The 72,089-nt window shown below is 42.2% G+C and overlaps 1 long non-coding RNA gene across 1 annotated transcript; it reads right to left on the reverse strand.

Annotated features, from left to right (window-relative positions):
* Nucleotides 1-13,956: 13,956 nt before the first annotated feature.
* On the reverse strand, nucleotides 13,957-40,200 carry LOC139556194 (uncharacterized). The gene is made up of 2 exons (XR_011671080.1): nucleotides 39,979-40,200; nucleotides 13,957-15,581 (listed from the first exon to the last, which is right to left on the reverse strand). It is a non-coding gene; the product is annotated as an uncharacterized lncRNA (long non-coding RNA).
* Nucleotides 40,201-72,089: the final 31,889 nt, after the last annotated feature.

Raw genomic sequence — 72,089 nt, forward strand, 5'->3', positions numbered from 1 at the left:
AACAATACCAGTGAATTTTCAACACTTGAGATTTCCTATGGGAATGCCAATCCATATTAGTGAACTATAAAAATAACTTAAAGGCAGTAAATGTGTTTAGGGTTAGCAATATAGATCATGTGTTTTGAGCAGGGGTTAAAACCAAAATGATTTTCCAATCGTTTTGTTCAGAACAGAACCATTCTTTTTTTCATTCCGTTCCACTGTTCCAACCAGCAAAATAAAGTTCTGAACCAATTCAAACTGGTTCCTTTCTGTTCCTTTTGAAATCACTGAAATATTTATTTATTTTTACAGTTAGCTCGACATTAAAATACTCCACCGATCATGCATTGCAGATAGAGCAGCTTGCTATGGAGCAGGCAAGCTATAGCTCAGTGAGTTGTTAAGTTGCATTGGACAGACAAGTGTAGGGCGCGAGATGTAACTAAAATTTTTCAGGTGGGGAGAGAGCGAGAGAGGATGGAGGAGGAGTCTTGGCTTGAAGCGCTGGGCATCTTGTGATGACATGCATTATCTGAATTAGGCCCATAGAATTATACCTACGGAGTAGCGGCTTCTATGGAGGAACTTTGAATGTCTTTGAACTTCAGAGTTGGCTTAACGTTGGACCAGAGCTAGCTAGCGAACACACTTGTGTGTGTAGAGCGGCACCAGAATTAAAAAACCTCCTACCTTTTTGTAGTTAATAAATCCAAAGTGAAATGTGATAACTATGGTATCCCTAACTAGCCTTGAAAAAGTTAATACATTCTTCGCTAATTAAAAATCTCTCCCCCCATCTTCTGAATCACGCTTGTAACATCAGTAGGCTACAGCTATGCTTCGGAGGGGGAGGGACAAGTAACCTACACGCACACATACTGGCAAAGATTTTCAGCTGGCAGGCAGACACTGGAAGAAGTTTCTGATTGACGGCTTTGCATGGGTGCTTTGTTGTGTTTTTATCATTTTTTCATTTTTATTTTATTTATTCTTTGCTCCCTGAACCGGTTCCAACCCCTAGTTTTGAGTTCCCACTTCCTCAGGTGAATTATGTAGCTAATAGCTAAGGCCAATATGCATCTCTAAAGAGTCAAAAAGGAAGCTGATCATTCTGGATCCTATTTTGACATGTTGCACATTAAAATATCCATGATGCATTCCCTGAACATGTTTGATGAAATATCTAACGGATTTCATGTCTTACTTAGCACTGGAAAAGACAGACTAGCTCCCAGCCACTAATAGAAAGTAACTGCGCATATATATACAGTGGGGAGAACAAGTATTTGATACACTGCCGATTTTGCAGGTTTTCTTACTTACAAAGCATGTAGAAGTCTGTAATTTTTTATCATAGGTACACTTCAACTGTGAGAGACGGAATCTAAAACAAAAATCCAGAAAATCACATTGTATGATTTGTAAGTAATTAATTTGCATTTTATTGCATGACATAAGTATTTGATACATCAGAAAAGCAGAACTTAATATTTGGTACAGAAACCTTTGTTTGCAATTACAGAGATCATATGTTTCCTGTAGTTCTTGACCAGGTTTGCACACACTGCAGCAGGGATTTTGGCCCACTCCTCCATACAGACCTTCTCCAGATCCTTCAGGTTTCGGGGCTGTCGCTGGGCAATACGAACTTTCAGCTCCCTCCAAAGATTTTCTATTGGGTTCAGGTCTGGAGACTGGCTAGGCCACTCCAGGACCTTGAGATGCTTCTTACGGAGCCACTCCTTAGTTGCCCTGGCTGTGTGTTTCGGGTCGTTGTCATGCTGGAAGACCCAGCCACGACCCATCTTCAATGCTCTTACTGAGGGAAGGAGGTTGTTGGCCAAGATCTCGCGATACATGGCCCCATCCATCCTCCCCTCAATACGGTGGAGTCTTCCTGTCCCCTTTGCAGAAAAGCATCCCCAAAGAATTATGTTTCCACCTCCATGCTTCACGGTTGGGATGGTGTTCTTGGGGTTGTACTCATCCTTCGCCGTGTACTCAACACGGCGAGTGGAGTTTAGACCAAAAGGTCTATTAATGTCTCATCAGACCACATGACCTTCTCCCATTCCTCCTCTGGATCATCCAGATGGTCATTGGCAATCTTCAGACGGGCCTGGACATGCGCTGGCTTGAGCAGGGGGACCTTGAGTGCACTGCAGGATTTTACTCCATGACGGCGTAGTGTGTTACTAATGGTTTTCTTTGAGACTGTGGTCCCAGCTCTCTTCAGGTCATTGACCAGGTCCTGCCATGTAGTTCTGGGCTGATCCCTCACCTTCCTCATGAACATTGATGCCCCACGAGGTGAGATCTTGCATGGAGCCCCAGACCGAGGGTGATTGACCGTCATCTTGAACTTCTTCCATTTTCTAATAATTGCGCCAACAGTTGTTGCCTTCTCACCAAGCTGCTTGCCTATTGTCCTGTAGCCCATCCCAGCCTTGTGCAGGTCTACAATTCTATCCCTGATGTCCTTACACAGCTCTCTGGTCTTGGCCATTGTGGAGAGGTTGGAGTCTGTTTGATTGAGTGTGTGGACAGGTGTCTTTTATACAGGTAACGAGTTCAAACAGGTGCAGTTAATACAGGTAATGAGTGGAGAACAGGAGGGCTTCTTAAAGAAAAACGAACAGGTCTGTGAGAGCCGGAATTCTTACTGGTTGGTAGGTGATCAAATACTTATGTCATGCAATAAAATGCAAATTAATTACTTAAAAATCATACAATGTGATTTTCTGGATTTTTGTTTTAGATTCCGTCTCTCACAGTTGAAGTGTACCTATGATAAAAAAAATTACAGACCTCTACATGCTTTGTAAGTAGGAAAACCTGCAAAATCGGCAGTGTATCAAATACTTGTTCTCCCCACTGTATATATATATATATATGGTATATATACATATATGTCACACCCTGACCTTAGTTATCTATGTTTTCTTTATTATTTTGGTTAGGTCAGGGTGTGACGAGGGTGGGTATGCTTGTTGTGTATTGTCTAGGGTTTTTGTATGTCTAGTGGTGTTTGTAAGTCTAGGCATATGTAGGTCTATGGTGGCCTGAATTGGTTCCCAATCAGAGGCAGCTGTTTATCGTTGTCTCTGATTGGGGATCATATTTAGGTTGCCATTTTCCCTTTTGGTTTTGTGGGTTCTTGTCTATGTGTAGTTGCCTGTTCAGCACGCTTTGTATAGCTTCACGGTTCGTTTAGTTGTTTTGCTAGTTTTGTTCAGTGTTCATTCTTATAATAAAGAGAATGTACGCATACCATGCTGCGCCTTGGTCTCCTCCCTACGACGGCCGTGACAATATACAATGGGTTAATTTATTGTGGTATGACTTTTTGTCCATATCGCCCAGCAATTTGCTTCTGGTGAACAAAAACGGTCCCCAAAAAATCAATGCGGCCTGCTCAACCTGCCAAGCGATGTCACTCTACAGTACATGTAATGGAAAAAGAAAGGAGTGAAACCTACCCCTACATAATACGTCACCCTATATTTGTTGATGATGCCACACTAAATTAACATTCTGAAGTAATCTACATAGCCTTTATTGTAGTTGAGCAGAAATAGGAAGGAGAAATAGAGACCCTTTTAAAAGACAATATTATTTTTGTACAAGAATTCTGCCTGAAAAATCTAATAGAAGTTGACCAAGTTTAAAACATGGGCTATGAGTAAAAGGAATGTCAGTGGTGGAACTTTTATCAATTTTATACGGTCATTATAGGAGGTGATCTTAATACTGTAACACAAGCTAACAACCGGGAGGCAAGTTCCAACGGAACTAAAAGGGAGAAGAACTATTGAAATGAAACGAGGAAGGAACAATGGGAGATTCTTGTTTTTTGATTTCTTTAAAATCAATTCTCAACCCTTTTTGTATTATGAAATGTAAATGTAATGTTAAGAATTTTATTACTGCTAATCATCGATTTTAATAACAAAAACTAGCAAAACTAATTCTATTGAATTTGAAATAAAGACGTTTTAACACACAAGAAAGCAACACAACAAGAGTTGATGCTAAACAACGGTCTGCATCTCATCAAAGAGAACATAATCAGAGAGCTATGGTTTAAAGCTGATCTTGTTAAAGAAGAAAACAATTATGGGCCTGTTTTCTCCGACACACATTTGACCTCTGTCTCAGATTACAAACACGTTGATACTAAACACATAACAAATTATTGTTTAAATAAGATACATATAGAAAGACATAATACAACACTTTCAATACAACACTTTCAATGTGTTGCCAGAGGTTGACATACAGCCAAAACAGACATTATCATATGTGACCAAGATGAGAAAAAAAACAGACATGATCATTTGTGACCAAAAGGAAAAAAACAGATATTATCATATGTGACCAAAATGGGGGGGGGGAGACATTATCATAAGTGACCAAAATGGGGGCGGAAAAGGCATTCTCATATGTGACCAAAAGGGAAAAACAGACATTATCATATGTGACCAAATGTGAAAAAACAGACATTATCATATGTGACCAAAATGAGAGAAAAAACAGACATGATCATTTGTGACCAAAAGGAAAAAAACAGACATTATCATATGTGACCAAAAGGGAAGAAAACAGAGAAAGCATCAAATGATAAACAAAAGACAGCTTAACTTTATGACCCTGAGGACTGTTGGGAAAAGGGGGAGATAGTAGTCGGGCTCTGGTCAGGATTGACAAGACAGATCCAGATACATGGATATAACTGGAAAAGCATAGCTAATACAATGTTATCAGATAATTAAATCACGCGACGATTGTGTTTCACATCTTCTTAAATGTTTGATTCAACATGTGAAATCTAAACTGGCACTCTAAGACACAAAGCACAAAAAGAAACAGACACACTTTTAATTCCCAGAGATAGCTCAACATTACTGGATTAGAAAACTCAACGTTATGAAGAACCAGAGTACCAATTATTCCCTGTTCTGAGCATTTCACTTAATAATAGCCACTGTATAACAAAGGGAGCTCTAAAGTGCACTTTATGGGTATAAATGGATGTAAAGTTATATTTGCGGTTAAATTGAAATTCCTAGTAATAGATGTGGCATGGGGATTTGCCCCACCAGCTTGGGCTCTGCTCAATAGACATTTATGTCTCCCTGGCTTGGGGGGATAACGTACTTACTGTCAAGTTGGTGACACTTGAGTGACATTCTAAGACAGTTATTAGACCTCATTCCCTCCTAATCATCACTTACAGTATATAAATGTCCTCATGTAGAGTATGAAGATACAGGGGAAAACAGACATTGTTTAGTGAAATGTTCCTTGTCCCATGCTGCTTTTGCAAAATAATTGTTTTCTACTCCCCTGGGCAAGTTGTAAGTGTCTGCGCCATATCACCACATGAAACTCATATAATCCCACTCAGCTACATAGTGGTGCAATTCTAGACTTTATACACTGAAAAACATGTAAAGTGTTGGTCCCATGTTTCATGAGCTGAAATAAAAGATCCCAGAAATATTCCATACTCAAAAAAATATTATTTCTCTCAAATTGTGTGCACAGATGTATTTACATCCCTGTTAGTGATCATATCTCCTTTGCCAAGATAATCCATCCACCTGACAGGTGTGGCATATCAAGAAGCTGATTAAACAGCATGCTCATTTCAAAGGTGCACCTTGTACTGGGGACAGTAAAAGGCCACTCTAAAATGTGCAGTTTTGTCACACAAAACAATGCCACAGATGTCTCAAGTTTCGAGTGAGTGTGCATTTGGCATGCTGACTGCAGGAATGTCCACCATTGCTGTTGCCAGAGAATTGAATGTTAATTTCTCTAATTTGGCAGTATGTCCAACCGGCCTCACATCCACAGACCTCGTGTAACCGAACAGGCCCAGGACCTCCACATCCGCCATATTCACCTGCGGGATCATCTGCCTGTAATATTGCAGATTTTAAATGTAGATTACTTTTTTACATGACAGTACATGTTTTCTGTAAACTGAGGACTATTTCTTAATGTAATAAAGCCCACTCTGAATGGCTTTGCCTGGCTCACCAGAGGGTGGGCCTAAGCCCTCCCAGGCCCACCCATGGCTGCGCCCCTGCCCAGTCATGTGAAATCCATAGATTATGGCCTAATGAATTGATTTCAATTTACTGATTTCCCTATATGAACTGTAGCTCAATAAACCATTGAAATTGTTGCATATTGTGTTTATATTTTTGTTCAGTGTAAGATTGTATAAACATTTCGCTATAGGCCCATGCATGTGCAGAATGTGATGTAAAGCTATCTATGGCTTATATTCAAATACTTTGATTGCCTTTCATCATAGAGTACATGCTAGGGCATGAGGATCATCATAAATGTAGTGTTATTATCTCCGTTATTTGATGACTCTAGGCAAGTCTGTGCAGTTGAACATGCAGAAGTTCTGTCCTGCACAGGCATGCTGTGGATTATAGTGTATTGCTTTTCCTTAATGCCTCTGTTTTGAGAACATCTTTCTGAAATATGTATATGCAGGTCACATCTATTCACACCTCCCTCACTGGTCAGACAGAGCTGACTGTTGCGGCTCACTACACACATAATGAGGCTAACCCTCTGGCCTTCACAAACATAGTCATTAGCTGGTAATTGCTTAATGGTGCCAGGGTGCCAGGTCAATATGAATGTGTTGCTGTTATTAGCTGAACTTCATACTGTCTGTATGCACCAATGTAATCTACATGACTACATTGCCTCTGCATTCATAGGTCTCAATAATGCCGGACTGGAAGCTCTAGTTTTATGAGTTTATTGATTGAAAAGAAAGAAAGAGCATGAGCGGGACATTCTGGTCTTACCTTTTATTTTTATTATTCTGGTCTTATCTTTTATCTTTATTATTCTGGTCTTATCTTTATCTATATTATTCTGGTCTTATCTTTTATCTTTATTATTCTGGTCTCATCTTTTATCTTTATTATTCTGGGCTTATCTTTATCTTTATTATTCTGGTCTTATATTTATCTGTATTATTCTGGTCTTATCTTGTATCTTTATTGTTCTGGTCTTATCTTTTATCTTTATTATTCTGGTCTTATCTTTATCTATATTATTCTGGTCTTATCTTTTATTGTTATTATTCTGATCTTATCTTTTATCTTTATTATTTTGGTCTTATCTTTATCTTTATTATTCTGGTCTTATCTTTTATCTTTATTATTCTGGTCTTATCTTTTATCTTTATTATTCTGGTCTTATCTTTATCTTTATTATTCTGGTCTTATCTTTATCTTTATTATTCTGGTCTTATCTTTTATCTTTATTATTCTGGTCTTATCTTTTATCTTTATTATTCTGGTCTTATCTTTATCTTTATTATTCTGGTCTTATCTTTATCTATATTATTCTGGTCTTATCTTTATCTTTATTATTCTGGTCTTATCTTTATCTTTATTATTCTGGTCTTATCTTTTATCTTTATTATTCTGGTCTTATCTTTTATCTTTATTATTCTGGTCTTATCTTTTATCTTTATTATTCTGGTCTTATCTTTAACTTTATTATTCTGGTCTTATCTTTATCTTTATTATTCTGGTCTTATCTTTTATCTTTATAATTTTTTTCTCTGCTTTTGATTTGTTATATCTCCTCATCTTTCAGATCCTCCTGATATCTCTCTCTTTCCACATAATTCCCTTTCTTTGCCTGTCAGATATAGAAGTGCAAGCTGTCAAAGGGGTCCAGTTGTTGTCTTTCTTACCCAGGACGCACTGCAATCACACACTCAGATAGTTTTTCCATTCTCTGTTTTTCTTTCACTTCTTCTGGCAATAGCAACTGTAGACTTCAGGTCAGGATACCGCATATCCCATTTCGACAACAGACACGCACAATCATTTATCTTCTTAAGGTCTGGGAAAATGAAACAATTTAGACATTCCATTAGAACCCTGCCCATATCATCTCAACTGTAGTTTTTCTTAGTTAAAACCAGAAAATCATAGTGTGGTCTTTTTGATTCCCTCTCCTTACATTTAATTGGTGGGATTGTTTTCTTAACAAATACCAAACAGGATATGCTCAGAGCCATGCATTTAGAGAGTTGGGCCGAAGCGGTTTCTACATTATGATGCATTTACATGACACTTCAACATTCTATGGCAGCCATCTTAGCTCCCCATTAACATTACATGGGGAATAGTTAAACAATGCTATGTACCTGAAAGTCCAGAATTAGAACAATATTATACATTCTTAAAGTTGGCCTAACTCTCTAAATATATGGCTCTTGGTACGTAAGGAATCATTTGCTAATATAACGTTAGAAAGCTGTAATGGAATATTAAAACGTGTTAGGAAGACTTACAAGCTAAGCAGCACAGCCTACTTCAGACAGAGGGTACTGCTACACAATTCTGTAGTCAAAAAGTTGTGCAACTCTCTGTGTGTACTGTCTGTGCAGACTCACTGTGACCCTGTACGTTGGTAGCATGAAGCTAGGAAAAGTGTAGAGGGTAGGTTATTTGACACTGACGACAGCCTAGATGGCTAGTTCTCCGGTGGGAATGCTACAGTATGTGGAGGTGGTAGACCTTCTAACAAGCTTTTTGCAACTCAGCAACATTTTTGGGCAGGGTAGTATAAAACACAGATACAATATCCAGCCAGTAACATATTTCCGTCTTGCTTAATGAAGTGCTTTTTAAGCACATTTACAAACACGTCTACCTTGTTAAAAAAGATATACCTTATAACCACCAGCAATAACAAATATCTACATACTGTACATAACCATAGTTTCAGTGTAACCTAAATATCAAATGTTCATGTTCATGTCACATTCATTTCTGGATATTTAGAGGGCATTCAACAGGATCAAACTTACATGATCACTATCTGTTGCAAAGCGATATCATTATGAAATGTGCTAAATGGTTTTGAAGATGTAATGTACAGTACCAGTCAAAAGTTTAGACACACCTACTCATTCAAGGGTTTTTCTTTATTTTTACTATTTTCTACATTGTAGAATAATAGTGAAGACATCAAAGCTATGAAATAACACATATGGAATCATGGTGTAACCAAAAAAGTGTTAATCAAATCAAAATATATTTTATATTTGAGATTCTTCAAAGTAGCCACCCTTTGCCTTGATGAAAGCTTTGCACACTATTGGCATTCGCTCAACCAGCTTCATGAGGTAGTCACCTGGAATGCATTTAATTTAACAGGTGTGCCTTGTTAAAAGTTAATCTGTGGAATTTCTTTCCTTCTTAATGTGTTTGAGCCAATCAGTTGTGTTGTGACAAGGTAGGGGTGGTATACAGAAGTTAGCCCTATTTGGTAAAATACCAAGTCCATATTATGGCAAGAACAGCTCAAATAAGTCAAGAGAAACGACAATCCATCATTACTTTAAGACATGAAGGTCCGTCAATCCGGATTATTTCAAGAACTTTGAAAGTTTCTTCAAGTGCTGTTGCAAAAACCATCAAGCGCTATGATGAAACTGGCAATCATGAGGACCGCCACAGGAAAGGAAGACCCAGAGTAACCTCTGCTGCAGAGGACAAGTTCATTAGAGTTACCAGCCTCAGATTGCAGCCCAAATAAATGCTTCACAGAGTTTAAGTAACAGACACATCTCAACATCAACTGTTCAGAAGAGACTGCGTGAATCAGGCCTCCGTGGTCGAATTGCTGCAAAGAAACCATTACTAAAGGACACCAATAAGAAGACGAGACTTGCTTGGGCCAAGAAACACAAGCAATGAACATTAGACTGGTGGAAATTGTCCTTTGGTCTGATGAGTCCAAATTTGAGATATTTGGTTCAAACCGTCATGTCTTTGTGAGATGCAGAGTAGGTGAACGGATGATCTCTGCATGTGTGGTTTGCACTGTGAAGCATGGAGGAGGAGGTGTAATGGTGTGGGAGTGCTTTGCTGGTGACACTGTCTGTGATTTATTTAGAATTCAAGGCACACTTAACCAGCATGGCTACCACAGCATTCGGCAGTGATATGCCATCCCATCTGGTTTGCGCTTAGTGGGACTGTCATTTGTTTTTAACAGGACAATGACCCAAAACACACCTACCCCTCCAGGCTGTGTAAGGGCTATTTAACCAAGAATGAGAGTGATGGTGCTGCATCAGATGACCTGGCCTTCAAAATTACCCGACCTCAACCCAATTTAAATGGTTTGGGATGAGTTGGACTGCAGAGTGAAGGAATAGCAACCAACAAGTGCTCAGCATATGTGGGAACTCCTTGAAGACTGTTGGAAAAGCATTCCTCATGAAACTGGTTGAGAGAATGCCAAGAGTGTGTAAAGCTGTCATCAAGGCAAAGGGTGGCTATGTTGAAGATTTGTTTAACACTGTTTTGGTTATTACATGGTTCAATATGTGTTAATTCATAGTTTTGATATCTTCAATATTGTTCTACAATGTTGAAAATAGTAAAAATAAAGAAGAACCCTTGAATGAGTAAGTGTGTTCAAACTTTTGACTGGTACTGTGTATGGTTAGCACACCTGGGAATATGGTGCTAAACCACTGAGATGTTAATGAAATATCGGTGGCTTCAAACCTAATTGAATGACCGTCATAATCAAGAAATGTTTCTATCTCCAACAGAATACTTAGAGTAGATTGCTGTAGGCTACAAAATGGCAAAAAATGTATCATTTTATTGGAGGCATCTGGCACAAATCATATTTTTACTCACATTCAGATGATTCCACAGACGTGTCCCAAATTAATACAGAGAGTTTTTGGGGGAATTCGAACAATTTATTTCAGATTTCCTCTATTCACTCATGAAAACGCTACTCATTGTCTATCCCCTTTTAGACTGAAATAACAAGAGCCTAATGTGCTAATATGACAGTAATACAGTAATACACCCTGAGCAATGATGGGGCAATGATAGGTTGTCCTCGAAGAAGCCCCTCTATCTTTGGAGTGTTGCCACTGACTTGGAATACGGTGGTCGACCCAATTCTGCTGGGAGGCTTTTAGGAAGTCATACAGTAAACAAAGCCTTGTGTCTCTGTGTGTAACGACCCCAGAACTTCCCCTTTTTGTTTGGGCACAACAAACCCACCAATGAAAGCTTGTAGCCTGAAGGGCAAGGGGCTACAATAGGCTGTCTGTTTAGCACAGGTCTGCAAAGCCTGCTGCTTCTATCAGAGGAGGTTGGAGGGAGGTATGTGGGTGGGAGGTGCAGGCAAAACAGAGTAGACTTACAGGATCACTTCCCTCACCAGTTCTCCCAGCAGGTATAAATGGACAGACTATGGACAGACTAACAGGCCCAGTTTTCTTTTCTCCCCATCCAGAGATTCTTCTCTTGCCATCCCCCTCTGCATTCCCAGTGGCTCCTGAGCCATGACGCAGTGTGGACGTTTTGTTCCTGTTCTTGGGTTTGTGTGTTGTTTCAATGTACATGCTACCAGTGCTTTATAGTATACAACCTGTCATTGACACTGGCCTACCAGACTATTAACATCCTGCATTTGGAGAAAAGCATGAAAGACATGATTGATCTTATTCTTTTCTCAGGGCTTGAGTTTCACATCAGAATAATGTGGGTTTACTTATTCCCCATAGTGAACCAGCATTCCAGGTCTGTTTCTCATGCCATGGATAACATTGCTGTGTTGTATTGTGTGCTGGACGGTGTTCATACAGTACAAGTCATTTCTCATTTATCTTCTCTAATTCAGATCCATCTGTTGGTGGCAAGTGGTGAGGGGTCTCAGAGCGCTCCCGGGGATTATTTCAGACATAGACCTGGCTTTGACTCACATCTGTCACTTGTATTTTCAGAGCTCCTTCACAGACTATTACCAATTACCATAACAGTACATGCAAGATGAGAAATAAAATGGTAACAGTTTATTTTTAATGTATTTTATGCAACCACACAATATTTGTCCTACTTTTACGGTGCCTGTTCTCATTGAGTCAGTGTTGTGTTCTCACTCTACACCATGATCATAGAGGGAACCATCACAGCAGAGCACATGTCCGGTGATGGTGAATTCCAACACGTACAGCATGGATCAGTAACATTTACCTTACATTTTAGTCATTTAGCAGAGACTCTTATCCAGAACGACTTACAATTAGTGCATTCATCTTAAGATACCTACTTGAGACAACAACACATCACAATCATATCAAGTACATTTACCCTCAAAAAAGTATTTATCAGCAAAGCCAGCGCTAGTTGGAATCGGTAGGGGGGTGTCTGATGTACCATGAGAGTTATTTAAGATACTCTTAACATAGTAATTACATTTTCAGGTTGCATTATTCAAAAATATCGTTAGTTATGAGGTCCAAATAAGTGTGACTGAATAAAGTGTGGAAGTACTACAGTAGTCTGGATCTGGCATTCTATTGGCTCTGTCTGGACCCTTGCATTTTCAGTAACTCAATGAAGCAACTATTGGCCTGTGCAGCAGTGCTAATAGATCCACAGCTAGAGCTGGGAGACCAGAGCACGACAACGCCAATGTCTGTGGGTCTAGGATCAGACGTTACACTGAAGTCTTAACTGGTCACATGGCACTTATCTCAAAGAGGCTTATCATTAACCTTTGCATACTGGACAAATTCCCTGCCCACTTCTCTCATTGTCTCTGCCTAATTATCCCCAAGTTTAATTGGCTAAATAAATCACAGCCAGGCCTTAACAACTTCTGTGTCGGGGACAAGTCTGGAACTCAATGGGCAGTGTGAATCAAATCACCCAGGTAATTAAAACGTAATGGTGAAACATAGCTAGGTCACTTCACCACAATTGTCTTAGTTTATCATGGAGTTGCTAGTGGCAGTAGAATGCTAACTCGCGCATATATTGTTTACATGTTTTGTATAGAGAACCGGCATTTATATTCTTATAACATAGTTGTAATGGAGTATCAAGTATGGTTCCCAAAAGGGTGCCATGTACACCCTTTGTATTGTCCATGCAAACTCAAAAGGTTACAGGCAAGCAGTTTGATTACACCATGGGTTGGTTCACAACAAGGTACAAAAGGTTTTCGAATTGCAGGTGTAATGGTAGTCAAGTCTGCCGTTGAAGTCCCCCTATTGGGTGGTAAAAATGTTGTCAGGCAGAACCTAACATATCTGTGGTGGATTGGAAGCATGGCACCCATCCCATTTCATGGTGCTATGGTGTAAAACGTTCTAAGCGGCCAATTCACGAGGATTCGCGGCTCAGGTTAGACACAATCTAGGTGCACCTCTGAAATAAATGGTGAGATCGGTCACAGATGAAAACCATGTTTAATAAAGGCACTGTGTTGTCAGCTCATAACCAGAGAGTGTTTTCTTTTTCACACCATGCCGCTTGATCATGGGGATTTCTGTGCTCTTTGCTTAAGATTTTCTATGAAATAGGATTTTCTCTCTCTTTGTGAGGTAGGAAGTCCAATGCAGTGGGTCTCAGCATGGGTCTCTCCTTCTGTGGGGAAGGTATGTCCTACTAGAGAGTTTCTGACACATTCTTTACCAACTATCTCTTGCTGATAGAAACCAATGAATAGAAAATCAGAAGCTATTTGTTGTCCAGCAGAGAACAGTGAGGGACGGAGGAGGCTATTTTAATTCATGTAATACGTTATTGACTTTGACCCCTTGGGAGCACCGTTTGAGGACACTGGTGATCCCTTTTGACTTACATTTCAGTTCTGCCATGAGACAATCAGAATACGCCTATCTACTTTCATTCTTTCACCTTCCTTTTCATCTGTTTAAGAATTTGAAATCAATTTGAAACATTTCTCGTTTAAGGGTGAAACAAATTGCTTTCAGAGCCCATATAGGCGTATCTACTGCTTTGGCTTTGATTTATGCTCTAGTTTTCTGTGCATCTCAGACAGATCAGGAAATAAAACGCAAATACACATACTTCTACAATTATTGTTCAAACACAAATACCATTTAAATGTGTCATGACAGCTTTGTAGTTTTCTCAAATGCATCCTTTAATTTGTGTACCAAAGTAATTACTGATTCCAATCCATTTTTTAAATGACAGTGAAATCCAACCTCGAGAGATCTCTAATGTATCCACCTAAACTTTACATTTTCTAAAACAACATTTACAGTAGCCTACATTTTCTTTGAAAAACTGCCATGTTAACTAGTATAAGCATTTTGTCTGGATAAGCTACAACTCAAGGCAACATGATGCTAGGTTTGTTATAAATATATTTTTCAAAACAAGGGGGTATAGTAGATCTGTATTATATCTGAGCTATTATTGAAGAATGCACATATGGAATATCACCAGTGGACAGCTATTACCCTGCCAATACCCAGTGCAGAATGACATTTGTGATTATGTAGATTGCTACTGTCAAAAGCCCATGTCAAAGTTTGTTTAAATTATACTAAATAGGTGTTGCTAAGCAAAAGACAGAGAAAGGAATCATGAACCACATTTGCAAAACAATGAACATAATGCAACAGATTTGGCTGTCATTTAAAAGGCTTTGCATAATTACGCTCCCATTGAATAATTCTCCATAATTGCACATGCACTAATGCTCACCAAGAACAGCACACTATTCACTAAACCAGAATTGTGTTTGTCTTTAATTGCTGTCCGTTCTTTTTAAACCCATCTTCAAAGGTCAAGTTTATTTAAATATATTATATTTTCATATATTTTGCATGTGACGTTGTATAATAAAATGTTTGAAATAATATAAAATTAAGCTAATAGTAAAGAAGGAGTTCAAGGTGGAGAAAGGTGCCAATTCAGCTATTCTCCCATAAGCAGTGTTCATTATTATTTTCAATGGTGATTCATGTGTCCTTTCTCCCCATCCCATCCAGGTAACACTGAATGTGTGTGTGCTCATTTGGCCTGAAGAATATGTTTAGTTAAATAAAGGTTAAATAAAATAAATCTCCAGTCAGAGTCTGGGAGCCCCACTGGGCCCACAGGGTCAGATGAGGTGTTTTCTAACCCATTGTTGTCAATTTCACATTTCTGTCTTGAAAACGTAAAAGAAAGCAGACGTGAGTGTTTTTTTAAATCCCATTTCTTCTTGGAAGTGTGGCCACCTGAAGGTAAACAGTGGACAGGAGGGCATGGGGTCAGCTGTGTGTCTGGACCGAGCCTCTCCCCATAAACTGAGGATGTCAGAGGCCTGGCTCGGCCCTGTCTGGAGCTCTGAGAGGGGCTGAGCCACTGTGGCACCTGGGCTGACTGTCTGACACCCCGTCAAGCTCCGGGGCAGGGATTGTCATGGAGTAGAGCTGCCTCCTGAGTCCCCATCCCCGTTTAGCATGCAGGGTTGGTACAGAAGGGCTCATGTTCTCGAGGCACCTCCAGTCCGAGGACGGGGCGGCTTTGGAGAGCTAAATGTCTGGCCAAATGAACCCATAATCCCTTGCAACCGTTCAAAATGTATGGGCAGAGAGAGGACAGGGGTCTGCCGGTGGTTCAAGGGGGGTGCCTGGGCCTTCTGGAACAGCATATCAGCAACCTCATCTGTTGCCCTGCAGGTAGCCTCCCACCCAGCCTCAGCACTGGAGACACGCAGAGCTGAAATAGCATAGAATATGTCCCCTCAGCGTGCCCCTGAGGAAACAAAGCACAATGTCAACAAGTTAGTTTCAGGATCAGAGTTATGAAGATCAGTACAAAGAGTGAACTGCGGGAACTAGGTGTGGGGGTTGTTACAAAGTCATATCAACAATATCAAGGTTCACATACGGAGATGTTGAATTAATAGAAAGGATTGTATAACCTCTCTTTTGTTACTCACAATAAACTACTTGAATTGAGATTTTTCAAACAACCTCCACAGTCTTTTATTTCTTGCAGTCTTTTACATACAGTACAATGCCAAGCTCACACTATCTGACCTGATTGAGCTGGAGGTTGTTAAGTATTGGCAGATTCTAAACAGACTGCCTTTTCAAGGTCACAGTGAATCATAAACAGTTTGAGTATCTTTCACTTTATGCGTATGTATTGGATTCAATGACTTCTACCAGAGCATTCTCAACTACTATGTTGACGGAGGCATTGAATTTGTCCTTGAGACGTACAGAGGCTATTGAATCTCTTTTTTTTTAATCCAGTTCAGATATTTTAAGAAAAATGATCATTTTGATGCTGCATTTTCAGATGTCTTTTATCCCTTTGTGAACAAAGAGTCTTACAACGTTTATGTAACTCACTTTGATGGCAACGTATGATCACATTGGGACCATGATACACCGCAGGCCATTTTGAAGTTCACATCTATATCTACTGATTTAAACCCCAGACCCTTTAGCTTGTATAAATATCTGTGTTCGGAGAAAATGACCCAGCTGATTGGGAGCTCCCGTTTGAGGGAGATTAAGGTTGCTTGTGTATCAGCTTAAAACAGGGGACAAGACAAGCACCCAAACATGACCTTTTCACATCCCTAGTGGGCCTGATTGTCCTGCAAATCACCAACATGGGCAAGAGCATGTCCTGCCAGGAGCTTAGAGGCTCAGTAAGACCTGCATGACCAAGACACTTGATGACTTATTAAAAGCAGAACAAGGCGTAGAAGAGAGAGAATGTCTGGCTCATCACCCCCTCAATAAGGCACCAGATGTCTCCCAGGCCAGCACTGTTCCCATGGCATTTGATTAAACCATCATGTTACAAGGATGACTTTCGGTGAGAATATTGTAAATTCAATGGTTTCTGATATATCTGATATATAACCATCCCTGTCACTGTAAGATTTAGTGCATGATATTATGCATAAAAACTTTACGGTTTCATTTCGATGATATAAGATGATTACCAGTTAATAATAGCAATAAGGCACCTCAGCGTTTGTGGTATATGGCATACAATTGAAGTCAGAAGTTTACATACACCTTAGACAAATACATTTAAACTCAGTTTTTCACAATTCCTGACATTAAATCCAAGTAAAAATTCCCTGTCTTAGGTCAGTTAGGATCACCACTCTATTTTAAGAATGTGAAATGTCAGGATAATAGTAGAGAGAATGATCTCTTTCAGCTTTTGTTTCTTTCATCACATTCCCAGTGGGTCAGAAGTTTACATACCAAATACTAATTGAATGTAGCATTGCCTTTAAATTGCTTAACTAGGGTCAAACGTTTTGGGCAGCCTTCCACAAGCTTCTCACAATAAGTTGGGTGAATTTTGGCCTATTCCTCCTGACAGAGCTGGTGTAACTGTTGTTTGTAGGCCTCCCTGCTTGCACACACTTTTTCAGTTCTGCCCACACATTTTCTATAGGATTGAGGTCAGGGCTTTGTGATGGCCACTCCAATACCTTGGCTTTGTTGTCCTTAAGCCATTTTGCCACAACTTTGGAAGTATGCTTGGGGTCATTGTCCATTTGGAAGACCCATTTGCGACCAAGCTTTAACTTCCTGACTGATGTCTTGAGATGTTGCTTCAATATATCAACATACTTTTCCTTCCTCATGATGCCTTCTATTTTGTGACGTGCACCAGTCCCTCCTGCAGCAAAGCACCCCCACAGCAGGATGCTGCCCCCCCCCCGTGCTTCACAGTTGGGATGGTGTCCTTCGGCTTGCAAGCATCACCCTTTTTCCTCCAAACATAACGAGGGTCATTATGGCCAAACAGTTCTATTTTTGTTTCATCAGACCAGAGGACATATCTCCAAAAAGTACAATCTTTGTCCCCATGTGCAGTTGCAAACCATAGTCTGGCTTTTTATGGCGGTTTTGGAGCAGTGGCTTCTTCCTTGCTGAGCGGCCTTTCAGGTTATGTCGATACGGGACTCGTTTTACTGTGGATATAGATACTTTGTACCTGTTCCACCGGCATCTTCACAAGGTCCTTTGCTGTTGTTCTGGGATTGATTTGCACTTTTCGCATCAAAGTACATTAATCTCTAGGAGACAGAACGCGTCTCCTTCCTGAGTGGTATGACGGCTGCGTGGACCCATGGTGTTTATACTTACATACTATTGTTTGTACAGATGAACGTGGTACCTTCAGGCGTTTGGAAATTGCTCCCAAGGATGAACCAGACTTGTGGAGGTCTACATTTTTTTCTGAGGTCTTGGCTGATTTCTTTTGATTTTCCCATGATGTCAAGCAAAGAGGCACTGAGTTTGAATTTAGGCCTTGAAATACATCCACAGGTACACCTCCAATTGACTCAAATTATGTAAATTTGCCTATCAGAAGCTTCTAATGCCATGACATAATTTTCTGGAATTTTTCAAGCACAGTCAACTTAGTGTATGTAAACTTCTAACCCACTGGAATTGTGATACAGTGAATTTTAAGTGAAATAATCTGTCTGTAAACAATTGATGGAAAAATGATCTGTGTCATGCACAAAGTAGATGTCCTAACCGACTTGCCAAAACTATAGTTTGTTAACAAGAAATTTGTGGAGTGGTTGAAAAACAAGTTTTAATGACTACAACCTAAGTGTATGTAAACTTCCGACTTCAAGCTAAGGGCTGTGTCCAGGCACTCCACGATGCGTCCTGCCTAAAACAGCCCTGCCTTATTGCTATTATAAACTGGTTACCAATGTAATTAGAGCAGTAAAAATAAATGTTTTGTCATACCTGCCGTATACGGTCTGATATACCTCGACTGTCAAAATCAGCCTTCAGGGCTCAAACCACCCAGTTTACAATGATGCTTATATCATGCTCATACACAGGAAGACATATGCCAGGAAGACAAAAAGCTTAACACATATTTAATGCACCAACTTGCCCACAGCACACATCTAACAAGCACCGGCAAGCACTCAGCCTCTGCACTGGTATCAGATCAAAGCATGGGATACTCTTCAGGCCAGCCGTCATGTTTTTTCCTGTATACATTATCTAATGAGAGAGGCCAAAACACACAATTACAAGTCAGCCTACCTACCACTGCTTTATAGAGCTAAACTGCCGTGCTGCATGCCACATTTCAAGTACCAATGTGGAATGGCACGTTAGCCAGCAGAGCTCCACTCATCAGTGAGGAGAGGAAGAAGCTCCACTACTGGAGGTGGTAGACCACTTGGCAGTGGATGATTAGTCATTTTTATATCCCCTGCTGTCGGGGAGTAATTCAAATGCTTGCAAGCTGCACCCGTTTCTATTAGTAATTTATCCATAAACTCCAATAATAATCCTGTTTTAAAGGGATGTGACTTTAAAATATTCATGGTAGATTAATGAAATGCCTGTTTGTGTCTAATTTAAAGCCCATGACACTTATGCACTTTGGCTGAACCCAAAGATACTCAATAAGTCGTTTTACTGTGGGTCTGTATCAGGGAGATCAGTTTGTGTGTTTATGTGTGGGGTGTGTTTGTGTGTTGTGCTTGTTTGAACTAAAGTTCAACCCCACAATTATAGTAACAAACAACCTCAGCATAGTGGGGGTGATGTTGATGAAATTAGATCTACTATTGAAGTCAGGGTCTTTAGCTCTTTGGTGACTAACATCATTGCTTGTTATTTCAACTTAGTTAAAAGTTAAAAGTGCACCACAAAAATGGTGAGAGTAGAAAAAATATCAAAAGAACAACAAAAAGCTTGTATTTTCCTTTGGTAGGTTATAGTAGGTTATACACCTCACAGTGCATACTACATCAAAAGCTCATCTTCAAAGTCGGAATATGTTGAATATGCTTGCAACAAAAGCCTGTTGGTTGAAAGAACTACATGCTACATGCAATGTCTCCTTTCCTTTCTGTATGTCAACATAAAAAGTCACATGAAGCACATACCAAACGATCAAACCTGTAAAAGAAGAAACAATGTAAGTGACACACACACACATGTGCGTGCACGTACGTAGGCACACACATCAACATCTGAAGTGATTTACAAATCACCTTTGCAGATTAGTGAGGGGATTGAGTCTTCCCTTCACCAGCTGCAGGTCTGGGGGCTTCCTGTTCTTGTTGCTGTAGCAGTACAGGCTCGGTGCGCTGCAGGAGGCTGTAGCCACACTGTGCTGTTTGTTAGTGTACGGCATCTGTTCTGTGTGTCACAGGCCCCTTCCCCACAGCCACAACGCAACACAGCTACACAATATATACAAAAGTATGTGGACACCCCTTCAAATGAGTGGATTCGGCAATTTAACCCACACCCGTTGCTGACCAGAGTATAAAATTGAGCACACAGCCATGCAATCTCCATAGACACATTTGCAGTAGAATGGCCCGTACTGAAGAGCTCAGTGACTTTCAAAGTGGCACTGTCAAAGGATGCCACCTTTCCATCAAGTCAGTTTGTCCTGCTTGAGCTGCACAGGTCAACTGTAAGTGCTGTTATTCTGAAGTGGAAACGTCAAGGAGCAACAACAGCTCAACCGCGAAGTGATAGGCCACACAAGCTCACAGAACGGGACAACCAAGTGCTGAAGCACATACCGCGTAAAAATCGTCTGTCCTCGGTTGCAACACTCACTAGCGAGTTGCAAACTGCCTCTGGAAGCAAAGTCAGCACAAGAACGGTTCGTCGGGAGATTCATGAAATGGGTTTCCATGGCCGAGCAGCCGAACACAAGCCTAAGATCACCATGAGCAATACCAAGCGTTGGCTGGAGTGGTGTAAAGCTCGCCGCCATTAGACTGGAGCAGTGGAAACGCTTTTTCTGGAGTGATGAATCACCATCTGGCAGTCCGACAGACGCTATGACCCAATGCATAGTGCCAACTGTAAAGTTTAGCGAAGGAGGAATAATGGTCTGGGTCTGTTTTTCATGGTTCGGGCTAGGCCCCTTAGCTCCAGTGAAGGGAAATCTAAACGCTACAGTACAATGACATTGTAGACAATTCTGTGCTTCCAACTTTGTGGCAACAGTTTGGGGCAGGCCCTTTCCTGTTTCAGCATGAGAATTCCCCCGTGCACAAAGCGAGGTCCATACAGAAATGGTTTGTCGAGATCGGTGTGGAAAAACTTGACTGTCTTGCACAGAGCCCTGATCTCAACCTCATCGAACACCTTTGGGATTAATTGGAACACCGACTGCGGCGAGCCAGGCCTGATCGCCCAACATCAATGCCCGACCGTACTAATGTTCTTGTGGCTGAATGGAAGCAAGTCCCCGCAGCAATGTTCCAACATCTAGTGGAAAGCCTTCCCAGTTCAGTGGAGGCTGTTATAGCAGCAAAGGGGGGGACCAACTCCATATTAATTCACATGATTTTGGAATGACATGTTTGACAGGCAGCTGTCCACATACTTTTCATGTAGTGTATGTGCCATTGCAGCAAGTCACCTCTCCAGGCCGTCCACCAGACAACAATAGAGAGAAGGGGGGAAAAGAGGAAGGAGAGAGAGAGTGGGAGAAGGAGAGAGAGAAAGCGAGAGAGAGAGCAAGAGAGGTAGGAAAGGAGAGTGAGAATGAGAATGCGCTAGAGAGTTCTATTGATCAGGTTCTACTGAGCTATTGATCACTGGAACTAAGCTCTTTTGTGCCCATTCGTACTTTTAAAAACAAACAGTCTGTTGTTTTAATTGATAACTGCATGTGACTCTTAAATCTTAAATGCTGCCTATTATTGAACGTCTTACTGACTGTTTTACCGACTGTGCATTTTTGACTGTTGTTTGTATCATATTGTTTAACCTATTTGTGTGTTATACGTGCTGCGCCCTCTCCCTGACAGGTCGTCATTGTAAATAAGAATTTAGTCTTAATTGACTTACCTGTATAAATAGAAAAAGGTGCTGATTAAGTTAGATATTTGCAAATCTGATTTATTGACTGTGCACATCATCAGGGTTGATGCTAATGGGATGTGCTATATTATGGGCGGAAAACACTGGTATAGACTTCACCGTGAAATGCTTGCTTAAGAGCCCTTCCTAACGATGCAGAGTTTAAACATGATAATACAAATGTAATTAAAATAGTAACACAAAAGGAATAAAATGTATGCACAGGAATGGAGCTTTAGACGGGGCGTACCAGTACCACATCAATGTGCAGAGGTACTAGGTATTTGAGGTAGATTCAATGCATTCGGAAAGTATTCAGACACTTTGACTGTTTCCACATTTTGTTACCTTAGACTTTTTCAAAAAAACTTTTTTAAATTTTTTATTCTCCCTCATCAATCGAAACACAATACCCCATATTGACAAAGCAAAAACAGGTTTTTAGAAATGTGTGCAAATTTATAAAAAACAACAACTGAAATATCACACACATACATATTCAGACCCTCATCTTATCTATGAACATAGACAGGGCTCTAACTCCTCTAGCGCCACAATGAGATAGGGTATAGGCCAGGCAGCAGGCTGCTAGCCAGCCTGCCAGCTTAGTGGAGTCTGCCACTAGCACAGTCAGTGTAGTCAGCTCAGCTATTCCCATCTAGGGTGGGCAAAACTAAATATAGCGGTGTTCACCTTAGCAAGCTCACTGGAATAAAGACCTCCTCCATTCCTGTCATTATTGAAAGAGATTGTGATATCTAATTTCTCAAAATAGGGCTACTTAATGTTAGATCCCTCACTTCCAATGCAGTTATAGTCAATGAACTAATCACTGATCATAATCTTGATGTGATTGGCCTGACTGAAACATGGCTTAAGCCAGATGAATTTACTGTGTTAAATGATGCCTCTCCTCCTGGTTACACTAGTGACCATATCCCCCGCACATTCTGCAAAGGCGGATGTGTTGCTAACATTTACGATAGCAAATTTCAATTTACAAAAAAAAAAAAAAACTCAGTTTTTGCCTTTTGAGCTTCTAGTCATGAAATCTATGACCTACTCAATCACTTTTTATAGCTACTGTTTACAGGCATCCTGTTCCTCACTGAGTTCTCTGAATTCCTATCGGACCTTGTAGTCATGGCAGATAATATTCACATTTTTTGTGACTTTAATATTCACATGGAAAAGTCCACAGGCCCACTCCAAAAGGCTTTCGGAGCCATCATCGACTCAGTGGGTTTTGTCCAACATGTCTCCGGACCTACTCACTGCCACAGTCATACTCCTGACCTAGTTTTGTCCCGTGGAATAAATGTTGTGGATCTTAATGTTTTTCCTCTTAATCCTGGACTATCGGACCACCATTTTATTATGTTTGCAATCGCAACAAATAATCTGCTCAGACCCCAACCAAGGATCATCAAAAGCCGTGCTATAAATTCTCGGACAACCCAAAGATTCCTAGATGCCCTTCCAGACTCCCTCCACCTACCCAAGGACGTCAGAGTACAACAATTGGTTAACCACCTAAATGAGGAACTTAATTTAACCTTGAATAATACTCTAGATACAGTCACACCCCAAAAAAACAAAAAACATTTGTCATAAGAAACGAGCTCCCTGGTATACAGAAAATACCCGAGCCCTGAAGCAAGCTTCCAGAAAATTGGAACAGAAATGGCACTACACCAAACTGGAAGTCTTCCGACTAGCTTGGAAAGACAGTATCGTGCAGTATCGAAGAGCCCTCACTGCTGCTCGATCATCCTATTTTTCCAACTTAATTGAGGAAAATAAGAACAACCCAAAATACTGTCGCAAAGCTAACTAAATAGCAGCATTCCCCAAGAGAGGATGGCTTTCACTTCAGCAGTGATAAATTAATGAACTTCTTTGATGAAAAGATCATGATCATTAGAAAGCAAATTACGGACTCCTCTTTAAAATCTACATATTTCTCCAAAGGTCAGTTGGCCTGAGTCTGCACAACACTGTGAGGACCTAGGATCAAGGGAGACACTCAAGTTTTTTAATACTATATCTCTTCACACATTGATGAAAATAGTCATGGCCTCTAAACCTTCAAGCTACATACTGGACCCTATTCTGACTAAACTACTGAAAGAGCTGCTTCCTGTGCTTGGCCCTCCTATGTTGAACATAATAAACGACTCTCTATCCACCGGATGTGTACCAAACTCACTAAAAGTGGCAGTAATAAAGCCTCTCTTGAAAAAGCCAAACCTTGACACAGAAAATAAAAAAAACTATCAGCCTATATCAAATCTCACATTCCTCTCAACATTTTTTGAAAAAGCTGTTGCGCAGCAACTCACTGCCTTTCTGAAGACTAGCAATGTATACGAAACGCTTCAGTCTGGTTTGAGATCCCATCACTGCACTGAGACTGCACTCGTGAAGGTGGTAAATTACCTTCTAATGGCGTCAGACCAAGGCTTTGCATCTGTCCTCGTGCTCCAAGACCTTAGTGCTGCGTTTGACACCATCGATCACCACATTCTTTTGGAGAGATTGGAAACCCAAATTGGTCTACACAGACAAGTTCTGGCCTGGTTTAGATCTTATCTGTCGGAAAGATATCAGTTTGTCTCTGTGGGAGGTTTGTCATCTGAAAAATCAACTGTAAATGTCGGTGTTGCTCTAGGTTGCTTTTTAGTACCTCAATTGTTTTCACTATATATTTTACCTCTTGGTGATATCATTCGGAAACATACTGTTAACTTTCACTGCTATGCAGACAATAAACAGCTGTACATTTCGATGAAACATGGTGAAGCCCCAAAATTGCCCTCCCTGGAAGCCTGTGTTTCAGACATAAGGAAGTGTATGGAGGCAACATTTTTACTTTTAAACTCGGACAAAACAGAGATGCTAGTTCTAGGTCCCAAGAAACAAAGAGATCTTCTGTTGGATCTGACAATAAATCTTGATGGTTGTACAGTCGTCTCAAATAAAACTGTAAAGGCCCTTGGCGTTACTCTGGACCCTGATCTACTGTTTCAAGGACAGCTTTTTTCCATCTACGTAAAATTGCAAAAATCAGAAAATGTTTGTCCAAAAATGATGCAGAAAAATGAATCCATGCTTTTGTCACTTCTATATTAGACTACTGCAATGCTCTACTTTCTGGCTACTCGGATAAAGCACTAAATAAACTTCAGTTAGGGCTAAACACGGCTGCTAGAATCTAGCCTCTCTACACTGGCTTCCTGTTAAGGCTAGGCTGATTTCAATGTTTTACTGCTGACCTACAAAGCATTACATGGGTTTGCTCCTATCTATCTTTCCAATTTGGTCCTGCCGTACATACCTACACGTACGCTGCGGTCACAAGATGCAGGCCTCCTTATTGTCCCTAGAAATTCTAAGCAAACAGCTGGAGGCAGGGCTTTCTCCTACAGAGCTCAATTTTTGTGGAATGGTCTGCCTATCCTTGTGAGCGACGCAGACTCAATCTCAACCTTTAAGTCTTTATTGAAGACTCGTCTCTTCAGTAGGTCCTATGATTGAGTGTAGTCTGGCCCAGGAGTGTGAAGGTGAACGGAAAGGCACTGGAGCGACTAACCACCCTTGCTGTCTCTGCCTGGCCGGTTCCTCTCTCTCCACTGGGATTCTCTACCTCTAACCCTATTACGGGGGCTGAGTCACTGGCTTACTGGTGCTCTTCCATGCCGTCCCTAGGAGGGGTGCATCACTTGAGTGGGTTGAGTCTCTGACGTGATCTTCCTGTCCGGGTTGGCGCACCCCTCGAGTTTGTGCCGTGGGGGAGATCTTCGTGGGCTATACTCGGACTTGTCTCAGGGTAGTAAGTTGGTGGTTGAAGATATCCCTCTAGTGGTGTGGGGGCTGTGCTTTGGCAAAGTGGGTGGAGTTACATCCTCCCTAGTTGGCCCTGTCCGGGGGTATAGTCGGACGGGCCACCGTGTCTCCCGACCGCTCCTGTCTCAGCTTCCAGTAATTATTCTGCAATAGCTTCTGTGGCAGGGGGTTGGGTCAGTCTGTTATATCTGGAAAATGTCTCCTGTCTTATCCGGTGTCCTGTGTGAATTTAAGTATGCTCCCTCTAATTCTCTCTCTCTTTCTCTCTCCTTGTTTCTCATTCTTTTCTCTCAGAGGACCTGAGCCCTAGTACCATGCCTCAGGACTACCTGGCCTGATGACTCCTTGCTGTCTCCAGTCCACCTGGTCATGCTGCTGCTCCATTTTCAACTGTTCTGCCTGCGGCTATGGAACCCTGACCTGTTCACCAGACATACTACCTTGTCCCGCACCTGCTGTTTTCAACTCTCTCTCTCTACCGCACCTGCTGTCTCTAACTCTGAATGATCGGCTATGAAAAGCCAACTGACATTTACTCCTGAGGTGCTGACCTGTTGCACCCTCTACAACCACTGTGATTATTATTATTTGACCATGCTAGTCATCTATGAACATTTGAACATCTTGGTCATGTACTGTTATAATCTCCACCCCTCAGAGCCTGGTTCCTCTCTAGGTTTCTTCCTAGGTTCCTGCCTTTCTAAGGAGTTTTTCCTAGCCACCGTGCTTCTACGTCTGCATTGCTTGCTGTTTGGGGTTTTAGGCTGGGTTTCTGTATAGCACTTTGTGACATCGGGTGATGTAAAAAGGATTTATAAATAAAGTTGATTGATTGACTTTCCTCAGTACTTTGTTGAAGCACCTTTGGCAGCAATTACAGCCTTGAGTCTTCTTGGGTATGACGCTACAAGCTTGGCACACTTGTATTTGAGGAGTTTCTCCCATTATTTCATGCAGATCCTCTCAAGCTCTGTCTGGTTGGATGGGGAGTGTCTCTGCACAGCTATTTTCAGGTCTTTCCAGAGATGTTCAAGTCAGGGTTCTGGCTGGGCCACTAAAGGACATTCAGAGACTTGTCCCAACGCCACTCCTGCGTTGTCTTGGCCGTGCGCTTGGGGTCGTTGACCTTTTGGAAGGTGAACCTTCGCCCCAGTTTGAGGTCCTGAGCACTCTGGAGCAGGTTCATCAGACCAGAGAATCTCCAAGCAGGCTGCCATATGTCTTTTACTGAGGAGTGGCTTCCATCTGGCCACTCTACCATAAAGGCCGGATTTGTGGAGTGCTGCAGAGATGGTAGTCCTTCTGGAAGGTTCTCCCATCTCCACAGAGAAACTCTGGAGCTCTGTCAGAGTGACCATGGGGTTCTTGGTCACCTCCCTGACCAAGGCCCTTCTCTCCCAATTTGCTCTGACATGCACTGTCAACTGTGGGATCTTACTTAGACACCGTGTGCCTTTCCAAATCATGTCCAATCAATTGAATTTACCACAGGTGGATTCCAATCAAGTTTTTGAAAAATGTCAAGGGTGATCAATGGAAACAGGATGCACCTGAGCTCAATTTTGAGTCTCATAGCAAAGGGTCTGAATACGTACTGTATGTAAATAAGGTATTTCTGTTTTTATATTTAATACATTTGCAAAATAAAGCTGTTTTCGCTTTGTCATTATGGGGTATTGTGTGTAGCTTGATGAGGAATTGTTTTTATTTAATCCATTTTAGAATAAGGCTGTAACGAAACAAAATGTGGAAAAGGGGAAGGGGTCTTCATAATTTCCGAATGCACTGTATGTACATGAAGGCAGGGTAAAGTGACTAGGCATCAGGATAGATAATAATGAGAGTAAAATAAAGAACAGAGCAGTAGCAGCAAGACGTGTGTGTGTGTGTGTTGAAGATGACAGACAGTGACACATGGACGGACAGTAACACATTAAATACCGCCTTGCACACTCTTGCCTACATCTAGCTTATCTAGGGTGTAATCATTAGTTGCAAATGAGAGTTTCTATTGGACAAATTCTGGTATTTTTATTCCCGTTTAGGTTGATTCTGTTTAAGAAATGTTTTTCAACAGAATCGGCGGAATGAATATACCCCTGATCATGCATAAACACAGTTCACTTTCATAGCAGCCACATTGTATTCCTTCTCACCTCTATGCACTCTCCTCCTCCTCTTATATATTTCCCTTCGTTTGTGGACTTCAATGAACACATCAGCTGTATGTGAACAGGTGAAAAAACCTTTCCAAGCCAAACCATGTCATAACTGCTACACACAGCCTATGTCATTGTCCCTATATTAGCTAAAGTAATGTCCTAGTCAACATAGCTAATAGAACTAATGCATTAGTAAACCCGCTACAATCATGCAGTAACGTTACAGTGTATAGTCAGTAAGCAGTTACACCGGCGGGCCCCGTGGCAATAAATGAATAAAACCAAAAGCTTACCTTGACTTGGAAGAGTTCGTGTTTTGTTGGATAGTCATAGCCAGCTAGCTAACATAGCATCCCTCTGTTTGAGCTGGGTGTTTAAGTAACTAAACTAGCCGCCTGCATTTTTTAGCTAAGTAAGTGGAAAAAAAAAGACAAAATCTCTGTCTCATTCGCTCGGTCTCTCTCTTGCTTCTCCTTCATTTTTGAAGAAATTCATTTGTTGAAAACTGTTAAACTATTGTATTTCTCCCTCTTTGAGTTAACTACTCATGACATTTTATGCACTGCAATGCTAGTTAGCTCTGTAGTTTATGCTTTCAGTATTAGATTCATTCTCTGATCCTTTGATTGGGTGGACAACAAGTCAGTTCATGCTGCAAGAGCTCTGAAAGGTTGGAGGACGTCCTCCGGAAGTTGCATAATTACTGTTTAAGTCTATGGAAGGGGGTGAGAACCAAGAGCACCCTAGGTTTTGTATTGAAGTCAACGTACCAAGAGGAACACGGAAGCTAGCTGTCCTCTGGCTACATCATGGTGCTACCCTACAGAGTGCTGTTGACGCTAGTGTAGACCTTCACTGCAAAACAGTCTGTTTTAATTATTTGGTGATGTGAATATATTTTGTATAGTTTTATCTAAAAATGAGAACATTTTCAATGTTTTACAATTTTTATTAATTTCACTGAGGACGATGGGCCTCCCCTTCTTTCTCTGAGGAGCCTCCACTGGTGTGTGGAACGTATGTTGTGTATGTGGATGCGTGTGGGTTTTTTGTGGGAGTGTCAATGTAGTGTGAGTGAGTGAGTGAGTGATATATGTATATATTGTCTAGTGAGTGTGCGTAGGGTCAGTTCAAGATAGTCGTTGGAAATAGTTCAGGTACCATTAATTAACTATTTAGCAGTCTGGCTAATTAGCAAGTTTATGGTTTGGGAATAGAACTTGGGTGGCTGGAATCTTTGGCAATTGTTCGGGCCTTCCTTTGACACCGCCTGATATATACGTCCTGGGTGGCAGGGAGCTCAGCCCCAGTGATGTATTGGGCTGTCCGCACCACCCTCTGTAGCACTTTGCGGTCAAGGGCGGTGCATTTGCCAAACCAAGCGGTGATATAGCCAGTCAAGATCCTCCCTCGATGGTGTAGCTGTAGAACTTTTTGAGGATCCGAGGGCCCATGCTAAATCTTTTCAGCCTCCTGAGGGGGAAATGGTGCAGCCATGCCCTCTTTACGACTGTGTGGGTGAGTGTGGACCATGTTAAGTCCTTAGTGATGTGCCAAGGAACTACTGTATTTAAAATCGGTGTCTATCAAGTGATCTTAGATTCAATGGACAGAGGCAGGTTCCTGCTCAGAATCAGGAATGTATGTCCACCCAGCCCAGCAGACTAGGGATGGGCATGCCATCACATCAGATGACCCTTCCCTGCCCGGTGCTCTTCACTGGAGGATGAATATACTCGTTCCACAGATTTTCCCCTCTGCTTTTCGCTCTTCAGCGGTGATTGAGTGTGGCTGGACGGGTGGAAAGCCTGTGCCACAGGAAACATGAAAATCTCAGTTTACACTCTGAGACACGTTCATGTTTCACACCAGAGACTCTTGATGTACCTTGCAGCCATTTTCTCCTCCCTCTCGCTGTCAATGATGCCCCCAAGACTAAGATCCACCCTCCATCCTCACTGGCCCTTCATGTCTAGTTCAGATGTACAAAGCATATGTTCACATCTTCAACTGACAAAAAATTCCTCAATTTTCACTCACTTTATATGGCCTTCTTTACACCATAGAGGCAGCTGTTGTAAAAAAGGAATTCTTTATTTAATTCATTTTAGAATAAGGCTGTAATGTAACAAAATGTGGAAAAAGTCTGAATACTTTCCGAATGCACTGTGCTCCAAATTCAGTGTGCTCCAAAAGTACTGGGACAGTGACACATTTTGTTGTTGTTTTGGCTCTGTACTCCAGCTCTTTGGATTTTAAGTCCAGACTGTCAACTTTAATTTGAGTGTATTCTCATACATATCAGGTGAACCGTTTAGAAATTACAGGACTTTTTGTACAGTTTAGAGGACCAATAGTATTGGGACAAATTCACTTATATGTGTGTTAAAGTAATCAATAGTTAAGTATCTGGTCCCATATTCACAGCATGCAATGATTATATCAAGCTTGTGACTCTAAAAAGTTGTTGGATGCACATTTTGCTGTTGATTATGGTTGTGTGTCAGATTATTTTGTGCCCAATAGAAATGAATGGTAAATAATGTGTCATTTTGGAGTCACTTTTATTGTAAGTAAGAATAGAATATGTTTCTAATCACTTTTGACTACTTTAATACACATATAAATTAATTTGTCCCAACACATTTGGCCCCCTAAAATGGGGGGGGACTTTGTACAAAAAGTGCTGTAATTTCTAAACGGTTCACCCGGTATGATGAATATACCCTCAAATTTAAGATGACAGTCTGCATTTTAACCTCATAATCATTGTATAATTTCAAACCCAAAGTGCTGGAGTACGGAGCCAAAACTGTCCCAATACTTTTGTAGCTCTCTGTATGTAGCCAATGTAAGGGATTTACCAGAACAACAACACAAAAGCAATCCACACCTGTTATACAGTATGTGCTTATAGAGCAGTTTCTGCAGAAGCACATTGTAGCTGCTCTGAGAAGGGTCATGTATCATTTCTGCAGCAGTTTAAACAGGTCTTCCAATTAGCAGTCAGGTAAACACAGGCCTGGGGTCAGCCGGGAAGCCTTGTGAATGAAATTGAAGCTGACTGCTTTACAACAGCTCCCAGTGTGAGCCAGATTGATTTATGCACGAGGAAGCCTCCCTGTTCCGTTCTATAGGTGTTCTCACTGGTCCTCCTGCTGCACAGCCCTTTTCCAACACAATCAATAACAATCATCTTTGTCCTTATGCTATGGTACGTGTTACGTGAGGACACACAATACTGCATTGTTTACTTCATGACTAAGTTGAATGTAGGGTTAGCGGCTTGAAGAAAGTGAATGTAGGCTAAAGATGGTGTGAGGTGTTGGATGTCCCCTCGTAGGTGTGTCTTGTCACAGCAAACGTCAAGGATCCGATAGGTTTGACTGACAGCTTCAGCCTTCTGGAGTTCACATGTCAACTTTGTTTTTATCAAAAATAATGTATGAGCCGACGTCTCTGTTCTGTCAACCTGAGAATCCTCCCTCTCTTCATCCATCTCCTCACCTCAGATTGTCTGTTGCGTTATGTCGTTCATAGGGCTGAAGTGGAGGGTAGTTTACTATGGACACGAAGGCTTGTTATCCTGTCAACACAAATGATGTGCAAAGCAGAGGCATGTAGATGAGCTTCAGGGTCAGGCACGGAACTGACAATAAACACGGTATTGACATTGCGAAGAGCAAGGCCCCGGGAAGAAGATGTGAGCGACTGCCATCCGGTCCTCTATAGGGTTATTGAAATGTGGGCACACAAACAGGCCATCCGGTCCTCTATAGGGTTATTGAAATGTGGGCACACAAACATGCCATCCGGTCCTCTATAGGGTTATTGAAATGTGGGCACACAAACAGGCCATTCGATATAGTCCACAATCATCATATCAACAAGAGCATCAGAATGTCAAGGATGTCCAGGCCTGAAAGGCACAAAAGATGTAATGTTTTTATATGTGACTTGCTATGTGTGTGTATGTGTGTGCCTGTGTGCTTGCATGTGCTTGCACATGTATAAATGTATGTATTTCAGGTCACCCTGAAAAAGGACAGTAATATCAACGATCACATCATTAAGAAACAGCGAAACATTCCTCCACGGTAATCTTCAGTCCTTTGAGATTGATTAGTCACAGTTTATCCTGGAGGTATCTGTCTCCCTGACCCTTCAGCGGTCTCAAGTTGGAACCTAAAAACAAGAATTTCAGAGGACATTCCAAGATTCCAAAAAGTTGAATAAAGGTGAAGATGACATGGTCAATTCTGTCTGAACATATTTTGTATCTGCAGCTAGATATCCTTAACATCAGGGATGGGCAACTTTGATGAGGGTCGGGCCACAAAAAAATGTAACTCATCATGTGAGGCCACAGTAGCTTGCGGGTCTGCGTAGCCACAGTAATTTGTAGAGCCCCTCCCACACACACACACATTTTGCCCAGACTTATGCCATGTTAATTTGATATCTGAGTGAGAGTGCAAACAAAATCAATGGGGGCCCCCGGTCAATAATTCGACCATGATTACTACAGGTTTGGATAGCTGGTGAGACTCATTTACCAATCTAAAAAATGTAGACCGATGTGGGCTAATTGAGTGACTGTCAGTGACTGACATAACAAGAGAAAAACTGCTGATGAACAACCCAATTTCTAAATTGCACCTTGTGTATTCTACTATTCTAACTCTTAACAGAAAGTTGAGACCCCGAATGATGAGTTCCCAAAAAATAAATAACAATAATAATATTTGGGAAATTGATCGGCTGGCATACAAAAGGAGCCAGTTGCCCATCCCTGCTTTACATAATCCTTTCCTTCTTTAAAGCTAGAGGAAATCCATTTCGGTGTCATGAAATGCATGCCAGAACCTCTTTTATCCCACATAACAATGGCTATTTTGGAGATTGTCAGTGCATTTCATTGCAGGCTCATATTGTGCCTGAGGGACAGCAGCTCGTCATAACCTCAACCCACACACCACAGTTCCAATGACTCCAAGAAAACAATTGGTTGCCAAACGTTCTGTTATCACCAAATGGAGTAACTGAAGTGTTTGATTTTAGCTTGATAGGCGATTTTCCCGAGGCAGACAATTCATATTTAACTCGATAGGCTAGAGACAGGCTTTGAGCAAAGTCAAGATGCATAACAATAGAAGCAATTTAAACGTGCAAAACAAAATCATTCAAAAGTGTTTAGATCATAAGTCATCTCCAGTTTGCTTGACTCTAACATTCAATTAAAAATGGCATCTTTTTACCTACTGCTGGCAGGCTCCGATAACCGTTTGGCCTTTGTGAACCTGCCACTCTCATATCCATTACTCAAGCAGAGGGAAGTAGGCCATTTCCAAACTCCCTCGCAAGGGTATGTTCATGCTGCAATTTTCTATTAAAAAAGTTATTGTTTGGCAAATATGTGTAACGCTTGTAATTCACCTTTAACTGATTATTCATCATGTGTGTGACCTCTGCCCCCTTCTCTCCTTTCAACTTGCTCCTGAGTGGAATCCAACCGTCTCCGCAAATTATTATTGGAAGCTCCCCTGGAGAGACTGACATTTTGACCTTTCCATATCCAGTCATATCTTCACATAAACATTCCAATGTACCAGAGAGCAGCATTCCGGTGCTCTCATTACAACACAACACTCCACATAACAAACACGCTAGAGGCACTACCAAGACATAAACATGATGCACAGTCAAATATATTTGCTGGAGACTGGAAGAAAAAAATATCTTCGCATAACAATTACACGTGGTCTGAGGCCGGTTGGACGTACTGCCAAATTCTCTGAAACAACGTTGGAGGCAGCTTATGGTAGTGAATTTAACATTCAATTATCTGGCAGCAGCTCTGTTGGACATCCCTGCAGTCAGCATGCCAATTGCACACTCCCTCAACTTGAGACATCAGTGGCATTGTGCTGTGTGACAAAACTGCACATTTGAGAGTGGCCTTTTATTGTCCCCAGCACAAGGTGCACCTGTGTAATGACCATGCTGTTTAATCAGATTCTTGATATGCCACACCTGTCAGGTGGATGGATTATCTTGGCAAAGGAGAAATGCCCACTAGCAGGGATGTAAACAAATTTGTTTACAAAATTCTCAAAATTTGAGAGAAATAAGCTTTTTATGCATATGGAACATTTCTGGGAACTTTTATTTCAGCTCATAAAACATGGGAACACTTCACATGCTGTGTTTAGATTTTTGTTCTAGATAAAAGGTTACTGCTTGAAATGTAAAGATAGTTGTTATTTTCCCTTCAAATGTATCTCAAAGGGGGTTACCAGAAAGAGTATAGTAGGGACTGTCATTCTATTTTGCAACTGATTTGCAATTGTGGAGCTAGGTCAATATTTGCATCTGCTGATGTATTCCTTTCTCTCCTGTATTCGTCTTTGTGAAACGATCAGATGTTGATGTATTTGTTAGCGATGTCACTGGGAGTCTGGCCTGAGTCTGACAGATTATGCTGTGGTTTAGATTAGAAGAAGAGGTCTGGTGTATAACTGCAAAACAAGGAAACCAAAGTTGTTTTCAACAGCCACTGACTGACAGCTACAGTCCCTTCCTAAGAGACATAATCATATTTTCATTTCTGCTGACTAATGTAACACTTTTAGTTGTAGATAATCCCTTTGACGCATATCATATGGATCTACATGGAAAGTCCATTTTACCTGCTTGCTTATGAATGAGGAATTTCCTCGCCGTCCCAAGTCGAGCTATTTATATATATATACACACTCAGTGTAAAAATTAATGTGCCTCCTTGAAACACCAGAATTATGCCTTTGTGACAGATTATTTCTTTATTCATGTTGACTTTCGATGTGTCCTCATCTTGTAAACTGCTCTAAATTTCTCTGGGAGACCATAAACATTTTGGAAGCCATTCTGCACATTTTAACTGTCAGCCCGCAACCATTCCCACTCATGGCTCCTCATCTATTCCTGCGCAGCTCTAAAAATACAACGGGCCATCGGATTCTCAGCCCCTCAAAGACCTGGCGGTGTGGCATGGAGAGGCCGGGAAAAACACCATTAGATAGATTTGAGGAAGACAGATGACCAGCGTCGAGCTGGAGGCAAGGCCACAACAGTGTGTGTGGGGGGACGTATTTGGGCACAGAGATATCCAACTATCAAGGAGCCATTTGGAAGAGGCTGTCACCAGGAGAGAGTGCAATTCCCCGACAGATAGACTGAGGGGGAAGACATTAGTGTGAGAGAGAGCAGGAGAGCAGAGGAGGAGAGCAGGGGGGGCTGGGTTTAGGAGGGTTGTGGGAGTGACGCTCCTCTCAAATGGAACACTAGGGACGATTAATACATGACCACCGGCAGGGGGTGAGTGCTGTTGGGAGGGCTGAATGGCCTGGGGTGGTAGGTGGGAGTTAGTACCGCTTATCAGGATTACAGGGACGTTTGGGAAGGCTGGGGCAAGGCCAATTTAACACATGGAGACACACACTCAACACCGGAATCTGCCCCAGATAGGGTAGATCAGTGATTTGTCCATTTTTTTGCTCCATTATCAGCACCTCTATGAGTTGTGGCCAGTCTGGAATGGAAATAGGTCCTACAGCTAGGCAGGGTGAATGTTTGGAATCCTCAGTACACACAGACGTCCCCTGATAGGCAAAATAAACTCTTCCCTCACGTATATGCACAAGCACCCATTTTCTCGTCTTGTATATTGGGACAGCTTAGAATGCAAATATCCTGTCTTTCCTGTGTAAACAAACGTGTTTTTCCTCATTCGGCTTTTCATTCAGTTATTTGTTCACTTCAGCTGCCTTAATGCTAATTACTATCACTCTGTTTTACAAGATCCAGCCTTGTTTGTGTTCATCACCTCTTGTTTAGATAGAGGATGTAGTGTGATCCTCATTCTGCACACCAGCTGGAGTTTTGATGAGGCAGCCAGCATCGTTCCCCTCCTTCTCCTCATCCATTCTCAACAGAGTTTTGACAATGAACGGTGTAACCGTTGGACCATATATCTGCGATGTGATCTCGCTCTCTGACGATGTGGAAAGCAGTCATTACTAGGACAAGTGATTTTTCTTTCAGCGAGGTTCCTGGGTCAATTGCTCTCTCTCATTCTATTAGATGGCAGAGTTGGCAGGATTGGAGTCTCGTTGCTAACCTGAGCTCTCCATTCCCACGCGTTCTTTGGTGCTATTGAGACATCCAGTGGCACCCAGTTTGCTCTTCAGCTTTCGAAGCGCATTGTGTTTTACTTTATTGATACTAACAAGACAGCGTTAGGTTTGTGTGCCATCTGAATAGTGCCCTGTGTTTGTCCAGATTTATGTGCTCTCCTCTAAGTGAAAATCCCTGCCCAGTAAAATCTTTAAAACCCCATGCTGTCCTCTTATTGAATAACTGTCAGCTGTCTTTAGATGACAGACTTTAGGGTTTTATTCCTCTACATGGCTATAACGGTTTCATCAGCCACAACTACAGTACAGGCAAATATATAACAGGCAATAAAAAGAGCAATGCTCATCATTTGTGTTAAAGAGGCGAGGCTGTCTGGGCATAGATTAACTGTCTGGGCAATTAAGCATGACATGGCAATTCCATTCCACAAGTGTTACAATACTGCATTTTTTAGCAACTACTTTTTAATAATCTAAATTATCAGAGTATTAAAAGATGAAAACAGTCTGTGAGGGCATTTTTTTTTAATTTTTTTATTATTATTATTATTATTATTATTTTTTTTTTATCCCATTTTCTCCCCCCTTTTTGTGGTATCCAATCGCTAGTAATTACTATCTTGTCTCATCGCTACAACTCCCGTACGGGCTCGGGAGAGACGAAGGTCGAAAGCCATGCGTCCTCCGAAGCACAACCCAACCAAGCCGCACTGCTTCTTAACACATTTACATTTACATTTACATCATTTAGCAGACGCTCTTATCCAGAGCGACTTACAAATTGGTGCATTCACCTTATGACATCCAGTGGAACGGCCACTTTACAATAGTGCATCTAAATCTTTTAAGGGGGGGGGGGAGTGAGAAGGATTACTTTATCCTATCCTAGGTATTCCTTAAAGAGGTGGGGTTTCAGGTGTCTCCGGAAGGTGGTGATTGACTCCGCTGTCCTGGCGTCGTGAGGGAGTTTGTTCCACCATTGGGGGGCCAGAGCAGCGAACAGTTTTGACTGGGCTGAGCGGGAACTGTACTTCCTCAGTGGTAGGGAGGCGAGCAGGCCAGAGGTGGATGAACGCAGTGCCCTTGTTTGGGTGTAGGGCCTGATCAGAGCCTGGAGGTACTGAGGTGCCGTTCCCCTCACAGCTCCGTAGGCAAGCACCATGGTCTTGTAGCGGATGCGAGCTTCAACTGGAAGCCAGTGGAGAGAGCGGAGGAGCGGGGTGACGTGAGAGAACTTGGGAAGGTTGAACACCAGACGGGCTGCGGCGTTCTGGATGAGTTGTAGGGGTTTAATGGCACAGGCAGGGAGCCCAGCCAACAGCGAGTTGCAGTAATCCAGACGGGAGATGACAAGTGCCTGGATTAGGACCTGCGCCGCTTCCTGTGTGAGGCAGGGTCGTACTCTGCGGATGTTGTAGAGCATGAACCTACAGGAACGGGCCACCGCCTTGATGTTGGTTGAGAACGACAGGGTGTTGTCCAGGATCACGCCAAGGTTCTTAGCGCTCTGGGAGGAGGACACAATGGAGTTGTCAACCGTGATGGCGAGATCATGGAACGGGCAGTCCTTCCCCGGGAGGAAGAGCAGCTCCGTCTTGCCGAGGTTCAGCTTGAGGTGGTGATCCGTCATCCACACTGATATGTCTGCCAGACATGCAGAGATGCGATTCGCCACCTGGTCATCAGAAGGGGGAAAGGAGAAGATTAGTTGTGTGTCGTCTGCATAGCAATGATAGGAGAGACCATGTGAGGTTATGACAGAGCCAAGTGACTTGGTGTATAGCGAGAATAGGAGAGGGCCTAGAACAGAGCCCTGGGGGACACCAGTGGTGAGAGCACGTGGTGAGGAGACAGATTCTCGCCACGCCACCTGGTAGGAGCGACCTGTCAGGTAGGACGCAATCCAAGCGTGGGCCGCGCCGGAGATGCCCAACTCGGAGAGGGTGGAGAGGAGGATCTGATGGTTCACAGTATCGAAGGCAGCCGATAGGTCTAGAAGGATGAGAGCAGAGGAGAGAGAGTTAGCTTTAGCAGTGCGGAGCGCCTCCGTGATACAGAGAAGAGCAGTCTCAGTTGAATGACTAGTCTTGAAACCTGACTGATTTGGATCAAGAAGGTCATTCTGAGAGAGATAGCGGGAGAGCTGGCCAAGGACGGCACGTTCAAGAGTTTTGGAGAGAAAAGAAAGAAGGGATACTGGTCTGTAGTTGTTGACATCGGAGGGATCGAGTGTAGGTTTTTTCAGAAGGGGTGCAACTCTCGCTCTCTTGAAGACGGAAGGGACGTAGCCAGCGGTCAGGGATGAGTTGATGAGCGAGGTGAGGTAAGGGAGAAGGTCTCCGGAAATGGTCTGGAGAAGAGAGGAGGGGATAGGGTCAAGCGGGCAGGTTGTTGGGCGGCCGGTCGTCACAAGACGCGAGATTTCATCTGGAGAGAGAGGGGAGAAAGAGGTCAGAGCACAGGGTGGGGCAGTAACACAGCGCGCCTCCAACCCGGAAGACAGCCGCACCAATGTGTCGGAGGAAACACCGTGTACCTGGCCCCCTTGGTTAGCGCGCACTGCGCCCGGCCCGCCACAGGAGTCGCTGGAGCGCGATGAGACAAGGATATCCCTACCGGCCAAACCCTCCCTAACCCGGACGACGCTAGCCCAATTGTGCGTCGCCCCACGGACCTCCCGGTCGCGGCCGGCTGCGACAGAGCCTGGGCGCGAACCCAGAGACTCTGGTGGCGCAGTTAGCACTGCGATGCAGTGCCCTAGACCACTGCGCCACCCGGGAGGCCTGTGAGGGCATATTTTAGCAGCTTTTTTAATAATCTAAATGACCAGAGTATTATAAGATGAAAACAGTCTGTGAGGGCATATTTTAGCAGCTTTTTTAATAATCTAAATGACCAGAGTATTATAAGATGAAAACAGTCTGTGAGGGTATATTTTAGCAGCTTTTTAGCAACTCTTTATCCCTTTACAATCTAGCCTTTCTGAGACAGAAACTAGCCATGTGTGAGTTGAAGTGGAAAACAAGGGTCAGGAATTGCCCAATCATGATTTGGATAGTAAACTAAATAATAAGTACAGCGCTGGGTCTTCAGGTTTATCTCTATGTAAAGTGTTTTTCCTGACAGAACAAAGGCAGCGTTGCACTCCAGACTCCACAGGCAACATGGAGCTAGTCGGGCAGGATCCTGGGAATGCCAACATACGGGGACATTGTAATTGTAGTATTGTCATTGTACACCTCTTTGGTTTGTTCTTTGTCTTTCATGTGGTGTGTTCAGGAACATGTAGATCATGTTGATCGGTCACATCTCCTATAGTGGGATGGTGAGTAAGGCTTCTGAATTGTGTCAACATAATGTAGAATGTTCGTCAGAGCTCTGCTGGATTTCTGGCTGAGTCCCAAGTGCCACTCTGTAAATGATGATGACATGAGGGTGCCCTGTGCCCTTCTTATTTTCTTCTCCTGGAAACAATATGCCCGCACCTCCTGTTGTATTAGGGGTTAGAGGTCAGCCTCCAACCTCATTACATCATTGTGTCCCTGTCGTAACACTACCACTCTGACCCTCTTTTAAAGACACCCTTAGTGTAAATACATCAGCCTTCTTGACATTAAAGGGTTGTGGTTCTTTGAACCCCTTTGAAATATCGGAGGTCCTGCGCTCCCCCCAGCCGGAGTACACATGTACCCTTCTAAACAAAAGCAAGGCATTAGCGTCACGTCAGGCTCAAGTGTAACCGAATCTCCTTGAGGCTCAGGTGCAACAATTCCCACTGTTGTTTAGCATCAACAAACAAGGACAAACACTTGCTGCCGTTGGAGAGTGTGGCAGTTAACACACTGGTCTGTATTACCAACACGGAGCTGACAACCAACTGCAAGCCCTCCACAACAACATCCACAAGGATGTTGATGTTTGGCGACGTTTACAGTATATACAGTACATAGGCCTATGCATTGGTAGAAGTTAGGTATGGAATACACATTTTGCTAATGAGTGTGCTATTTGCATTTATTGTAGTTTTATGAAACTGAACCATTTGACCAGTACCATTTAAAAAATAGATTTAATCTTGTCAATTCAACTAAAGATTTAAATGTTTACTTACCATTGACTCTCTGGTGTCTGTGTAACGGTCGTCTTCCTCCTCTTCTGAGGAGGAGTAGTAGGAAGGATCAGAGGACCAGTGCGCAGCATGGTAAGTTTCCATATTTTAATAAAGAAAATAGAACACTGAACAAAACAACAAAGTGAACGAACGAAAACGAGAATGACACGAAACGAAACAGTCCTGTCTGGTGAATTACACAAAGACAGAAAATAAGCACCCACGAAACACAGGGAAAAGGCTACCTAAGTATGATTCTCAATCAGAGACAACTAACGACACCTGCCTCTGATTGAGAATCATACCAGGCCAAACGAAAAAACCAACATAGAAAAACGAACATAGATAACCTACCCAACTCACGCCCTGACCATACTAAAACAAAGAAATAACAAAAGAACTAAGGTCAGAACGTGACAGTCTGTGCTAGTGTGGCCTGGGATCCTAGAACCTATAAAGGGAAATAAATAGATTTAGTAAAATATAAGCTTATATTGGAACTGCATACTATTATGTGGAACAAAGCCATTTTAATCTAGCAACATTAGAAATATCTCTAAAAACTACATTTGAAGGGGAATTGGGGGGAGCCTCAGCCTTGTAAAATAATACCTGGAATATTCATGGATTGTTGTCCTAGCTTCAGCGTAAACCCTCGACAAGGATCCAGCCTCATTGTACGTTATATTGATTAATAACATCCCAGGAAACCAAAGGCATTAAGTGTATTATAAGCCAGTGGGATCCAAAGGAGTGTTTGTAACTTTACACATGGAGCCAGATCCCACCTCTCAGCATCTCTCATCCATCCAGAAACAGGGAAATCTGCTCAATTGAGTTAGAAAACAACCCCCTAATTTGACGGTAACATTCTGTATTGTCATATTTGGTTTGGCCGCTGCCCAAGTCACCAACGTGGGGGGAGAACGGACAGGGAGAGAGTCTGTGTTGTGTTGATGTTCTACTTCACTCCATAATCAGGTGGGGGGACTATGTGATTGATTCTCCCTCCTTTTATACATTCCTCTGTTTTTTTCTCTCTTTCTCGCTACTGTTTTACATTACCTGGCTTTGGTCCCTCCTTTTTTCCTATAAAGCAAATTGTCATCCTTCTATTGACTACTTCTCCATCTGGAAGATTTTATTTGGGCCCTTTCTTTTTCAAGACGTTTTAAATACATGCATTAGGCAGAAGTGATGTCCTATTCAGTACAATAGAGATGAATCCACTCCTGCGGTTGCTCTCCAGCGCGGAGGATGCTCTATGGGTGATGAAGAATGGCCATCATGGGTCTGTTACGGTTTGGAGTTAGAGCTCTCTCTATGCCCTCTGTGCCCCCGTGTCAGTGGAAATAACAGGCTGCGTTAGCTCAGTATACATCAGTGCACCACCTGAGGAACCTTCACCGTTGACGAACATAGCCCCAAATGAACCGACGGTACATTATCTGATACTTTAACACCCGTAGTCCAGGATGTAGTCTATTTTCTCAGTACTTCATATAGAATCTTGCAAAAATAACACTATTACAATAGAGTGGAAAATACACAAAATGATTGATAATGGTTATCTCTTTCTCACCATTGAGTTGAATAGGGTACATTAAACTGATTAAATGTGATATGAACGCCAACTGTTCCACTTCAGTACTCCTGCTAAGTGGGACGGCCCAGTGCTTCTGATGAATCCTCGCTGATAATGAGTGATAACCAGGCTTAGAATTAGCCCACATTTCAATCAATAAGATCCATTGGGGGAGGATAGTAGAGGAAGTTAAACATAGTGTGAGTAGGAGAGAGAGAGAAATTGAGAGAGAGGGGGAAGGTGAGAGAGAGAGAAAGTGAGAGCGAGAGAGAGAGAGAGAGAGAGAGAGGGCGAGAGAGAAAGAAAGTGAGAAAGAAAGGGAAAGTAAGAGAGAGAGAGAGTGGTAGCGTGCTCTTACACATTTTCTCCCAGACTCCATAGGTGTTTCTTTCACAGTCACAGTAACGTTTGATGTATGGTGGGCACACAGATCCATGTGCATTCTGCCCAACATAAATAAATCCATGGGACAAGGGTCTCCAGTGAGGGAACTGGAGCCTTGCCTCTAGGATCATCTGAGGGCCTCCTGGGCCTGTAGCATTGGGATATGGTTGGATACAGGAAGAGGGCTGACGAGGAGGTCGTAATAACCAAATACGGCGCTGATTGGACAGCTTGTATGCATTAAACTGGGTTAGATGATGCTTTGTGTCCTTCAGTCCGCAGAGAGCCAATAACAAAGCCAAGCTGTATGCATAAGGTGACCCTATTGCAGACCGCAGCTCTGTTTGCAGGCCTGGTGCCTGGGCTCCCAAAGAAACACCTCTCTGTTTGAGGGCACTGAACAGGGAGACCTCAGGACACACACACTCAACATGCCCTGAACCCGAGGAGTCGGAGGACGATGCATATAGAATTCAGAGAACATATGAAATGGATTGTCTTTTTTTTCAATGACGTTATCACATTAAAGCTGATTCCATGTAGCTAAGTCTGTAAGTCTGTAATTTCTATGTAATGTCTATGGTAATAATTTAGCAGACACTCTTATCCAGAGTGACTTACAGGAACAATTAGGGTTAAGTATCTTGCTCAAGGGCACATTTACATATTTTTCACCTAGTCGGCTCAGGGATTTGAACCAGCAACCTTTCGGTCACTGACCCAATGCTCTAAACCGCTAGGCTACCTGCCGCCCATCTGTATGTCAATTGTATGTAAATTGTAAAATATTTTTGTATGTAATGTCTTTTTCGTTACGTGTCGAACCCCAGGAAGACTAGTTGTCGCCATTGGCGTCATCTATTAGGGATCCTAATAAAATCATAAAAATCTCACTATAACAGTTATTTTATTATTCGTAATTGAGAAGTTGATTGATGAAGTTATCATATTGAAACTGACTCCAAGTCACTAATATAGCAGTTATTTTATTTACATGTAATTCATTTGTTTATTGATTATGTAAAACTAAATGGGAAATAAAAACAATATTGGACAGTAGGAATTATCCATAGGGAATGTACTTTGAGGAATGACACCGGAGTTGAAGTAATTTCACACGACAGTCCTATATCTGTCTATTACATATTAATTTCCAAACCTGATAGTGATAGTGTGCATGCTAAGCACATGACTGTCTGTGTGTGTGCGTGTGCATGTGTGTGGGCGTGTGAAGTGTCTGTGAGTGTGAGTGTGAGTGTGAGTCAACCGTACATTTAATTGTTTTGCCTGATCTTAGGCTATTAATTACATGTATTTCCAAACACTGTTTTAAGATGGATGATGATTTCATCACTGATTGAGGAAACAAAAACACGTGTTCTGTATGAATGTCATCAATATGGCTGAGGTTTCTGGGAACCTCATGTGCCTTGTGTTGTTTTCGCTGCTACTTAATTAAATTTCATAATATCTGGCAGTTCCACTGACATCCTAAATTAGGAGAACAGAGCACAAATCAGGACAGGCTGGTGATGACATGCGTGGGAACGACAAATCGCATTGGAACAGTTTCCTTTTACCCACAGTAGGAAGAGAGACAGAGACATACTGTACGTCTAGCTATTAATTATGTGGAGCAGACCAGCAGATTTAGCTAAAGGGAAACAAAAGGTGTCTTTTCATGAGATTTGTCTCCTGGCTTAGTGCTGAAGTCTTTGTGAGGATTTACTGTTTTGTTTAGAGGCATAAGAGGTTCACAAAGAGTTGGTTTGACACTGCAGCAATGCCTGACCTATCAGCAGTTGATTCTCCACAAAACAGAGGGGATAGTACATGTTATTTTGTCTAACAAATGTTGAACAACTGAGATGCAAAATGTTACAATTCAACAATTCTGTGATTGATCTAAAAAGCAATGTATCGCTTGGCTTGTTGATCTTTGCTAGACTGTTGAGAGAACTTTGTCATCTGTTATATTTCTCACAGAAAATATTTTTGGCACTGGGTGAGAACAGGGAGACCAGTGATTTTGGCTGATGGTTTGTTAGCGTGGTGATGATAGTGGGGTTCTCAAAGTGCCAGTGTGCTGTCCCATCTCATCCCTCACCCCTCCCTGTCTCAGGGATCTCCCCACACCACCACCCTCCTCCTCTTCTCATCCTGGACACATACAGGCTCTGTGGCATTTCCCTCCTGCTCCAGCCAGTTGTTCTTGGCCGAAAGAAAGCCGTGGAGAAAATAAAGAGATCTAAATGTCAGTGGGGAGCTGAGTGCATTCCTCTCGCCGTGTCCTAAGACCAGTCACCCAGAACAACTTGTGATCCCGGGACAAAGCTGACGACAGCAGGTGGCCATATGAAGACATTTTCCTCCCAGAATTAGATACTATCCCGGGGAAGCACCTTTGAGTCAAGGATAATACCCCCATCCAGCTGGGTGGAGAAGGATTTTCATTTCAATTTCTTTACACAACAATGCTTTTCATCTTATCTGGGGCGTAATAACAGTGCTCTGCTATGAAATAAATGGGGACCAGTTGAAAACAGAATTATTCCATGAACCTGCAACATTGCCTGACATGTTGCACTGTGGAGGTATATGTACATAGGCGAGTGCACGGATGTAAACACAGATACAAAATGCACCAAAAATATATGTACAGTACCAGTCAAAAGTTTGGACAAACATAACCATTCAAGGGTTTTTCTATATTTTGACTATTTTCTACATTGCAGAATAATAGGGAAGACATCAAAACTATGAAATAACACATATGGAATCATTATTACATTTCAGGTAAGACCCAAATGCAGACTGTGTTGAAGTAACAATGTTTATTACAGCAACAGGGGCAGACAGACGACAGGTCAAGGCAGGGAGGGGTCGATAATCCAGAGTAGTGGGGCAAAGGTACAGGATGGCAGACAGGGTCAGGGTCAGGTCAGGCAGAGGTTGGTAATCCAGAGTAGTGGGGCAAAGGTATAGGACTTCAGGCAGGCTCAGGGTCAGGGCGGGCAGAAAAGGTCAAAACTGGGAAAAACAGGAACAAACAATAGACAGGAACAAAGGGGAAAACGCTGGTAGGCTTGACAAAACAAAATGAACTGGCAACAGACAAACAGAGAACACAGGTACAAGTACCCAGGGGATAATGGGGAAGATGGGCGACACCTGGAGGGGGTTGGAGACAAGCACAAGGACAGGTGAAACAGATCAGGGCGTAACAATCAGGTAGTAATCAAAAAACTGTTAAACAAATCCAAATATATTTTATATTTGAGATTCTTCAAAGTAGCCACCCGTGGCCTTGATGACAGCTTTACACACTCTTGGCATTCTCTCACCAAGATTCATGAGGTAGTCAACTGGAAAGCATTTCAATTAACAGGTGTGCATTGTTAAAAGTTAATTTGTAGAATTTCTTTCCTTCTTAATGCGTTTGAGCCAATCAGTTGTGTTGTGACAAGGTAGTGTTGGTATACAGAAGATACCCTATTTGGTAAAAGACCAAGTACATATTATGGCAAGAACAGCTCAAATAAGCAAAGAGAAATGACAGTCCATCATTACTTTAAGACATGAAGGTAGTCAATGCGGAACATTTTAAGAACTTTTAAAGTTTCTTAAAGTGCAGTCACAAAAACCATCAAGCGCTACGATAAAACTGGGCTCATGAGGACCGCCAGAGGAGAGGAAGACCCAGAGTTACCTCTGCTGCAGAGGACAAGTTCATTCGCATTACCAGCCTCAGAAATCGGCAATTAACTGCACCTCAGATTGCACCCCAAATAAATACTTCACAGAGTTCCACAACTGTTCAGAGGAGACTGCATGAATCAGGCCTTCATGGTCGAATTTCTGCAAAGAAACCCCTACTAAAGGCCGCCAATAAGAAGAAGAGACTTGCTTGGGCCAAGAAACACGAGCAATGGACATTAGACCGATGGAAATCTGTCCTTTGGTCTGATGATTCCAAATTTGAGATTTTTGGTTCCAACCACTGTGTCTTTGTAAGACGCAGGGTAAGGTGAATGGATGATCTCTGCATGTGTGGTTTCCACCGTGAAGCATGGAGGAGGAGGTGTGATGGTGTCGGGGTGCTTTGCTGATGACACTGTCTGTGATTTATTTTGAATTCAAGGCACACTTAACCAGCATGGCTTACCACAGCATTCTGCAGTGATATGACATCCCATCTGGTTTGCACTTAGTGGGACTATCATTTGTTTTCAACAGGACAATGACACAAAATACACCTCCAGGCTGTGTAAGGGCTATTTGACCAAGAAGGTGAGTGATGGAGTGCTGCATCAGATGACCTGGCCTCCACAATCACTTGACCTCAACCCAATTGAGATGGTTTGGGATGAGTTGGACCGCAGAGTGAAGGAAAAGCAGCCAACAGCATAGGTGGGAACTCTTTCAAGAATGTTGGAAAGCATTCCAGGTGAAATTAGTTGAAAGCCAAAAGTGTGCACGCTGTCATCAAGGCTAATGGTGGCTACTCTGAAGATTCTCAAGTATAAAATATATTTTGATTTGTTTAACACTTTTTTAGTTACTACATGATTCCATATGTGTTATTATTTGGGGCGGCAGGTATCCTAGTGGTTAGAGCGTTGAGCCAGTAACCGAAAGGTTGCTAGATCGAATCCACGAGCTGACAAGGTAAAAATCTAACGTTTTGCCCCTGAACAAGGCAGTTAACCCACTGTTCCTAGGCCGTCATTGTAAATAAGATTTTGTTCTTAACTGACTTGCCTAGTTAAATAAAGGTTAAATAAAAAATAATACATTTCATAGTTTTGATGTCTTCACTATTATTCTACAAGGTAGAAAATAGTAAAAATAAAGAAAAACCCTTGAATGAGTAGGTCTGTGTAAACTTTTGACTGGTACTGTCTATAAATAAATACATGCATATACACACACAGATACACACATGTGCGCGCACACACACACCCACACACACACACAGACACACACACACGGGTAATGAAGATACATTGGGAAGACACCTAGAGCCAAAGATGTAATCCAAGTGGGATTGGGTTTTCTTTGTATTTTTTCTGAAAGGTGTTTTCTGGGGGAATATAAATTATGCATGAGGATGAAAAGGTCACCCTGAAAGCTCTTTGTCACACAAAAAATTGTTATTTCATTTTTCGTTTCATTTATTCATTTGAGGTTTGTGGCACATAAACAAAAGCTACAAAAGTCCAAATCCGGCTGTGAGTCACCTAACCGCTGTCATTCCATAGCTGGTTCTGTTTTTAACAGATCAGTATGGCGATGTATAAACATATTGCTCTTAGTCCTCAGTTAAAGCAAGCCCTTTCTAATGCTAAATTCTGACTCAAAAAGCCTAATTGTTTACCATGGTCATGAAAGACAAAGACATACCAGGAAGGCACTATTTACATCCAGTATCACACAGCAGTGCTTTGGATTTAGACTTCCCGTCACTGAGTTTTATCCAGATCCAAGAACATGCTCTTAACCTCAGTTGAAGTCTCATGGAACATATTATCCTGTTTCACTCAAAAGGTTTACCTCAAATGCAACACCAGCTAGACAACTTTAGATCCGCATGCATGTGTGTGATGTTATGTGAGCTCAACCCAGCTGTGACTTAAAATCCATCTAACCACAATATGAGAAAAAATTCCAGCCTGCTACTGTATGTGTTCTGATTGATTGCACATCAGAGTTGTCTTGGTTTCATCAAACATTGTCTGCTGTCCTCTCTACAGTCCCATGGTATGAATTAAACCGGTCAAGAGAAATAACATCGAAATCCAAACAGAGAACAATGTACGCTTAGAAAATTTGAAGAATACAGCATAAAACTACTGAACATATTTAATCACCACGAGTAACCTGACAATATGTGCTTTTGTTCCTTAACCTGTGTTCCATTGAGAAATATAAGCAAGCTTCTTATGAGTGTGTGTCTGTGTAAAGGCAGAGAGTTGTATTTAAACAGCATTGTGGATCATGCACCGCTACCCTCCCCTGCCTCTTCTCTCCATCCGTAAACAGTGGAAGTGAAACATGGGGCCGGAGTCAGCCGGAGCTAGCGGCCAATCTGCTATCCCAGCCTCACTTTTCCCGGATCATTTGCTGGCTAACACCTGATGCTTTCATGTTGCTAACTCCGAGGCTGCCCACAATCGCCTTGCCAAATGGCCTGAGACCACCTATTCTGCAGGTCTCTATTGTGGATCAGTTGAACCCAATCCAGAAGCAAACTCAGCCTAATTAACCCCATATGTTCTCTCTGAGTTCAGATCCAACCGCCAGCTATATCTATGGTTCACTACTAAAATCTGTTTAAGTCAGACTTTGGTTTAATGCATATATAGGCTCAGTGATCAAAGGAACAAAGTCTGTATTGATCAGAAGGCGCAGAGTGAAAAAAGATCAAAAGAAGTATTGTTTTCACAACCACAAAGTCATGTTTTACCTTTTTTATGCATCATGAAGTGCACAAAAACTGTAAAAAAAAACAAGCCGAAGCAGAGAATTAAAGGATTCATTACAAAATATGAAAAGGCCTTTGTGACTTAATTAATTACAATTTTATATGAGTGCATGTATTAATTAGCAAAGACGGCAGGGCAGTAAGCCACGATCGGGATCAGTGTGTGTGAGACAGAGCTTCAAAAGGAGCCGCCAGAGAACAGAAACAGCTTGGCCTGAGTGGCCGGCCAGCCGAAAGAGGAGGAGGAGGAGGAGGAGATAGAGGAGTGGTTACTGAAAAGCCGCTCCAAACTAGTCCTCCAACAAAGACAATCTGGAACAAATTCTGATCTGGCAGCAAAAATAGCTTTGTGGAATTTGCAAATACTGCCTAATAGAATATAAGTGATTCAAGAAGGAAATATAGAGCAAAGTAGCACATGTGAATGTGAATTAAGCCTTGCTTCATTTGAGACACGCAGCAGCGTTATGGAAGCAGATTTGCTCAATATTATAAGCAACCTGCCACAGTATTAGAAAGGAGAGTTTCTCAAGAAATCAATGTCATAGCTACAATCTAGCTGTGTCTTTTCTATTTGCATAAAATCATTCAAATCATAATCTTGTAGTATTTCATTATTGTTGTGCCAATAACAATGCATAGGAAAATCTAAACATATTTATTTCCTGATTTTTCCACTGAAAATTCATCTTCCTCATTAGTTGCAGAATTATCAAATCTCAATCATAAATAATTAAATAAATGCTAAATATTTACTTCCATTTGGGACAGTGATTAAGAGGAATATCTGAGGTTGTTTTTGATGATCGTCTAGATTTGTTTGGGGCCGCAACTGTCAATAACTGTATATTGTAAATCAGGGGGCCCAGAGTATGAGACCAAGGAACATAATGTCTACTACTACCATCACCTTTACTACCACCACCACCACCACCACCACTACAACAACTACTACTACTTCTACCTCCACTACTACCACCACTACTACTGCCACTACCACCACTAATACCACAACCACCACTAATACCACAACCACCACTACTACTACCACCACAATCACCACAACCACCACTAATACCACCACCACCTACTACTACCACCACTACCATCACTACTACTACCACAACAACTACTACTACTACTACCACCACTACCACTACTACCACTACTACCACCACTACTACCACCACTACTACCACCACCACTGCCTCCACTACTACCACCACGACAACTACTACTACTACTAATACTACCACTACTACCACCACTACTACTACTTCTACCACCACCATCACTAACACTACCACTACCGCCACTACTACCACAACCACCACTAATATCACAACCATCACTACTACCACTACCACTACTACCACCACCACCACTACCACCAACACTGTTACTACTACTACCACAACCACCACTAATATCACAACCATCACTACTACCACTACCACTACTACCACCACCACTACCACCGCCACTGTTACTACTACTACCACCACCACCACTATTACTACTACCACTACCACTACCACAACCACCACTAATACCACAACCATCACTACTACCACTACCACTACCACCACTACTACCACCACCACCACCACTACCACTACTACCAATACTACCACCACTACTACTACTACCACCACTACCACCACTACCACCACCACTACTACTACTACCACCACCACTGCCACTGCCACTGTTACTACTACTACCACCACCACTATTACTACTACCACTACCACAACCACCACTAATACCACAACCATCACAACTACCACTACCACTACTACCACTACCACTACTCTCACCACCACAACTACCACCACTAATACCACTACTACGACCACCACTACTACTACTACCACCACTACCACCACTACTACCACCACCACTACTACAACTACCACCACCACTACTACCACGACAACTACTACTACCACCACTACTTCCACCACCACCATTACTACCACCACTACCACCACTACTATTACGACCACTACCACCACCACCACTACTACCACCACCACCACCACTACTACTACTACCACCACCACTACTACCACTACTACCTTCACCACCACCACTACTACTACTACTACTACCACAATCCCTACTACCACCACCACTACCACCACTACCACTACTATCACCACTACTACCACTATTACCACCACTACTACCATTACTATTACTACCACTACTACCACCATGACTACTACCAATAGTACCTTCACCACCACCACTACTACCACTACTATCACTACTCAACATTCTCCAATGCTCAAGAAAACAATGATCAATTCATTCTAGAGCCATTGAGGAAGCTTTAGGTCTATAATTTTCCAAGTCTAATTAAATTCAAAGAGACGGTCCCAAGTCATTGTTTGGGGGCAAAGTCCAGGGTAAGCTCTGACAATGGGAGGACCTGTGACTGCTGGCTTAGCCGTAGAGAGTGACTCCTCAATGGGAGGGTCACATGCTTGACAAGGCACAGGTGCCACAGTAACACATCCTGTCCCATCAATCCTGAGGCCTCCTCAATGAGTCTAAGACCACTTCATCAATGTCTTTCATTGGGACAAGGTTGCTCACAGTTAAAGTGCGCTGGACTGGGAAAAGAGTAGACGTAAGTCCTTCACTCACTTTCAAGTTACTAGCCCAATTCCCAGTGGACCGCATACTGAGAAACGCAAATGGCTGTTGAGTTTAGCATGCATTTTGATTATCTTCCTGAGACTCACTTATCATATTGATGAAATGTAATGAAACATATACAGTATACAGACTGATGACCAGAATTTGTAATGGATAGTATTGTAATGCTACAATATTAGTCATTTTCTTTGTTTGTTTTCTTCAAGAATCTGTGGACATTGCAGTTGTACCCTGTGTGATAAGGGTGATGACCTCTTGGAGGTCAATGTGATGTTACAGTTCCTTCCTAAGTAAATAAAATGACTGTCTAGTAAATAAGTCAACAGCTTTGTTTTACAATAAGAGCAAATGAACAGTTAATCCTCTGTGGTTACCAGAGACAATTTAGATACCAATGAAAAAAGCGATTCAACAAATAACCGTCGCTGTCTGGAAAAATTCCAGAAACATGAGGACTTTTCCAACCCTCCATTACTGAAAACTGTGTGTTAATGGTAGTTGTTTTAATTTGACCTAACCAGTTCCTGATTTACGGTTCCATGAGTGACAAAAACCTTGTAATGCTTTAGCATTTTATTGTTTTAATCACTATTGAAACAACCAAGTGAACAAACATTTAATCTGTTTAGTTGAAGACAATGGCAGTTGCGGTGCTGTTTGGAATCCAAATTCTATGAAATGTTAATCGCTTTCCATGTTCCGGGCCTCCTTGTTTTTGTCCTCGGTGGGACTCCCAATGAGTTCTGTGACTTCATTTGAATAAGTGGCTGAGTACTGCGCACCTCAGCTGGAGAGTTAGCTGTTTTCTTTTTGGTATCGGACTACAGGGGAAGCAGAGCGAGTTATACAGTTCTGTATACAGTCCCTCCAAGCCTGCTGTTAGGCCCTGTTATTAATGCCCATGCCACCACCGGCTAGCTGAGTGATTGCTGGATGGATGGCCCATTTGATTGACGTGACAGAAGATTGGCTTGCTGTTTAAAAATGATTGACGTGACAGAAGATTGGCTTGCTGTTTAAAAGCCCACCCCCCCACCCTACTCCCCTCTGAAGCCATCTTTGGAAACACATTGCGTATGACGGTGTGTTGTTTTCATTACAGTATAACTGTAGGGACTGGGCTTCTCTGTACAGAACGGCTCGGGTTATCACTGTTGATTGATATGTTTGGTCCATCGATTTAGAAGGGGGCTACATGCCACGGAGGACACTTTGTTTATGGTTCAAACTGAGAGCGCTGGAGATTAAATCAATGATCAGTTGTCAGAAGGGACATTTTATCAGGGATTAAGACACTTCTTTTTGATGTTATCAAAAATGGCTGGAACTTTGTCAGATCTAATACTGTCCATGGCATTTAAATCACACTGTACGTCAGCCGTTTGACAAGTAGATAAGTGCGACGTGCAACATGTTGGTGAGAGTGGCGTCTGTAAAACTACCCTGTAAAGCAGTGGCTGATTGTCAGTGCCATTGAGCGCACATTCATGTCACCACGTCAAGATCTTTCAATCACTGAGTCAAAGTCCTCATTGATCCACCACTACAAGTCTGTTATCGGTTAGAAGCCAACCACAGATGTGACAGTTTTCACAGCCCCTCCAGATAAGGAGACAGGCCCACTGGTGCCATTATGTCATGTCTAGATCTCCAATCCAGAGAGCTGCTTAAATAGCTATATTACATCCTGTACTCGCACAGTTTAATGAAGCTTTTAAAGGCCGCATGTATGTTATGCATGTATGTTATAGCATGTATGTTATAGCATGTATGTTATAGCATGTATGTTATGCATGTATGTTATGCATGTATGTTATAGCATGTTATAGCATATGCATGTTTGCATGTATAGCATATGCATGTATGTTATGCATGTATGTTATAGCATGTATGTTATGCATGTATGTTATAGCATGTATGTTATAGCTCTATTTGCTCAATATCTCCTTTGAGTCTACTCAGTTCAATTAAGTAATTCAGTTCAATTGAGTATCATTGTCACAGGTTTCATATACAATGACAAATCAACCACAAAGTAATAAAATCTATATGCGTCCATTTGTATCTGAGATGTGCTGTCACCAGATGCCGTCCATACTGACTGGCATTGATGCCCATGGCCATTAAATAAAGGATCAGGATGAATGGAGCTCAAGATGTTGACACACACTGTTCTATCTAGGCCCTGTGTATAGTCATGTTGGCAGAACTGGCTAAATGCACAAGTTACAGAAGAAAAGAACATTGAAGGATTTGTCATTAACACAGCAAAAGCAGGACACTTGGCATTGTGCTGGAGCAACACTGCTATAGGCCCTGTCTCACCAGCTGGTTTTAGGGTAATTATACCATGTTTGAATCCCAAATGGCACCCTACTCCCTATATAGTGCACAATAGCCCTATCAAAAGTAGTACACTATAAAGAGAATAGGGTGCCATTTGGGACGCAGCCCACGTGTTGAACTCTGTTCCCACTTCTTGGGCAGATGGACGCCCGTGTAGAGGCCCGTCCAGAGAATTAATACAGTGTCCCCGGGCCCGCCCATAGATTAATGTGGGTAAAGGTTGAGTTATGAGTTATGACAGAGCAAATCAAAACGTTCGAAAAGCATTGGCTAGAAAGCAGACCAGGCCTTCCATGGATTTCAATGTGAGTGAAGGTCTTCCAATGTTTTTCTATCCTAGTTGTCTCTGTTTGTTCAATGTCTTTTTTACAGGATGTCATCAGTTATTTCTTTATTTAATCTTTATTTAACACATTCTTATTTACAATGATGGCTTACCCCTGCCAAACCCTCCCATAGCCCAGACGACACTGGGCCAATTGTGAGCCACCTTATGGGACTCCCGATCACGGCTGGTTGTGATACAGCCCGGGACCGAACCCAGGTCTGTAGTGACGCCTTAGACCGCTGCGCCACTCAGGATCCCAGTTATCCCAGTTATGGTTTTAGGGTGAGTAGGGTTTTAATTTCTCTATTTATTAACTGTTTGAATAAATAAACAAGTGAAGAATTCCTCAGCTTTTCCTTACAGACGCTGGTTAGTAAAGCAATATTGTATCTGTAGATGTAAGAAAATTACTTACACTCCAACATTGTCACTAAAATCTATGTAGTTACATGGTTGTCACAGTGCCATTAGAAAGTATTTACACCCTTTGACTTTTTTCACATTTTGTTGTGTTACAAAGTGATATTCAAATGAATGTAATTGTAATTTTTTTTCAACGATCTACACAAAATACTCTGTAATGTCAAAGTGGAAGAAAAATTCTAACACTTGTAGAAAATGCATGAAAATAAAACACTTATACATCTTAATTAGATAAATATTCAACCCAGCAGTGATTACAGCTGTGATTATTTTGAGGTAAGTCTCTAAGAGTTTTCCACACCTGGATTGTGCAACATTTGCCCATTAGTCTTTTCAAAATTATTCAAGCTCTGTCAAATTGATTGTTGATCATTGCTAGACAACCATTTTCAGGTCTTGACATAGATGTTCAAGCAGATTTAGTCAAAACTGTAACTCGACCACTTAGGACCATTCCCTGTCTTCTTGGTAAGAAATTCCAGTGTAGATGTGTCCTTGTGTTTTAGGTTATTGTCCTACTGAAAGGTGAATTCATCTCCTTGTGTCTGTTGGAAAGTAGACTGAAATAGTTTTTTCTCTAGGATTTTGGCTGTGCTTAGCTCCATTCTGATTTTTTTTATGCTGAAAAACTTCCCAGTCCTTAACGATTACAAGCATACCCATAACAGGATGCAACCACCACTATGCTTGAAAATATGGATAGTGGTACTCCGTAATTTGTTGTATTGGATTTTCCCCAAACATAACACTTTGTATTCAGGACAAAAAGTGAATTGCTTTGACACATGTTGCAAACAGGATGCAAGTTTTGGAATATTTGTATTCTATACAAGCTTCCTTCTTTTGACTTTGTCATTTAGGTTAGTATTGTGGAGTAAGTCAACAATGGCCTCATGGTGAAATCCCTGAGCGGTTTCCTTCCTCTACGGCAACTGAGTTAGGAAGGACGCCTGTATCTTTGTAGTGACTGGGTGTGTTGATACACCATCCAAAGTGTAATTAATAACTTCATCATGTTCAAAGGGATATTCAATGTCTGCTTTACCAACATATGCCCTTCTTTGCGAGGCATTGGAAAACCTCCCTGGTCTTTGTGGTTGAATCTGTGTTTGAAATTCACTGCTTGACTGAGGGACCTTACAGATAATTGTATGTTTGGGGTACAGAGATGTTGTGGTAATTAAACAATCATATTAAACACTATTAATGCACACAGATTGAGTCCATGCAACGTATTATGTTTACTTGTTAAGCACGTTTTACTCCGGAACTTATTTAGGCTTGCCATAACAAAGGTGTTGAATATTTATTGACTCAAGACATTTCAGCTATTCATCTTTTATTAATTTGTTGAAATTTAAAAATATATCATTTTACTTTGACATTATGGGGGTATTGTGTGTAGGCCAGTGACACAACATCTCAATTCAATCCATTTTAAATTCAGGCTGTAACACAACAACATGTGGAAAAAGTCTAGGGTTGTGAATACTTTCTGAAGTCACGGTATGTAGCCTACAACTTATGATTGAATGTGGACTGACTGACCCTGTATATAGGGTGCTTACTTACTTTGTGTTCTTCTTTTTTAAATTTATTGTCTTTTTATTATACCTTGGGTCATTTTTAGTATTACATTGTTATTGATTACTGTATTGTTGGGTTTAGAGCTCGCAAGAAAGGCATTTAACTGTACTTGTGCATGTGACATTAAAACTTGAAACTTGGAATGTAGGTAGGCTTACAATTTCAAGGATTTGCATAAAATCTCACTATGGAGATACAGTACACTGTAATTACACTGTACCTGTCTATGTAATAACATGTACATACACAGGTTTTAGGACACTTTCAATTAACCCATCATTGACCGAAATGACCAAAGTTCTACGCTTTAGTATAAGAAAATATAAGTAACAAAGAGCAAGATGATTTTCTACAGTTTTTGCACTCACTGCCTTTATGTCAGTGAGTGCAATATGGTGAGTGATTTTGACCATTTTCTATCTCACTGAAGCCAATCTGTTGCTTGACCTAAATAGAGGAATACGAGGGAAACAAAGTACTACACATGAGCTGTGTACAGAGCTTACAGCTGCTGTGCACTAAAACCATAGCAGAGGAAAAAAAACTAATCTATAAAGTGATACACCAGAATCCCAATTTCTCCTCATTATACTGCACATCAGATTCCAGGCACTACGATATTGATATTGTCGAAAATGCTATAGGCATGTGTAATATCTGAAAATATATTTTTGTTACTTCTTTATATTTTTTATCCTTGAGCAAATCAGAAACGAATAGAAATCAAGAATAGAAATTGCGACAGAGATAGGCACATGCAGACTAGATTACTAATCAAAGAGCCTTTCACAGTGACGGAAAGAGAAATTGTTGTGATCGTAATTATTGTCATTGTCATCAGTTTTATCCAGATATCAGAGCCTTCATTTTCAACACTACAGTTAAAAGGAACATTGTACAATAATAAAAAATTACGCATCCCAAAATGTCCTGATTGGAAGAAACACAAAGAGTGAAGGGTGTCCAATCAAAAACACATATTTTGACCAATGGGTAAAATTATGTTTTTTATGTAGATGCTCCTCTAAGAAAACCAACTGTCCGAAACTCATGTATCTATCATAATCCAAATTAGTCCAAAATTAGGGTGACTAAATCATTGGAGGCCAGAGAAAAAAAAGTGGTCAAAACTGGAAAATTGCATTGCGTCAGCTAGGTTGGAAGCTATGCGAGAATTGGGGCTAACTGACAGGCTCACCATTGAACTCGTTATGTTTCTTTTCGAATCAGGAGGACAAAAAACTATATAGAGGTAAGATAGAAATAGATTTTGATATATGAAATGTAGTATTTTCATAATTTAGTGTAAGCTTTTTATATAGATGCTATATTCCTGATCTTTTTAGAAGATTTCTCACAAAAACAAGAGTATTTCTGTGAAATGTCAAGGGAGAATCACTGTATCACTGTGAAATGTCAACAGAGAACTGAGCGAACCATTGTGAAATGTTAATGCAGAACTGAGCGTACCACTGTGAAATGTCAACAGAGTACTGAGCGAACCATTCTGAAATGTTAATGGAGAACTGAACGTACCACTGTGAAATGTCTACGGAGAACTGAGCGTACCTCTGTGAAATGTCAACGGAGCACTGAACGTACCCCTGTGAAATGTCTACGGAGAACTGAGCGTACCTCTGTGAAATGTCAACGGAGCACTGAGCGTACCACTGTGAAATGTCTACGGAGAACTGAGCGTACCTCTGTGAAATGTCAACGGAGCACTGAGCGTACCACTGTGAAATGTCTACGGAGAACTGAGCGTACCTCTGTGAAATGTCAACGGAGCACTGAGCGTACCACTGTGAAATGTCTACGGAGAACTGAGCGTACCTCTGTGAAATGTCAACGGAGCACTGAGCGTACCACTGTGAAATGTCAATGGAGAACTGAGCGTACCACTGTGAAATGTTAATGGAGAACTGAGCGTACCACTTTGAAATGTCAACGGAGCACTGAGCATACCACTGTGAAATGTCAATGGATCTGAGTGTACCACTGTGAAATATCAACGGAGAACTGAGCGTACCACTGTGAAATGTCAATGGAGAACTGAGCGTACCACTGTGAAATGTTAATGGAGAACTGAGCGTAGCACTGTGAAATGTCAATGGAGCACTGAGCGTACCACTGTGAAATATCAAAGGAGAACTGAGCGTACCACTGTGAAATGTCAACGGAGAGCCGAGTGTACCACTGTGAAATGTCAACGGAGAACTGATCGTACCATTGTGAAATGTCAACGGAGAACTGAGCGTACCATTGTGAAATGTCAAAGGAACACTGAGCGTACCACTGTGAAATGTCAACGGAGAACTGAGCGTACCACTGTGAAATGTCAACGGATCTGAGTGTACCACTGTGAAATATCAACGGAGAACTGAGCGTACCACTGTGAAATGTCAATGGAGAACTGAGCGTACCACTGTGAAATGTTAATGGAGAACTGAGCGTAGCACTGTGAAATGTCAATGGAGCACTGAGCGTACCACTGTGAAATATCAAAGGAGAACTGAGCGTACCACTGTGAAATGTCAACGGAGAGCCGAGTGTACCACTGTGAAATGTCAACGGAGAACTGATCGTACCATTGTGAAATGTCAACGGAGAACTGAGCGTACCATTGTGAAATGTCAAAGGAACACTGAGCGTACCACTGTGAAATGTCAACGGAGAACTGAGCGTACCACTGTGAAATGTCAACGGATCTGAGTGTACCACTGTGAAATGTCAATGGAGAACTGAGCGCACCACTGTGAAATGTCAACGGAGAACTGAGCGTACCATTGTGAAATGTCAATGGAGCACTGAGCGTACCATTGTGAAATGTCAACGGATCTGAGTGTACCACTGTGAAATGTCAATGGAGAACTGAGCGTACCACTGTGAAATGTCAACGGAGAACTGAGCGTACCACTGTGAATTGTAAATGGAGAACTTAGCGTACCACTGTGAAATGTCAATGGAGAACTGAGCGTACCACTGTGAAATGTCAATGGAGAACTGAGTGTACCACTGTGAAATATCAACGGAGAACTGAGCGTACCACTGTGAAATGTCAATGGAGAACTGAGTGTACCACTGTGAAATATCAACGGAGATCTGAGCGTACCACTGTGAAATGTCAATGGAGAACTGAGTGTACCACTGTGAAATATCAATGGAGAACTGAGCGTACCACTGTGAAATATCAACGGAGAACTGAGCGTACCACTGTGAAATGTCAATGGAGAACTGAGCGTACCACTGTGAAATGTCAATGGAGAACTGAGCGTACCACTGTGAAATGTCAATGGAGAACTGAGCGTACCACTGTGAAATATCAACGGAGAACTGAGCGTACCACTGTGAAATGTCAATGGAGAACTGAGCGTACCACTGTGAAATGTCAATGGAGAACTGAGCGTACCACTGTGAAATGTCAATGGAGAACTGAGCGTACCACTGTGAAATGTTAATGGATCTGAGCGTACCACTGTGAAATGTTAATGGATCTGAGTGTACCACTCTGAAATATCAACGGAGCACTGAGCGCACCACTGTGAAATTTCAACGGAGAACTGAGCTCACCACAAGCTTTTTATTTTCATAGCCTTTTACATTGAATTCAGTTTAAACTACTTTGCAGACAACCACCACCATTTTTAAAATCCTCAAAAGTCACCGCGAAAAAGTAAATCGCTCTGTCAACAGAACTAGGTGCCTATGATCGGATATATTAGGTTACAAAATCTGACTTTTTGGAAATAATGTTAAGACACTACTGAATGATTAAGTTCATAAAGAATCATATTTGTCTTGGTAAAATGTATTTTATAACATAAGGAAGTTACTCACCCAGAGCGGGTGGACACCCCAAAGACTGGGATTTCAATCAGACTTTGGGCTATGGTCATAAACTGGACACAAATGTTTGGGAGTAAGAGAACAAGCATTATCCGTGTCATGTATCCCCCATTTCTATCAAAAACAGATTGTAACAGTGGTGGATGTCACAGAGATCCACAGACCAAACATTGACACCAGCCACAGCCCGTTTTTCATGTCAATTTACCTGAGTCATTCTAATGTATGGAGTATCAGGGTGAAGAGAGTGAAACAATAGTCATCTCCAAAAGATCCATCGCAATTTGTTAGTGGTGTCCGACTCCTCCGAGAGGTTTCCGCCAGTTTTATCAGCAAACAGCCAATGAATATGCAGTTAAACAAACAGCCATCCAAATATAAGACCACCGTGGCTAACGTCATTATGTCTGTGTCCGCAGCTTGTCTGTCAGAAGAAAGCGCCAGCCCCGTTTGAGGAACTCTTGTGGGGATTTAACCACACCAGAATTCTGATCGGACTTGGACTCCGTCCCAGAATGCTGAGTTAATAGCCTTTCTCTCCATTGAATAATGCTTTGAATCTCTAATGTGGCTTGTATGCAGGAACTCTAGTTTAACGTGCCTTTGAGGGAACTTCATTTCCAACAGTACAATGATCGAGGTAAAAAAAAGGTAGTATATTGTCTGCCAAACATCCTGTAATATCTTCAAATTGCATCTAACTTCACAAGATATCATAGGATATAGCACTCTGTAGAATTGTGATAAACTAATCATTTGTAAGTAAACAGAGAAAATGCAGTGAATTCACACTTGCATGTGTGTTGATGAACCTGATGCAACCAATATGGCTGCCCAAGGAGACCTTTTCTGTCCGTGTTTGTCATCTATTTTTGTTCTTTCTCCTTCTATTACGTAAGAATTTTTCAGGATCCAGAAAAACAATAATGCAGGTGCAAAAAGGCCTCTCTTGTAAGTGCCCCCTCATAGCTAGCTGTAAGGCAATCAATAAAATATTTTTCAGCGTTTCACAACAGTGGGGATAAATAAATAAATGGACACATATATATATATTTTTTCTAATTCATTTCTACAGATGTAACTCAGCACCAGATAAGTATTTACACTCAGATCAATGCTCACATTGAAACCCTCCACTATAAGGTATTTTGTTGATGTCAATCAACACATCATTCCATAACACAATACAAAAACAATGTCACTGAGATCAAATTATTTTAGAAAATACGACAATATTCTCTTTAATATGAAGGATCCACACAGCTCAATGGCTCTGTTGTTGCATTCAAAGTGGCCCAGTTTCCTCCTCCAAATTCAAGTCCCTTAGTCTGGGCCTGCCCACATGCCATACATTACTGTAGAGGCCACCTGTTGAAATGGTGGGTGGCTAATTCGAGGAGTGGGTGTAACACTCCACTTGACAGACCACCCTACCCCTTCCAACCTCTAACTGCCACCGTCCATACCCCAGGCCCCTTGCTCCCTGGGCCTGCACCCCCAGCCTGTTATGGCAGCTCCCCTGATTGATGGAGCCCCACTCAGGGTTAATTTACACTCATGAATTATGCATGCTGTGATGCCACCGCTCCATTCTCTATCTCTCTCCATGGGTTGAGGCTACTTCATGGCAGAAATCAGGACAATTCCCTTCTTCTCCTTGCCACTGTTCCTATCAACGATTACATGGGGAGTGGGGATGGACTTGGAATGGGCTGATTTTTAGATGATGTCTGTAGAAAGGCTGGTGCATTCTTTTGGTATTCATTATTGAAATGTTGGAAATGGTAAGTAGTATCAATTCATAACATACAGATCTTCAGAGAAATACCTATTTTCTCATTATTTTAGCATAAAAAAGGTTTTTCCTTTTGTTGGTGAGGAAATATTGCCCAAATATTGACATAATTATCTAAATAGCAGGTAGAAAATATGAACTTTACTGCTTTTGACACTGTCAGGTATTTAGCTGGGTTAGCGGTAGAAAGCGTTGGTTTGAACTCGGTACAGATTTAACTCTGCGCACATGACATTACTAAGCTATCATTTACAGATGATGCCACTAAAATTCATTACCTGTTGTATGTCAGTGACAGCTCAAAATAAGGTTTCAAATGTTCCACTTAACGAGACACATATCTTTTCAATTCAAGCTTTGCTTTGGGAAACAGTCTCAAACTGTCCCTCTCACTCATAAAATACACTGGATCCACTGTCAAGCTATTTCAAAGACCCAATATAATCAACAACTATGAACAAAGTTGTATAACTTGTAGGACATTCCTGAGAAAATGGATGATGTCCCTCACTTCCCCCCCGATGGGAACAGGCTGGTGATTGATGGTACCTGACCCAGTCGGAGGCGAAAGGAACACCCCTTGAAAGACAACATGTGCCACTCTTTTTTAAACATGGTAGCCCTCCTGCTATTTCTGTCCCCTCTCCACTGCGTCTCCATTTTTCGTAGATGACAATTATGCCGCTCAGCAGTTTCCCAGGTCTGACTGCAGCTTGTCACTGCATGCAGGGAATATTACAGGACAATGTTAAACTACTCCAACTATAAATCAAATCAAATCAAATCAAATCAAATTTTATTAGTCACATACACATGGTTAGCAGATGTTAATGCGAGTGTAGCGAAATGCTTGTGCTTCTAGTTCCGACAATGCAGTAATAACCAACAAGTAATCTAACCTAACAATTCCACAACTACTACCTTATACACACACACAAGTGTAAAGGGATAAAGAATATGTACATAAAGATATATGAATGAGTGGTGGTACAGAACGGCATGGCAAGATGCAGTAGATGGTATAGAGTACGGTATATACATATGAGATGAGTACTGTAGGGTATGTAAACATAAAGTGGCATAGTTTAAAGTGGCTAGTGGTACATGTATTACATAAAGATGGCAAGATGCAGTAGATGATATAGAGTACAGTATATACATATGAGATGGGTAATGTAGGGTATGTAAACATTATATTAAGTGGCATTGTTTAAAGTGGCTAGTGGTACATTTTTACATAATTTCCATCAATTCCCATTTTTAAAGTGGCTGGAGTTGAGTCAGTATGTTGGCAGCGGCCGCTAAATGTTAGTGGTGGCTGTTTAACAGTCTGATGGCCTTGAGATAGAAGCTGTTTTTCAGTCTCTCGGTCCCTGCTTTGATGCACCTGTACTGACCTCGCCTTCTGGATGATAGCGGGGTGAACAGGCAGTGGCTTGGGTGGTTGTTGTCCTTGATGATCTTTATGGCCTTCCTGTGACATCGGGTGGTGTAGGTGTCCTGGAGGGCAGGTAGTTTGCCCCCGGTGATGCGTTCTGCAGACCTCACTACCCTCTGGAGAGCCTTACGGTTGTGGGCGGAGCAGTTGCCGTACCAGGCGGTGATACAGCCCGACAGGATGCTCTCGATTGTGCATCTGTAGAAGTTTGTGAGTGCTTTTGGTGACAAGCCGAATTTCTTCAGCCTCCTGAGGTTGAAGAGGCGCTGCTGCGCCTTCCTCACAACGCTGTCTGTGTGGGTGGACCAATTCAGTTTGTCCGTGATGTGTACACCGAGGAACTTAAAACTTTCCACCTTCTCCACTACTGACCCGTCAATGTGGATAGGGGGGTGCTCCCTCTGCTGTTTCCTGAAGTCCACAATCATCTCCTTTGTTTTGTTGACGTTGAGTGTGAGGTTATTTTCCTGACACCACACTCCGAGGGCCCTCACCTCCTCCCTGTAGGCCGTCTCGTCGTTGTTGGTAATCAAGCCTACCACTGTAGTGTCATCCGCAAACTTGATGATTGAGTTGGAGGCGTGCATGGCCACGCAGTCGTGGGTGAACAGGGAGTACAGGAGAGGGCTCAGAACGCACCCTTGTGGGGCCCCAGTGTTGAGGATCAGCGGGGTGGAGATGTTGTTACCTACCCTCACCACCTGGGGGCGGCCCGTCAGGAAGTCCAGGACCCAGTTGCACAGGGCGGGGTCGAGACCCAGGGTCTCGAGCTTGATGACGAGTTTGGAGGGTACTATGGTGTTAAATGCTGAGCTGTAATCGATGAACAGCATTCTCACATGGGTATTCCTCTTGTCCAGATGGGTTAGGGCAGTGTGCAGTGTGGTTGCGATTGCGTCGTCTGTGGACCTATTGGGTCGGTAAGCAAATTGGAGTGGGTCTAGGGTGTCCGGTAGGGTGGAGGTGATATGGTCCTTGACTAGTCTCTCAAAGCACTTCATGATGACGGAAGTGAGTGCTACGGGGCGGTAGTCGTTTAGCTCAGTTACCTTAGCTTTCTTGGGAACAGGAACAATGGTGGCCCTCTTGAAGCATGTGGGAACAGCAGACTGGGATAAGGATTGATTGAATATGTCCGTAAACACACCAGCCAGCTGGTCTGCGCATGCTCTGAGGACGCGGCTGGGAATGCCGTCTGGGCCTGCAGCCTTGCGAGGGTTAACACGTTTAAATGTTTTACTCACCTCGGCTGGCAGTGAAGGAGAGCCCGCAGGTTTTGGTAGGGGGCCGTGTCAGTGGCACTGTATTGTCCTCAAAGCGGGCAAAAAAGTTGTTTAGCCTGTCTGGGAGCAAGACATCCTGGTCCGCGACGGGGCTGGTTTTCTTTTTGTAATCCGTGATTGACTGTAGACCCTGCCACATACCTCTTGTGTCTGAGCTGTTGAATTGCGACTCGATTTTGTCTCTGTACTGGGACTTAGCCTGTTTGATTGCCTTGCGGAGAGAATAGCTACACTGTTTGTATTCGGTCATGCTTCCGGTCACCTTGCCCTGGTTAAAAGCAGTGGTTTGCGCTTTCAGTTTCACGCGAATGCTGCCGTCAATCCACGGTTTCTGGTTTGGGAATGTTTTAATCGTTGCTGTGGGTACGACATCGTCAATGCACTTCCTAATGAACTCGCTCACCGAATCAGCATATTCGTCAATATTGTTGTTGGACGCAATGCGGAACATATTCCAATCCGCGTGATCGAAGCAGTCTTGAAGCGTGGATTCAGATTGGTCGGACCAGCGTTGAACAGACCTGAGCGCGGGAGCTTGTTGTTTTAGTTTCTGTTTGTAGGCTGGAATCAACAAAATGGAGTCGTGGTCAGCTTTTCCGAAAGGGGGGCGGGGGAGGGCCTTATATGCGTCGCGGAAATTAGTATAACAATGATCTAGGGTTTTTCCAGCCCTGGTAGCACAATCGATATGCTGATAGAATTTAGGGAGTTTTGTTTTTAGATTAGCCTTGTTAAAATCCCCAGCTACGATGAATGCAGCCTCAGGGTGTGTGGTTTCCAGTTTACAAAGAGTCAGATAAAGTTCGTTCAGGGCCATCGATGTGTCTGCTTGGGGGGGAATATATACGGCTGTGATTATGATTGAAGAGAATTCCCTTGGTAGATAATGCGGTCGACATTTGATTGTGAGGAGTTCTAGATCAGGTGAACAGAATGACTTGAGTTCCTGTGTGTTGTTATGATGATCACACCACGTCTCGTTAATCATAAGGCATACCCCCCCCGCCCCTCTTCTTACCAGAAAGATGTTTGTTTCTGTCGGCGCGATGCATGAAGAAACCAGCTGGCTGCACCGACTCCGTTAGCGTCTCTCGATTACCCTCCCTCCCTCCCTCCCTATAACGGAGTCCATGCTTGACCAAGCCCTCCAAGGTCTTGATAGAGTTGTACAGTAGGGCCCTCCCCTCCACTGTAGTTGGTATGATTCTGAGGGGAAATGGCACAACACTGTAGACTGTTTCAAAAGTTTTTAAATGACAGACATCCTATTTTATGTCTAAGTTCACTTCAATATTTTTGTGGTCTGAGTCCACTTTGCGTTCACATTGCTATGTTCAGAAAAGAACAAAGATCTTTTTCCAACATTCACTCAATGCACTCTGGGTAAATACACTAGAAAAACACTACAAGATCTGTCTGGGAAAAGCCAAGAACAAGACAAGCTTTAAAATAAAACATTAACTAGCTGTTGAGGTTGGTTACTGAGCTCTCATGGTGTCAGTAAAGATGATGGAGTTTTGAAAACAACGGCAGCAGCTGTAAATTGTGTCGCGAGGCTGTGGTTAATATCTGACCAGTGGACCACCAATCTTCCCCAGCAAAATGTGTTGTTAGTCTCGATATTGACATGCTTCATAAATCAGAGGCAATGAATTGTCAGCTGCTATTTTTACACTCTGTGAAATCTGACCTGCCTTGTTGGGAGCAGAGATCCTAGCAGGGGTACTGACTTGGTGTTGTGAGGGGGGAAATGGCTGGAGCCCATTGTTTGACACACACACACCCCTCAATGCTCCCCCACACAAACACACACAAAAGCATGGACCCACAAGCGCACAGACTCACACACAAAAGCATGAACACACAAGCACCGACACGTAACCGAAATCACACATAAGCCATTAACACACTCGAGCAAGTGAGCACTCACACACACCATTCTATAAACCATGACTACTGGGTTTAGCAAATCATTACCATGAAGAGGCATCAACATGTACCGTGAGCATATTATATACAGTTATAATTTATTTTTCACAAAGAATACATTCCAGCCTTGAGTGTTGCCAGCCCAAATCCAGACAAGGTGAAAAATGAAGGAAGTGAAGAATAAAAATAAATAGGGCTTGTATGAGCAGCACAGTGACAGATCACAATCACTCTCTCTCTCTCTCTCTCTCTCTCTCTCTCTCTCTCTCTCTCTCTCTCTCTCTCTCTCTCTCTTTCACCCTCCCTCCCTCCCTCCCTCCCTCCCTCCCTCCCTCCCTCTCTCTCTCTCTCTCACTCTCTCTCTCTCTCTCTCTCTCTCTCTCTCTCTCTCTCTCCCTCTCTCTCCCACTCTCTCCCCCCCTCTCTCTCTCCCTCTCTCTCACTTCTCCAAACAGTTATCTGTCAACAAGCAGTCCCTTCATTCAAGTGAAATATAGTGTAAAGGGAGATGTCTTCCATCTGTCCACCGTCATTAAGCTTCCCATTAAGTGAGATGTTTTCATTTCCTTGAAGGAGCCTTGTGACTGGATCTGGTTAGAGATCACTGCTGTACACTGATGAAGAGAGGAAATAGACTGTCAGGTGTCCATTCCCATTCACGCCACCCAGACACTCCACCCAGACACTCCACCCAGACACTCCACCCAGACACTCCACCCAAACACTCCACCCAGACATCCACCCAGACACTCCACCCAGACTCTCCACCCAGACATCCACCCAGACACTCCACCCAGACACTCCACCCAGACACTACAACCAGACCTCCACCCAGACATCCACCCAGACACTCCATCCAGACATCCACCCAGACATCCACCCAGACACTCCACCCAGAAACTCCACCCAGACATCCACCCAGACTCTCCACCCAGACACTCCACCCAGACATCCACCCAGACTCTCCACCCAGACACTCCACCCAGACACTCAGCCCAGACACTCCACCCAGACATCCACCCAGACTCTCCACCCAGACCTCCACACATACATCCACTCAGACACTCCACCCAGACACTCCACCCAGACACTCCACCCAGACATCCACCCAGACTCTCCACCCAGACACTCCACCCAGACACTCCACCCAGACCTCCGCCCAGACATCCACCCAGACACTCCATCCAGACATCCACCCAGACATCCACCCAGAAACTCCACCCAGACATCCACCCATACTCTCCACCCAGACACTCCACCCAGACACTCAGCCCAGACACTCCACCCAGACTCTCCACCCAGACATCCACCCAGACTCTCCACCCAGACCTCCACACATACATCCACTCAGACACTCCACCCAGACACTCCACCCAGACCTCTGCCCAGACATCCACCCAGACACTCCATCCAGACATCCACCCAGACATCCACCAAGACACTCCACCCAGAAACTCCACCCAGACATCCACCCATACTCTCCACCCAGACACTCCACTCCACCCAGACATCCACCCAGACCTCCACACAGACATCCACCCAGACACTCCACCCAGACCTCCACCCAGACATCCACCCATACCTCCAACCAGACATCCACCCAGACACTCCACCCAGACCCTCCACCCAGACATCCTCCCAGGCACTTCAACCAGACATCCACCCAGACATCCACCCAGACACTCCACCCAGACTTCCACCCAGACATCCACCCAGACATCCACCCAGACCTCCACCCAGACATCCACCCAGACATCCACCCAGACATCCACCCAGACCTCCACCCAGACATCCACCCAGACCTCCACCCAGACATCCACCCAGACACTCCACCCAGACATCCACGCCACGTATTTTCTATTGAACATTTATCCAAATTAAACACACTCATAATGTGACCGTGTATCGAAAAGGTATTGCTACAGTTGACAGAGATCTTTGTCTTTCAGAAAACCCCTGTGCCTAATGGCACCAAATGTACATCTTTTTTTGATAGTGTTTATTTTATTTTAGGGTGAGATAATGCTTTATTGTAGGCCTAGAATTTGTCAGCTTTTCCCTGCGGTATGCATTTGTCATTGTTTTCAGCAGTGAAAGAAATGGAGCAAATACAATTTATGAATCTATGTTGATGTAAATTAAGACAAACGGAAAACCATAGTTCCAGTACATCCCACCAGTTCACATCTGAATAACGACATTTCCCCTTTTTTATGATCTGGCCTCAGTAACTCAAGCAATTACAACAAATCATTAAACACCAAAGCTAATGAACAATTACATTAATTATTTATTCATATGGCCATGAAATCCAAGTCAGACCCGTTAAGTTTTGTTACTGCTCTGCTGTCGTGTGATTTCCTCCCTGACCCTGACCTTTTGGGAATTCAGCTCTTTCTGATCAGGGTTGTGTCTCAAATAGCACCCTATTCCCTACAGTACATAGTGCACTACTTAACTATGGAATAGGGCGCCATTTGGAATGCAGACCTGGACTTTGAATAAGATAGCATTTAAAACAGACTGTTAAAAACGAATAGTCTACTTTAACATCTCATAATTACTGTTGAGAAAATGTGCTATTCAGTTGTTATAATTGTCCCTCTATTGAAAAGGGTGTATTTAGTAATTAGTTTGTAATTGATGTGGTGAGTTGTTGATCATCCTTTGTAGATCAACAGCCGTTCACTCGGTGCGATTGATTGTGTGTAAGCTGTGTAACTGTTGCAATCCATTCGACCCAGCTCCATTAGGTTGAACACAACAAGTCTACTTTCACACATGCTCTACTCACACATACATAGCTGTCACCTCACCATCCACTAGCTGTCCCCAAGTCATTCACTCCAGGATGCACTCATTACAATTCACCTGCATGACTGCTACTGACTATATTGGAGATGCTGTGTGTAGCCCAATGTAGACTAAAATCTAATGCAAACTATTGGATCCACGGAACACATCAACCGCATGAAAAATACATCAGTTTAAGCTGGAGACATCTGTTTTTTGTTGTTGCATTAGATACATCTCAATCCACCGCATCTGCAGATGTCGCACTTCTGCATCTGCGGTGACACGAAAATGTCTGTAGCGTCCAAAGAGTTTGGGCTACACACTAATATGACCCCTTACATGTTGTTTAGCTTTAGGAAACCCACAAGCCTCACTCTCTGAAGGTGGAGAGGAGCCAGAGCGAGGCTACACAGGCTGGGTGCATTATGACCCGGGCCATTTGTTTTTGGTTCCTGGGAGTGTGTGTGGGTGAGTGGGCATATAATGTATGTGTTTCAAAATGCCTTTTATGTTAAAATAAACAATCTTCTGATATTTTTCCAAAAGGGTTCTTCGGCTGTCCCCATAGGAGAACCCTTTTTGGTTCCAGGTAGAACTCTTTTGGGTTCTATGTAGAACCCCCTTGTGGAAAGGATTTTACATGGAACCAAAAAGGGTTCTACCTAGAACCAAAAATGGGGACAATCGAAGAACCGTTTTAGGTTCTAGATAACACCTTTTTTTCTAGGAGTGTACTTATATACAGTATGCCATTTTATACAGTATATCGACGTTTCACAAGCAATTTTTGGAGACATGGACCAGTACTGGCCGGGCTGCTTGTTGTTGGTACGATAGTTGGTATGGAGGGTAAACTATGACCCCTTGTGTATGGAGTTGAACTGTCATAGGTGTGCCAGTGCATTGCAGACAGCCCTGCAGCTCTACACAGCCCTACGTTTGGATCAAACGTCCTCATCAAAACATGCCACAGAGTTCCAGGAAAACATCTGTATTACGTTAGGCAGCAAACTGTTGCAGAGTATCTTTTACAGCTACATCAACAGAATGCACAAGGGACGTGACACACATACACATGATAAGACACGTACTCTACACACACATACACATGGATGTTGTATTGTAAATATGTGATAGTGGAGGCCTACATGTATTGGGTAAAGTGTTATGAAATGTAATGTCATGTAATATTTTAAATGGTATATGACTGTCTTATGTTGCTGGACCCCAGGAAGAGTAGCTGCTGCCTTGGCAGGAACTAATGGGGATCCTTAATAAATATAAATACAAAACTGTGTTTCCCATGTTGCAGATGGTGCTATACACTCCCAGGGTCACTGCTGTTGCATCAATATATCTATTTCTTCATTCAAATCAAATCACTAATTGGATCAGGCCATGTGGATTATCTAGGTATCTTTTTCAACATGCCATGGGCATCGAGTGGCGTAATACTGGGTGCCTAGCTAGCACACAACGTTCTGAGAACCATATATTTCTTAAAGCTTGGTGAGAGCATGGTTGTGCTATGGTTATTTTGCATTCAACCTTCCTACAACTTTCCAGGAATGGTGCAGGATAGCTGCTTGGCATACTTAAGGAACTTGACAAAAAACGTTATTTTCTTGGTATTTTATTACTTTCATTACAGAACGTTTCCTAAAAGTTCGAACATGGTTACATTTAATTAAAAAAATTGTTATGTTCTAGGAACGTTCTCCAACTGGTTTGACATTGGGAATGTTCTCAAATTGTTCCAAGAACGTTAAGAAATAACATTCTTCTGTGGGAATTTCAGTACTTTAGCTTAACGTTTCCTACAGGTTTCCTCATGGTTCTAGTTAAAGTCATGTTCTCAAATTGTTCCAAGAACGTTAAGAAATAACATTCTTCTGTGGAATTTCAGTACTTTAGCTTAACGTTTCCTACAGGTTTCCTCATGGTTCTATTTAAGGTAATGTCAAAAAAAGACAACTTCCCATAAAAAACACAAGAAAACTTTAGTAACGTTTTGAGAACATTCTTAAGAATGTACATTCCGTTCTCAGCATCAACAAAACTTTTTCTATCCTCTATCTTGTATCCTCTACAACAAGGGTTATGTTTGCAGAGGGACACGCGGGAAGTAGGGGTATTACATAATAATAATAATAAAAACATGTATTACTCATGTACTGTTTGAACGGAGAAAAATACTCACTCCCCCCTGCATGGTTGTATGGATCACTGTGGACGCACCCACTCATTGGTCACACCCACTAATAGGCCACACCTGATCTTAATGAGTGCTTGTTTCCTTTGAAATGAGGTCTGTTTGAATAGACTAAAATGAATAGCTCTGAATGAGTAAAAAAACATGGTACGCTAGCTCCATCCTGGTGGCACAGTGGACTGAAGATAGAGAACAGAAGATTATAGGTTCAAATCTCACTGATGCCGTGTCACACACAAAAAAAATATGTTTGCGTGATTAATTCCTATGTTAATTCCTATATTTCCATGTCACCTATCTCTGCATGGGGGAGGCAAAAAAAGCTTGCAGTGTTACTGAAAGTTTTAAGGAAATTATTTAAAAAAACTCAAAATAACCTATAATTTCCATTCTCAGAGCTTTAATAAAACCTCCTGGAAGAACTGGCAAGGAACCGGAGTAAAATGTTCTCAGAACCTCACTGCAACTTAAACTTACTCTTGAAAGTTGTAATAGTAGAATGCACAAGGTGCAATTTCAAAATTGGGTAGTGCATCATCAGTTCCTCTTGTCATGGTAGTTATTGCACTAACTAATTGAGATAACTTGTCAGAAATAGCCCATTTTATTGAGTTTTTTTAGCCCATAGATGTTGTTGTATTTTTTTTGTCACTCAAATATCACATGAATAGACATGGCAAAATGTATAGAATTGCACGAAAATGTGCTTTTAAACTGCAAAATGTTCTTTGCATCCTATGACAAAATGTGTAGAATTGCAGGAAATAAGCTTTAAACCTGCCAAAGTCTCTCCACCAACAAGAAGTATGTGAACAGTTTGTGTCATGAACAGTAGACGGGGCGCGGGATGTTCTCTGGGGGGGAGTGAAAAAGTGTTGGAACCACTGTTCCAGACCATGAAACTGATTCCATGTGCCATACAGGCCTCTATACTCACATCTTTGTCTGTCTCCCCAATGATGAATAAATAGGCGTTCCATAGGGCAAAGATGGGTACTGTGACAAATG

Source organism: Salvelinus alpinus, chromosome 27 (assembly GCF_045679555.1).
Source record: "Salvelinus alpinus chromosome 27, SLU_Salpinus.1, whole genome shotgun sequence".
In the NCBI taxonomy this organism is placed as follows: domain Eukaryota; kingdom Metazoa; phylum Chordata; class Actinopteri; order Salmoniformes; family Salmonidae; genus Salvelinus; species Salvelinus alpinus.